Genomic DNA, 72,089 nt, shown 5'->3' on the forward strand with positions numbered 1-72,089 from the left:
GCCCTGGCATTAAGTCTGTGAAACTCTGACCTGTGGCTCAAAGTGGCAGAACTCTAGGCTTGAGCTAAACATCTTAGGATAGTACCCCCAATCTTTGAGTGCAATCCACGTGGATGACTCCCTCCAAAAAAACCACCCCTCTAAATCATTACATGTGAACTTCTTGAGGTTTGTTATGTGTTTCTCAAAGAATGGTGATACTGATGAAAGCACCCTAATTCTAATGACAGCATTTGGGATACAGCTATGTGATGAGTTCTTCATGAGTTGTTATGTGCCTAGTCCTAAACGGGGTTCATTCTTTCATCTGGTCCTTGTAAGAGCTTCACAAGTAAGATGATTGTGTAGATGGGAAAGTTGAGGCTCAGATATGCCCCATGTCAGGGCCAAAATGATGTATGTACTGAAATCTAGTGAGTTGTCTCCTGCAGACAATTATTTTGGTTTAGTTTTTCCCATCATGTACCTTGAACTCAGAGCTTAGGCGCTGACTTTCATTTTGGGCTCATGGCTAGCACTCTACCACGTGGATCCAACGACCCCTTGCAGTAAAGTGTCAGAGCTTAGGTGTCCTTAGCTGAGGTCTGTCATCCAGCCTACTCAGGAAGCTGAAATCTGATGATCTGGGTTCCAAACTATCCCATGAGGCTATTATGTCCTATTCACCATTTAGAAACTTGAAGTGGAAGCCGGGTACCGGTTACTCACGCCTGTCATCCTAGATACTCAGGAGGCTGAGAGCTGAGGATCACAGTCCAAAGACAGCCTAAGCGGGAAATTCCTTGAGATGGTTATCTCCAATAAACCACCAGAAATCTGAAGGGGCTCTTTAGCACAAGTGGTAGAGCTCTAGATTGAGCTGAAGAGCTCAGAGACAGCACCCAGGCCCAGACTTCAACTCCTCCAACTTATAAGAAAAAAGAAACCTGAAGTGGAGTGCTGGGAATATATCTTAGGGGTAGAGGGCTTGAATCCTCAGTCCCACATCACTAGAAAAAAAGGTAAAGTGCTCTGTGGCTCAAGTGGTAGAGTGCTGTCCTTGTACAGGAGAAACTCAGGTACAGTGGTCAGGTCCTGAATCGTTCAGGACTGGTGTATGCACACACACACACACACACACACACACACACACACACACACACACACACACACACAGACCAGCAGTGAAGCTGTGACACCAAATGGGAAAACACTGAGCTTCTGCTCTGAACTCATGGTCAGCACCTTCGCCCTGTGTTCAACCCCAAAACCTAGCCACCGAGGGGCCAACTATGAGAGGTCACAGGTTTCAAATCCTGATGAGCTTCCACCAGCCCTAGATGACAGGAAGCATTGTGATTTTGGACAAGTGCTTAGATTTAGCAAGCTTCTGGAAACCTAGGGAGGCAACACTGCCAATAATGAATCATTTCATTAGATTCAGGGCCCTCGTTGTCTGCCAGAAGGACGCTTAAATTAATTGTAGCAGTTTGTCTCAACACTGTAATATAGTGCAACAAAGACAGGATGAGTGCAGGGAACTTGGCCTGCCACAGGAATTGGCACAAATGAAGACTTCCTGTCAAAACAGAACACTGGAGAGGGAGATAGCTTGGGGTAAAAAGAGGCCTTTTTCTCCTGGCCTTTAGATCCCACCCACACTAATCCTCACTAATTGCCCCGGATGAAATGTTTGTTACACAGCTGTACAGGAGTAAGGCTTTTTGTTTGCCTGTTCCAACAATGAAGCAGACTTCCTCCAGTAGCCTGGGGTATGGAAAAACTCTCAGGTTACACTGGGAACAGTGAGGGGAGCTCTGGAACATGCACTGTCTTGAAAGCTGTGCTATGAAATCATGCTTTTCAAAGCAAATTTCTTAGCTGGGTTCCTTTCTTCATAGTGACTCTGGATGTTCACTGATAGAAATACTTGCATATGTACACAGATACGTGGAGTTACTGGCTCTTTTTTTTTTTGCGGCAGTTCCTGAGTCTTGACATTGTCCCTGAGATCCTTTTGCTCAAGGAAGCATTTTATTGTGCCTTAAAACATGATACATCATTAAATGGAGGCATAATTCAATACCTATTAATTATAAGTAATATATTACATATAATTTAGTAATATATTACTAATATATGTAATATGTTACATGCAATATATTACATGTAATATGTAGACATCTCGCATTCTATAAATATTTTTATATATTTAAATATACAATCGAATAAGCCTATAAATCTCTCTCTCTCCCACAGCCCTCTCTCTCTCTCTCTCTCTCTCTAATGTATAACTCCATATTAGCAGCAATTTACACACCTATCTAATTATATATTGGCGACTCCTTGGGCTAGAAGTCAGGTCCTGGGATCTGCCTGGCAGTAAATTTTTTTGAGGCTGCTGTGCTTACTGACCACTTGATGAATTGGGCATTCCTGGCCCTGAGTTCAAATCTCAGCAGTGCCAAAGTCAATAGGTGGAGTAAGAAGCGAATGTTGAACTGTTCTCCTTTCTGTGAAAATCTTGTGTCCTAGGTACAATATGTAATATCTATGCAAATACATACATATATATGATATATATTATAAATGTATATAAATATTATTGCCAGTCCTGTGCCTGGAATTCATGCCTTGGGAAATGTTCCTGAATTTATTTCTTCAAGGCAGGTGAGCTCCTATGTCACCCAGAACACAATAGAGTTACCCAGCCTCTGAGTTCAAATCCAAGGTATGGCAGATAAAATGGCCCAAATTCCAAGTCAAGGTCTTAACATTTGGGGGGGGGCAGGCATGGGTCTTTTTTTGGGGGGTGGGTCCGGTTGTGGGGCCTGAACTCTGGGCCTGGGCGCTGTCCCACAGCTCTTCAGCTCAAGGCTAGCACTCTACCACTTGAGCCACAGTGCCACTTCGGGCTTTTTTCATTTTGCTTATGTGGTGCTAAGAATCGAACCCAGGGCCTCAGGCATGCAAGGCAAGCTCTCTACCACTGAGCCATCTTCCCAGCCCAGGCATGGGTCTTGAAATTAGGTTGTCCTAACTCTGCCTCAGCCTTGATTACCCTAAGCTGAGGTGCAGCTTTTACACCGACAGATGACCCAGGGATCCTAGGACCTGAGTTAAACCCTCATCACTGGCAAAAAAAAAAACATCAAACCAACAAAAATGGAGGATGAATAAACCAGGAAGTTTTACACAAGAGTATTACCTTTGTTTCCTTTTCACTGTAACCATCCTGGGTGACAGTGACTAGGCTTGAAAATTTTACGTGACCTTGCATAGCCAAAGGCTGGGGGACTGTCGAAGCCTGAGCCCAATCCAGGCACAGAGGCCCTTAGTTCAATCCTGGGACTGCCACCTACACATGGCTGAAGATCCTAGGAAACTCGTTCCTATCTATAGGAACATTAATAGAATGTTGAGATGTACTAATTGAATCACTAATTAGCTAGTCATTCTAGTATGAGTGTACACAATAAATATAGATCATTGATTAATTTAATTAATACTTTATTAAGTCTTCTACCATGATTAATTAATGGAGGCATAATTTTATACCAAATAATTGGTAGCAATAGAATATATGTATCTATATAAATATAATATAGACATCACACTTTGTATGGAGTTATACACTAGAATCTACATAAATGTCTTTGTATACATTTATTGATAGATGCATATACATATGTAAATACACACACACACACTTCAGTCTACACATATATCTGTTTATATATTGGCTACTCCTAGGATGTGAACTTGAGTCCTCAAATTTGCCCGACAACTTCACTTGCATCAGACTGGTGTGGTAACATTGACCCATTCATGAAGTGAGCCTTCTAGGCCCTGAGTTCAAATCACAGAATTGCCAAAAACTTAATCCTGGTGGAAGAAGCCATTTGTCCCACATGTTTTCCTTACCGATGAAAGTCCTGGGCCTCAAGTATGATGTACAATATATATGCAAATCTATGTCCTATGTGATAGGATGTAAAAAATACTATATGTCTAATCATACTCACTAAAATACATAACAAATAATTAAAAACAAAATAAAATGATTAACTACACTAACTGCAATATGCAGTAAACATTTGTTTTTGGGTCTGGTCATGGGGCCTGAACTCTGGGCCTGGGCGCTGTCCCTCAGCTCTTCAACTCAAGGCTAGCACTCTACCACTTGAGCCACAGGGCCACTTCTGGCTTTTTTCTTTTTGCTTATGGGGTGCTGAGGAATCGAACCCAGCGCCTCAGGCATTCAAGGCAAGCGCTCTACCACTGAGCCACCTTCCCAGCCCCTGCAGTGAACAATTGTAAGTAAATATAAGTCATGTATTTAAAATGTATATGGATATTATTTTTTTGTGTGCTAGGGTTGAATTCAGGCCCTGGGAACAGGCCTGACTTTCTTGTCTTCCAACACAGTGAGCTTGCCCTTCCCACATAGTGCTGTAGATTTACCCAGATCCGGAGTTCAAATCCCAAGCCTGCCAGAAAAAATGGCGTGTAGTCCAAGCCAAGGAGCCTCATAAATTTTTAAATATTTGTAGTGTACATATATATGTATGTATGTATGTGTGTATCTATGTATGTATGTATATATGTATTTTTATTTTGCCAAAGGGCTTGAACCCAGGTCGTGGTAACTCTGCCTCAGCTTCGATCACTCTAGCCTGGGGTGCAGCCACTGGATCCACAGCCAAACCTGGGCCCCAAAGGCTGACAGGAAAAAAGTAAATAAATCAATACAGAATAAAACCGTTCAACTTGCAGATGGCTGACGATTTTACATTTGCTTTCTTTGCAAGGTGACCATCCTGGATCTGAATGACTCAGATGAACAATGTTCTTAACGTGGCTTGCTGAAAGCTGGCGGGCTACCAGGGAAGCCATAGGCCAATATGGCAACATAGGCCCTGAGTTCGAAGCCCAGTTCTGACCCCTAACAATGGCAGGATATTCTAAGAGTCTCGTTCATATTCATAGGAATACCAATGGAAGGTTTTGAATGTCAAGGTTGAATTGGTTCTTCCTGAATGATACTACTATAAGATTAGAGTGATTTTAGGAGGCCGATGGATTTTAATTAATATTTTTGACACATTAAAAGAATACAATTAATTACATGGACACAATAATTTCAGGACGTGGTTGATTTAATTAATAATTTATTAAGGATGAAAACAATAATATTAATTACATGGAGTCATAATGAATACCCATGAATTGGTAGGAATGTAACATATATAACTGAATAATGTATAAACATCTCTGGCACTATAAGTATCTATATTTATTTTACTACCACCTACATGTCAATTGGTTCTTATTTTGTTAACCCCTGGGGCTCGATCTCAGGTGCTGGGATCTGCTTGTCAGCTCCATATGCCCCAGGCTGACATGCTTACACTCACCCACTTATGAGTTGCACCTTGTAGGCTGTAAGTTCAGATGCCAGCGTTCACAAAAATTGAATCGTGGATTAAGAAGCCCATAGTGACACGTTTTCCTTTTCGGGGAAAGGCCTGGGTGTCAGGTGTGAAGTTTCATACACAGGCAACTCTATGCCCTATGTAATAAATGTAATAAATATTCCATGTGTAATAACAATCAATAAAATAAATGGTAGATAAATGAATAATACAAAAAGTAAAATGAATACACTAAACGCGATATGGAGTCAACATATGGGCCTTGATCTCAGGGCCTGGGAACTGCCTGGCAGATGAATTGGCTAAAGGCTGCTGTGCTGACAGTCACCCATTCATGAATTGAACCTTGTAGGCCCTGAGTTTAGATCCCAGCACTGCCAAAAACGTAATCGTGGAGTGAGAAGCTGAGCATGACACATGTTTTCTTTTTCTTTGAAAGTGCTCGGTGTCAGGTAGGGTGTATAATTTGTATGCAAATCTATATGCTATGTAAGAGGATATCATAAATATAATAAATGTCATAGGTGGAAAAGTTATCACTACAATAAATGATAAACAAATTGAATTAGTAATGAATCATTCTAAGATAAAATTAGATATAATAACTATAGGACTGCATTAAGGTTAATATTTTATTAAGCAGTAACAGAATAAAAATTGCATGAAGACATAATTAAATACATAATAATTGGTAGTAACATATGATGCATACATAATTTAATTATATATAGACATCTGTCTCATTCTATAAAATATGTAATTATATGTATGGATGTATATACATATTTGATAAATAATAACAAGGTATTGAATAATTATTAATTAATGCTTTATTAATGGTTCAATTGGGACACATCATTAAATGGAGACATAATTTAATACCTAGTGATTGGTAGTAATATTATCTATAATTTAATAATGTACAGACATCTCTCTTTTTGTGTATATAATATTTATATACAGCAATCTCTATCTATTTATATCTTGTTCACTCCTGGGGCTCAGTGGTTGAGTTCTCGCCTAGTAAGCACGAAGCCCTGGTTTTGATTCCTCAGTGCCACATAAACAGAAAACCTGGAAGTTCTGCTGTCTTCCAATCAATTGAGCGCCAGCCTTGAGCACAAATGCTTAGGGACAGTGTCAAAGCCCTTACTCAAGCCCCAGGACTGCTGCTAAAAATGTCAGAATGTCCTACCTGCAACTGTAGAAGGACAGGACTTCAAATACCTCATCACAAAGCAAGCTAGGAGTCTGATGCTGACAGCTGCCACCTAACCTGACTTAGCCAGATGTAAACCCCTGCAACCCAGCTGCAAGGAACCAGACGCTGTTTGCTTACCCCTATCATCCTGGCTGCTTGGGGGCTTTAAAATCCAGTCCTAGCAGGAAGTCTGAGAGACACTTTAAAATGTGGCTTGAAGTGGTACAGCTTTAGTCTTGAGCAAATGTTATTAGAACAGTATCCCCATGCTTTGAGTTCAAGCACCCTGGGTAATGCCCCCCCCAAAAAAATCCCATTAAACCATTAGATGTGAACTTGTTTAGTTTGTGAAATATTCCTCAAAGAATGGTGATACTGATGAAAGCACCCTAATCCTAATGACAGCTTATGGAATAGAGCTATGTGCTGAGTCCTTCATAGGGTGCTATCATCTGAGACCTGCAAAGAGTGACATGTGGTGTGTCCTTCATAGGGTGCATTCTTTCACCTGGTACTCAAAGACCTCCACAACTCAGATGATTATGCAGACAAGAATATTGAGGCTCAGATATGTCCCCATGGCAGAGACAAAATTATGTATTACTGAAGACTAGTGAGTTGTCTCCTGTGGACAAGTGTTGTGTTTTGATTTTTATCAGTCATAAACCTTGAACTCGGGGCCTAGGCGCTGACACTTACTTCTTGGGCTCATGGCTAACACTCCACCACGTGGAGCCACTAACCCCCTTGCAGCAGAGTGCCACGGCCTAGCAGTTGATAGCTGAAGTCTGTCACCTTGGCTTATAAGAAGCTTAGATCTCTGGATCTGGGTTCCCATCTATCCCAGACACAAAAGGTCCCATGAGACTATTATCTCCATTTCACCACTAAGACACCTGAAGTGGAAGCTGGGTGCTTGTGACTCATGCCTGTCATCCTAGCTACTCAGGAGGATGAGATCTGAGGATCATGGTTCAAAGCTAACCTGGGCAGGAAAGACCTTGAGACACATAGCTCCAATGAACCACCAGAAAACCTGAAGTAGCTCTGTGGCTCAAGTGGTAGAGCATAAAACTTGAACTGAAGAGCTCAGAGACAGCACCTACAATAAAACAACAACAATAAAAAAACAGAAACAAACAAAGAAACCTGAATTAGTGGGCTGGGAAGGTAGCTTAGAGGTAGAGTACTTTGCATATATGAAACCCTGGGCTTGATTTCTAAGGACCACTTCACTAGAAAAAAACTGAAGTGGCTCTGTGGTTCAAGTGGGAGAGGGCTATCCTTGTATAAGAGAAACTAGGTACAGTGCTCAGGTCCTGAGTTCATGCTCCAGGACTGATATATGCACATATGTGCATGTGCATGCGTGTGCGCGCGCACATACACACACACACACACACACATACACAGACCAGAAGTGAATCTGTACGTGCATGTGTGTGTGCTAGAGGAAAACAGAAACATGAAGATGCTTCTAGTGTGTTCTAGATACTTAAGGTTGGAGACACAAAGCACTCATAATTATTAGGTCATTTTATAGACCAAAGGAGCAATGCAGAGAGTATGAGGATCGCCCCAGCTTGCGGTCCTCTCATCCTGACACAGTAAATTCACTACAGCTCAATGCAGTGACAAATCTGGCATGTCCTGTGGACATTTGCTCCCAAATCCTGTGGCACTCATTTCTCACTTTTGGCTTCAAACCTGTGACTAGAGGAGAAGATGAGGAGAGAAAATCCTCAGAGAAAGCAGCTGTAAAGAACATTGGGGTAGTTTACTTATAAATTCAAACCACTGGAATGACACTGTTAAGAAGTCATATTGTCCCGATTAAAAAATGAAGAAGAAGAGAAAGGCAGGTGCCAGTGGTTGCTGACTGTAATCCCAGCTCATGAGGAGGCTGAGATGTAGATAATCTTAGTTTAAATCCAGCCAGCATAGGAAAGTCCCTGACATTGTTATTTCTGAGAGATCACAGAAAAACCCAGAATTAAGGCTGGAACTCAAGGTTAATGCAATACCCTTGAGTAAAAGGAGCTCAGGGAGTATGCCTAGGCTCACAGTTCAATCCCAGGACCTGCAGCAATGATGGACCTATGATGCCTCTCCCAGGATTCTAGAAGCTTGGGAAATCCAAGCATATGTCTGGTATCACAATGCTTCCTGTCATATGAGTCTGGTGAAGCTCATCAGGTTTTGAAATGTTTCACTTCTCTTAGTTGGGCCCTGGGTGGCTAGGTTTTGGGGTTGAATGCAGGGCCTAGGTGCTGACCATGAGCTCAGAGCAGAAGCGTGCGTGCACAAACACACACACACACACACACACACACACACACACACACACACATACACACAGATCAGAAATGAAGCTGTGGCACAAAATGGTAAAGCTCTGGGCTTCTGCTCTGAGCTCTTGGTCTCAAGATATAGACTAAGGATTTGTGTGGAGCACCTCCTTGGCGAATCCTTCAGGAAAGCCACTTGAAGCCTCCTCAGGAGATTGCTGTTCAAAGCCAGCCCAAGCAGGAAAGTCTTTGAGACTCTTATCTCCAAAAACCAACAGAAAACCAGAAGTGGAGCACTGGCCCAGAGGGTTACTCCAGCTTTGAGAGAGAAAGCCCAGCAGGAAAAATAGGCTAGACCAGACAAGAAAGTTTGGAAGGTGCTTATGTCCAATTAATGACCAGATGGCTTGAACTGGAGCTGTGGGGGTGGTAGAGCCTCACTCTTGAGCAAAACAGCTGAGGAACGCATCGGGCTTTGAGTCTAAGCACTGAGATGGCCACAAAATAAATTAAAAAAGAGAATACCAAGTTATGTATCAGTGCCCTACCTACTTATGTGTGTATATTACCACCCTGAGTGCAAACAGACCATATTCAATGCTTTTGTGTTATTTACTGATTTATTTTTAGATATACTCGTTGCACATACTGCATCATTCTCTTCATTTCAAGCACATGGCTTTTCTCTTCCAGGGTTCCAGACCTGTGTCTTTATATGATGCACACTTAAGCTCTCAGCAGCCTTTATTTACATTTTATTATGAGGCCAAGACAGGGACAGGCACAAATAATGCAGGGGAAGAAAAGGCTAGGGTTCATAGAAATAACCAATATTCAGAAAATTTAACTTGGGGACATAAAATTGGAGCATATTTATGTAAAAACTACCAGGAAGAAAAAGATGAGGGGGCTAGGAATGTGGATTAGTGAGAGAGTGCTTGCTTAGCATGCAAGAAGCCCTTGGTTCGATTCCTCAGTAGCACACAGAAAATAAGCCAGAATTGGTGCTTTGTCTCAAGTAGCAGAGAGCTAGAGACAGTGCCCAGGCCTTGAATTCATCCCAAGAACTAGTAAGAGATCACTAGGTACTTAGGTAGGTAGGAAGGTAGGTAGGTAGTTAGGTGGATAGATAGATCTTGGACGTCAGGAGGAAAGAAGGGAATACTTCCCAGTGTGAGGCCTTCTGCAGGGTGCCAGGCCACCACATTGTCTTCACACAACCACAGAGCAGGAAGACTGTCTCTGTCCCACTTCTCAGGCAGACAAAGTTCCCAGAGCCAAGAGGGCAGAGCCAGGTTCTAACTCAGGTGCTTGGAGACAGAAGAGAAAGGGCCCTGCTTCTCCTTGGACTGGGAATTTGCATTAATGATGTGCAGAATGAAGGAAGGAGAATGGACTGGCAGAGGTAGAAGAACGGTCTTTCAAATCTGACAGATGGAGAGTCAAAACCCCACTCCTTAAGACAGAGAGCAGGGTTTTTCTTCTCTGTTCATCCACTCTCCCCCACTAAACTGGCTCTCTATTGTTAACCTAAAGATAGCCTGAGGCTCCCTTCACTTGAGGGAGAAGGTTAATCAGTCATTGTTTGAAGAGACTGAGAACAGCCTGACCCTGATGTAACTCTAACAAATGTTTCAAGGATCCCCCCATTGCTAGCTGTGCCTGGAATGCATGCAGTGCTTTTGCAGCTGACTTCCCTGTTGATTATGTACATTCTGCCTCCTAATCCTGCAGGCCTAGGTCTCTTCACCTAGCATGTCTTTTGAAACTGTTTACTGTCTTTCAAATACAGTGTTACACTGGAGTTCTTCCTGCTAACACGGCTAGGGCTTGGATCCTGAAAACTTCATTTGAACCCAGGATGGGTCAAAAATGTTTCTTTTCTGCTTCTATAGCTCAAGAATTCTAAGAACATTTAGAGTGCAAGTAACTTCTCATCACCAAGAGAAACACAGGAAGCTCTTGAACATCTGACATTTCAGAATTGGAAGTCAGAATGTCCTAGACTTTCCTGCTCTGGCTGGCTTCACCCTGTGATCCTCAGATCTCAGCCTCCTGAGCTAGGTGACGGGTGTGAGACACTGCTGTTCTGCTGAGTTCAGAAGTGTAATGACATCGACAATACAAGTCAACTGCTCATCACAAAGTGCTTGGGGAGCATATTAAGTCTTTCAACATTGGACCTTTCAGAACCCCGTAGGACACAGGTTATAATGCTAGAGTCTGAGAGGCTGGGCATATGGATCTGCTACACTTGAACCTTGAGCTCTGCCTTGAATTCTGGTCTACATCAGCGTTCTACATCAATGTTCTCCTAATTAGCAAATAGGAAAATTACTTTGATTAACCCTTACTTTTTTCCAGTTGTGTGAATTGAATCATGTCTAGACACTTTTCCTGAGCAAGGCAAACACTGCACCACTTGATCCACAGCGCCACGTGGGCTTTTGTTGGTTCATTGGAGATAACAGTCTAACAGGCTGACTTTGAACAGTGGTCTTCAGATCTCAGCCTCCAGAGGAGCTAGGGTTCCAAGTGTGAGCCACTGGCATCTGGTCTATTGTTTTTGACAGTCTTGGGGCTTTTTTTTCTCAAGGCTAGCGCTCTACCACTTGAGCCACTCCACATCTTCTGGCTTTCTGAGTATGTGGCACTGAGGATTCAAACCCTGGCATTCATGCAAGCTGAGTGAGCTCTTTACCACTAAGCCACATTTCTTGCCCCACCATTACAATTTTATCCCTCAACTTGCCTATCCTCAAGAAAATATTTCTGACTATAAATCATCTAAAGAGATCACTATAGTAAGGTGTCCAAAGGTAAAACACAGCTCACACTTGAGTGAGACTCTAAACGTGAAGACTGTGACAAATGTCTGCATTTAATTATGTATCATGTTTCAACACTTAATATAATATTAATGAAAAATGAGTTATAATGTCCTAAATTATTGTGTATAATTTTATAATGTATGTTCAAAATGCAATAACTATTATGTGTATAATAAAACAATAAATTAATGACTCAAATAAAAATAAAATACAAAATCAATAGTAATCATAATATGTAGTAAACATACATATGTAAGTATATATCATATATTACACATGTATAGAAATAGTTTTTCCATTGCAGGGCCTTCATTCGGGCCCTGGGAACTCTAGCCTGAATTTCTTTTCCTCAAGGACAGTGAGATTCGCCTTCACCCATGGTGCAAAAGAGTTATCTGGACAGTGAGATCAAATCCCACCAATGGCAGAAATACTGGCCCCAGTTCCAAGACTGAGACTTAATTTTTTTTAATGGAAGCAGGTATGTTTATTCAGTTTCATACTGAACATTAAACAAAAATACAGTGGAGAATTTTGTACAGCTATTCAGATATCCTTCCTTTACCCCTAAAGTGCTTCTCTGAGAACTACATTGTTTCTTTTTTTGTACATTTTTATTGTAAATATGTTGTACAGAGGGGTAACAGTTACATGAGCAAGGTAATGAGTACATTTCCTATTGAGCACTGTTGCCTCCTCCTCTGTATTCTTCCTACCATACCTTCTCTCCCATCTCCACAACTACTCCCCCTGCCCTGGTCAGTGACTTATTTTTTTTTTTTATTTTTGGCTTGGCACAGGGTTTGAATTTAAGTAGTGACAATGCTGCACCTTCCCACACATTGCTACAGATTTACCAAGACCCTGAGTTCAAATCCCAGGTTAGGAAAGAAAACTGGCAGAAATTCCAAAAAAGAGAGCTTTATTTTTTAATTTAATTAATTAATTTTTGTTTTTTTTTTTGGCCAACCATGGGGCTTGAACTCATGTCGTGGCAACTCTGCCTTAGCTTCGATCACCCTAGGCTGGGGTGTAGCATCTGGACACATATTAGATCAGGGGATCCTAGGACCAGAGGGCTTGCAAGAAGAAAAAAAAAGTTGGAAAGCACAAAAAGTGGTGAGCCGCAGAGGGCTGGAGGGTTTTGTGATTTTTTCTTTGCAAGGTGACTATCCTGGGTCTTAATTGCCTGGTTGCAAACTGGAGCTGACCTGCCATTGCTGAAAGCTGGCGGGCTATCAGGGAAACCAAGGTCCAACCTGTTAACATAGGTTTCTGGTTCAAACCCGTCCTGACACCTACCAATGGCAGGAGATCGCAAGGGACTTGTTCCTATGCATACGAATAACAATTGAAAGAGTAGTTCATGCAACAGTTGAGTCTAAAATTGGATGCTGCCCACCCATGTATGGAAATATAGATCCTTGGTTTAATTATGAATTTATGACTATATTGTCCCCCACCAGGGCTTGATCTCAGGTCCAGGGAATGGCCTAGCTCTTAGTGGCTATAGGCTGGTGTGCTCACCATGACCCTTTCACCAATTGGGTCTGCTAGGCCTTGAGTTCAAATCTTTGCACAGCCAAAAGGTCATTCTGATGTGAGAATCCAATCGATCTACCTGTTTTCATCTCCTGTGAAAGTCCTGGGTCTCAGAGAGGATGGAGAATGCTATATAGGCAACTCTACAGCCATAAGAACAGGTTGTTATCCATGTCATCACAGTTATACCTATCACCATACTCAGTAAAATACACAATACGAAGTACACCGAATGCAAGATGCTGTCCAAACATATATGTTAATATAGATCCTATGTTTAAATAATTAATTTATGGCTGTCGTGGGGCACCCGGATGATCAATGTCAGATCCTGGGAATGGCCTAGCCCCTTAGTTGCTCACAGGCTGGTTTGTTCACCTTGACCTATTCACCAATTGGTCCTGCTAGGCCCTGAGACAGATCCCAGCACTACCAATAAGTGGATCATGAAGTAAGAAACTGAGTGTGAAAATTATTTTCCTTTTCTCTCAGAGTCCTGGGTGTTAGGCATGATGGAGAACATGTCTACAAATCAAGATGCTATGTGATAATATATCATCAATGTAATAAATGGAGTGGGTGTCATCGTAGTAAATAAAATCAATGGTAAATAAATGAATAAAAAAATACAAGGAACAACCACACCAAACATGTATGGGCTGAACATCTATAGGTAAGTATACATCCTATCATTACAATGTATATAGATAGTATGCTTTCCAGAGCTGGGGCTTGAATTCGGGCCTAATGAACAGACCTGACTTTCTTATCTTCAAGTATGGTAAGATTCCCCTTCATCCACAGTGCTGCAGATGTACCCAGACTCTGAGTTCAAACCCAAAACCGGGCAGAATAAACAGCGCGAATTGCAAGCCAGGGAGCTCATTTATTTTTTATTTTATTTTATTTTATGCTCAGCACGGCACTTGAACTCATGTCGTGGCAACTCTTCCTCAGCTTTGATCACTCAAGGCTGGGATGGAGCCACTGGACCCACAACTGCTCCTGGGATCCTAAACCCCCAGGCCTTGCAGGGAAAAAATGCACAGAAAAATGTTGTGAGATAGCTTTTTATGTTTTCTTCCTTTGCACGGTGACCCTCCTGGGTCTGAATGACACTGTTGCAAAGGGTACTTCACCTTGCATTGCTGAAGGCTGGCAGAATACCGGGGAAGCCATAAGCCCACGTGGCAAGGTAGGCCCTGATTTCGAATCCCTGTCCTGACACAACCAATGCCAGGAGATACTAAGAGACTTGTTCCCATCCATAGAAATAACAATGGAATGTTATCAATGTCACGGTTGAATAAGTTGATTGTAAATGATGCTTCTATAAAATTAGCATAATTTTAGGAGGCTGATTGATTTTATTTAATATTATGAAGCATTAGAAGAATACTATCACTTACAGGAACACAATAATTTCAAGACACTGATTGATTTCATTAATAGTTTAAGGATGAAAACAATGACAATAATTACATGGAAGCATAATGAATACCCAAGAATTGGTACAAATGTAGTCTATATAAGTGAATAATGGACAGACATCTCTGGCATGCTATAAAGATATATATTTATTAGTATACTTCCATCTGTGTGACAATCTGTTCTTATTTTGTCAACCCCTGGGGCTTGATCTCAGGTCCTAGGAACTGCCTGTCAGCTCAATTTGCCCCAGGATGGCGTGTTGACACTCACCCATTCATGAATTTGGCCTTGTAGGCCATGAGTTCAGATGCCAGCACTTCCAAACAATGAATCGTGGAGTAAGAAACTGATGTTGACACATGTTTTCCTTTACTGTGAATCTTCTGGGTGTCAGGTATGAAGTGGAATACATATGCAGACCTATATACTATATATTCAATGTAATCAATGTTCTATGTGTCATAATAGTCAATAAAATAAACGGTCAATACATGATTAAAACAAAAAATAAAATGAAAAACTCCACTGAATGCAATATGGAGTCAACATATGTATATAAATATAAATCATATATGTAAATTGTAGGATGTTTTCTGGTGGTGGGGATCAATTTCAGGCCTAAGGAACAGACTTGAATTTCTTGTCTTCAAGGAGGAAATCTTCCCCTTCCCACACAGTGCAACAGAGCTACCCAGACCATGAGTTCCAATCCCAGTCTTGGCAGAAAAAATGGCACCTTTATAGTATATGAGGTCCAATTCTTCAGTATTTCATTATGCCTCCATTTTATGAATTTGATTGTTTAAATGCTTAATAAAGTATTAATTAAAATCGGTCAGTGTCCTATAATATAATTGTGCATAGAATAACTCATCAACTGCTCATTAATTCATGACATTAATCACATTCCATTGGTAATCATATGGATAGGAATGGATTTCTTAGGATCTCCTGCCATTTGGAGGTGGCAGGACCAGGATTCGAACTGTGGGCTCCAGCTCCCACCACTTAAACCCGAGGATAGGGAAATCATAAGGCTGTCCAAGAACATCAGCAAGACCAATGATGAAGCAGGCAGCAGTGGCTCTCAGCAATCCTCCTTGTTACTTACAAGGCTGTGATGGGAGGATCAAATTCATCCTAAGTAGGAAAGTCCTTGAGACCCCTGTCCAACTTCAGTGCCAACAAAACCAGAAGTAGAGCCGTGTAGCTCTTGTGGTAGAGGTCTAGCCTTGAGCAAAAGCAGCTCATGGGCTGTGCCCAGATCCTGAGTTCAAGGTTTGGGACTGACAACAAACAGACATACACAAGAATCTGTGCAGCTATCTGACTAAAGCAGGTCACGCTCTTGTGCCCAACTGAATTGGACATAGTTCCCAGAAAATGTGGCTGGGGGAGTTGCTGTCATCTTGACTCTGCACATGCTGCCTGCATCACAGGATTCTGGCCACAACCCCATTCTTTCATGTTTCTTTCTGACCAATGGAATACAAGAATTGTGGCCATGCCCACATTCCATGCTGCCCTGTATCATCGGGATTCCCTCAGTTGGTTGTCACCACTACCAGCAGTTGAAGAAGTTAGAGGTGGCTGAGTAGTGAGCAAGAGACTTGAAGCTACTTTGGAGTAGGAAATTGATGTGCCCTCCTGCTTCCCAGCCCCCTCCTCTGCTTCCTCCAAGGCACCACATTTCAAACCTCAGGTGTTGGCAAGCTTCTGGTAAGCTTGCAACCCTGACCTGGTCCCGGCCCCTGGTCCTCTGCTCTGGACCTGAGTGTCTGCAATGCCCCCTCCATTGCTGCTCACTCCATCATGAGCATCAGCCAACAACTTTTCCCAGCAGCACAGGTGAGTGGCCACCCAGTGGGCCTGCACCGTGCGACACTCGTACCTGGAGACCCCCCCGCAGGTCCCAGACTTGCACCTCCCTCATACCCAACAGTCCAGCCAGGGCTCTGCCACTAATGCGCCAAAAGGGTAGGGGGTGGGTGTCAACCCGGGGATCCCACCCCCATCCCTAGCGGCCAATGTCCCAGGAAAAGGGCAGATGCAATGATGGGTGAAGAGGGGGCGTCACATCGTGTGCAGAGGGGGCGCCACATCGTCCCTGGCCTGGAGCAGTGGGAGACACAGAGCCATGCATCTGCACCCTTTTTCTCCCTAGTGGGAACTTGGTGGCTTTAGTCAAAGGTGGGGAGCAGCACCTCCACACCTGCCTTCTCTGGTCTTTTCTTTTTTTCTTTGCATGAGGGTTGTTGGATGCATAAGATAGACACCCCCCTTGTTGTTTGAGCCCTTGCCTTCTGTGCTTGGTCATCCTTTCACCTGAAGAGGGTCCCAGAAAAGCCCAGGAAGGAGGTGAAGGGCGCTGGGGGTCAAAGCAGAAGGTGAATATCTGGGAGGAATACCCCAACCCCCCTCACACATACACCTGGCCTGTTCGCTTACCCCTCAGCTGTAAACAGTTCTCACAGGATCATCACCAGCTCTGCCAGCATGTGCTGGTGCTCTTGTTCCATTTGATCTCCTCGTCCTCCCCAAGAATCCACCAATTAGACCAGGAGCGTGTAGGTTAGAAGTAAGGAGTATGTCGATGTATGTATCCTTAGGACTCCATCCATTTCCCCCCCTCCCCCCGGTCAGACACCCCTCTGAGGTCACCATGACCCTCTGCTAGTTTCCTTTTCCAGGCTCTGAGGAGACACATGTCTCAGGACTCCTTCACCCAGCATCCTGGCCTAGGGTTTTGGTGAATGTGGAGTCAAGGCTGGTTGTTCCCAAGGGGGAGGATCTGGCCCTGGAGAAAGGGAGAGGCGGGGTGGTGCTGTTTCATTTGAGTGGTACTCCCCTTGGGTGCGAGCCCCTGGTTCTCTCAAGGGAACCTCCATGCTCCAGCTTGTACATTGTGCCAGATGAGGAACGAACAAAGGCACTTCTGAGTCGTGTGTGTGTGTGTGTGTGTGTGTGTGTGTGTGTGTGTGTGCATTAGAGAGAGAGAGAGAGGGAAAGAAAGAGAGATCATCTTTCTACTTGTACATCCTGACAGTGCTCAGGTGAGTGATCAATTGGCAAATTTCAGGTGCTGCATGGATGAGTCTTCTGTCACCACTCTGGATTTGTGTGTGTGTAGAAGTGGGTTGCAACAAAGATAGTCGGACCCTTTTCCTGCTATCTTTGAGGGCTTCACAGCTGAGGTCTAGGGGCCTGGAAGGGTAAGGTGCTTGAAGGGGACTCATCATCATTAAATTACAAGACCAAGGGATTTGTATGCCCTGGAGCTGTCTACTCCCTTGGGTCTGGTTGGTGGCAGTGGGAGCTTGAGAGGACCTGGGAGTGTGTCCCACAGGGGGTGGTTTCCCAGGGGGAGAGATTGTGTGGCCAGAACTTAGTAAGGATCTGCACCCTGCGAGTATGGAGTGCACCAGCATAGGTCAGAATCCGGGTCTTCTCACCATGATGTCTGATGGGTGACGCCAACCCTATTTTAAATCTTGACCTGTGATATTCAGATCTCAGACTTCTGAGTAGCTAGGATTATAGGCATGAGCATCTGGCACCGGGCCTCGGATTCTTTTTGGTATATTAGGGTTTGAACTCAAGGCCTTATGCTTGCCAGTCAGGTCTTCCACCATGTGAGTCAAGCCTTTCTGTCTTGGGCATTTCCAAGATAGAGAGTAATATATGGTCAGGCTGGGCTGGATCATGGTCCTCCTATCTGTGACAGGCATGCTCCACCAGGCCTGGTCCTCTGTAGTTGGGATAGTAGACATGTAGCACCATGTTCAGGCATCGCTTTAGATGGATTATCTCAAACTCTTAGTGCACGGCAGCCAATTCTTGACCACAGGCCAAGCCTGGGTTAGACCTCAACCATTGGACCTCAGTCTCCTCTTGGGACAATTGTGAGGAAACAAGGGATTTATACAGAGAGATCTCTGGCATAGGGCACAGAGGGAGCGGCCATCAGATACCATTCTTGGCAATTCTGTGAGCAAATGAAAGGAAGATACCTGGAAAAGGCTCAGGTGGAGCCTGTTATTAATCATGGAACAGTTGAGGGATTGTGAAACAAAACATAGCTCTCTTTCATCCTTACCTTATCCCCATAAGGAAGGGGATCCTTCACTGTGTTCAGTTTTGCAGCTGGGGATACAGAGGCAAGGAGAAGCCAGGTGACATACTCATGACCTCCAGTTCACAGGAATCCTGGCCTGACTTCTCTGCCATGCTCCCAGGGACAATGAGTGCTATTATTGTCAAGAAGTCCAATTCTTGTCAGTCTGGGTCTTGAACTCTGGTCCTGGGCGCTGTCCCCAAGCTCCTCAGATCAAGGCTCGCACACTACTACTTAAGCCACGGTGCCGCTTCCAGTTTTTTGGTGCTTCTTTGGAGATAAGAGTCTCACAGACGTTCCTGCCTGGGCTGGCTGTGAACCATGATCCTCATATCTCAGCCTCCTATGTAGTTAGGATTAGAGGTCTGAGCCATGGGCACCCGGCTTAAGTGTAATTCTGACTTTCTCTCTCTCTCTCTCTCTCTCTCTCTCACAGGAAATGGTTTAATGCGTGCTGGAGGAAGTGGCCCAGCATCCCCATGTGGCTAGAACCCAAGGTGGCCCTCTCATTCTGGAGGTAGGCTGTGGGTTAGGAGCTGTCTTGCTCAGCCTGTTTAACCAGGTCCGTGAGGTAAGCCCCTCTGTGCCCTGGCTAGACCATGACGGTTATTCACTGTCCATCCAGCCTTACTGGACTTAGTATTGTTTTGTGTGTCATTTTCTACCACCTGGCCAAAATAGTTATGGAATGAAAATGTAATGCCATCTTAAGAAAGTCATTTAGGGCTCTGGGAATGTGACTTCATGGTGTGGTGATTGCCTAGCATGCATGAACCCCTGGGTTCAATTCATCACAGAAAAACACTGAAAGTGGTGCTGTGCCCCAAGTGGTAGAGTGGTGGCTTTGAGCAAAAAAAAAAAAAAAAAAAAAAAAAAAAGCTCAGGAATAATTCCCTAGCCCTGAATTTAAGCTCCCTGGACTGTCAGAAACAAAACAAAACAAAACAGTTAGTAAATGCAAAATAAAGAACACATACTTGGAATATATAATTGCTCCTTCCATATTGATACCTGACAACAGTCCCTAATTCATGCATTTTGCCTATATTAGGATACTGTGTTGAAAAAAAAATGTTTTGTTCATTAGATCACTGCAGTTAATGCCAGGAATGTACTTAGATGTCAAGGGAAGGTGAATTCTGGAAATTCAAAGATTCCAGGCTTTTGAGAGGTCACTGCTAATCACAGAGAAGGCTAGTCTAAGTGAGATTTGGAAATCTTTTTGGTCAGTCATGGCACCAAAAAGGCAGAGGCTAATTAACAGTTGTGATAGAAGAGAAGGAATAACTCCAGATGGAAGGAATAAATGATAGTAACTAACGTATACCAGAAACTGTCCTAGGGAAATATTTTTGGTTATTGAAGAACTAGTTATCAACTAGGCTTATACCTCATTGCCTTTAACATTCTAAATCTCTTAGGCTAGTTCTTAATATCTGTGTGATAAATGTATCTCCTTCTATGCTGTTCTTTCATTCCTGATCTCCTTTGCTTTCTAAAAATCTCAGTCTTTCTATATTACTCTATGAATATTGTCTAATACTAAATAACACCTACACAGATGGCATAGGATGCTAATGTAAGAGTCTCATAGCTCATGAGTCATTAATATAACAACATGGAAAAATGAGGACATATTTATTCCTACCCCAATTTTTCTGAAAAGCTGCAATGTCATCATTTGATTCAAATTTCCATTCTTTGTCTACATAGTGTCATTAAGTACACATAAATGAAAATATGAGACAGGTGCTGGTAGCTTAAGCCTGTAATCCTAGTTACTCAGAAGGATGAGTCCAGAGGATTGTGGTTCAAAGCAAGCTTTGTCAGGAAAGTCCATGAGACCCTTATCTTCAATTAATCACAGGAAACCCAGAAGTGGTGCTGTAGCTAAAGTGATAGGGTGCTCAAATTGGGATGAAGAGGTGAGGGACAGCGCCGAGGATCAGAGTGAAAGCACCATGACCAACAAAAAAAGTGCAAATATGACTTTCAGTTTCCCCAAAAGGAATGACAAGGTCAATAGTAATCTTTCCAAGCATAAAAAATAATTCCAAAATGATTCAGTACACCTACTTTTGCTGAGTTATTTAAGTTATGGCTTCTTTGCTGGGAATATTCTTTTCTTTTAAAAATTGTCATATATTAGCTTTATAATAAACTTCATCGAATATTTCTTTTTTCAAAAGAGAAGTCCATACTGTTGATCTCACTTTTCTTTCTTACTGTCTTAGTTCAAAGCCAACCCAGACAGAAAAGTCTGTGAAACTCTTATCTGTAAATAAACACTAAAAAAGCCTAAAGTGGAGTTTTGGCTCAAGCAGTAGAGTACTATTTTTGAGGATAGGTGGGCAAGAAAGACAACTGTTCAGGGACAGAGTCCAGCCTCTGGGTTCAAGCCCCAGAACCAGGGCAAACTAAACAAACAAGCAAACACAAACAACCCCCGATATTTCTTTGGGATTCTCCTTAAAGGGATACTGGTCTGAGAAGAGGCTGCTTGTGCCGATCATACTCACATGATCCTGCTTTGTTGGAATTCTTATTGCTATGGAGAACTCAGGACCAGACTAAAGGAAAGTGATAACTGACTCCTGCAAAAAGAGAATCATCTCAGGGGTGAAATATCCATCCATAAGACACTTTTAAACCTCCATGTCTTTGTTTCTTTGCAGTAGAACAATTTTAAAACAATGTTATTAGGGGATGGGAATGTGGTTCAGTGGTAGAGTACGTGCCTTGCATGCATGAGGCCCTGATTTTTCAGTACCACATAAACAGAAAAAGTCAGAAATGGCGCTGTGGTTCAAGTGGTAGAGCACTATCCTTGAGCTGAAGAGCTGAGGGAGAGCGCCCAGGTCCAGAGTTAAAGCCACACAATTGGCAAAAACAAATACAAACTAACTAAAAAAACAACAATGTAATTTCTTTTATTCTATGCTGGCCTTCACATGGCATATTATTATCTTTTGTAATACACTCAACTAGAAGTTTACAGACAAGTTTATATGAATAAAAAACACACTGGAAAAAGCAAGGGACAGAGTTTCCTTAAAGCCTTGGGATTCTTTTCTTGTAAAGTAAAAAGGAAAGCAGAAGTTAATTTGAACTCTATCATTCCTCTATGTTCAATTCCTCTCCTGGGATCAGTTTCCACAAAGTCCAGTAACAATCATTGGTGCTTCTTGAGGTCTAAGGAATGTTTTCGGGCTTCATTGAACTAACACAAGGACACTTTTGGACATGAGATAACAGGTGTTTCAGAGAAAACTTAGTAAAGAGAAAATATATTTATATTGCTTATAAATACATTATCCATGAGTACATTTAGTTCAAACTTCATAATTACTCTGCAAATTAAGCCAAATTTTAAATGGGAAGAAGGTCCTCGGATCATTCTTTTTGCGAGTGTATATGCTGTGCATTATTTCCCTAGTGCACAAGAGTTAACAGTAAGCGAAACATTTGCAATAATAGGAGAAAGAGAAGTTCTGTGTTTAAGTATAAGGGTTCAATACACTATAGAAGACTACAAATAAGACAACATCAAAACAATAAAGCCAAGTCCAGTATGTAGATTTATGGGAGTGTTCCTAAGTGGAATATGAAGTATGAGGCTTTTCCCTTTCTAAATCACGCTTGCTATTCGCACGAATTTTTAAAAGTAGAAGGGAAGAATAATTCTGGTTCCAAAGCAAGTCAGCTATAAGGGCATGGATTTAACTGGAAAAAAGTCCATCTTGAGAGAGCAGGGATTATAATAGCAATGAACTAGTGGCTAAGATCACATTTCTTTTTCTTTCCTTTACTTGCATTTTGTTGTTGTTGTTGGTCTTGGCACTTGAACTCTGAGCCTGGGCACTGTCCCTCTGCTATTCAGCTCAAGGCTACTGCTCTACCACTTGAGCCACCGTGCCACTTCCAGTTTTCTTGTAGCTAAATGGAGAAAATAGTCTCTTGGACTTTCCTACCTGGGCTGGCTTTGAACCCCAATCCTCAGATCTCTCCACCACCTGGTGTAAGATCACATTTCTAACAGTGTACACTCAGCATATGCAATGTATATGTTCATCTATCTTTCTATGAATTTTTGAGTTAAAAATCTGGACTACAGCTTAGACTTTTCACTCACAAAAATGTTTGTAGTTTAAAAGTCGATACTTCTGGAGAAATAAAACCTATGAATGTAAAGGAGTCTGGCAAGTTCAGTTTGCATGCAGCCTGGGCAGAACAGTCTTTGCTACACTACCAGCCAAAACCTGGATTGGAAGAATGTCTCAGGTGATGGAATACCAGTCATGAGCAAGATTGATGAATAAGAGCTTGAGGCTTTTGCATACATACATACAAACACACACATACACACAGAGGCACTTATATGTGCACACACAAATACAGAAATGAAACAACTCTGAGAATATTCAGAAAAGTTTTAAAAAAGCAATAGAAAATATGTCCTGAGTAAGAATTAAGAGATAAATTTTAATATTAGAAAGTCCTCAAGTGAACTTTCTTCAAAAAAGTTTGAGACTATTACATAGGTAGGGACGAGGAATAGTAAGAGAGTTAAGTAATTATTATTAAAAGGATCGAATGAATCAGAGATACCAGCAGGTGCATCTGAAAATGATCATATCCTGTGTCAAATTTAGAAGATCTTTGAAAATAGTACATAAACACTCTGAGCAGTCATTCTAGTGGATAATATCATTGGAGAAGTTCAGATTTGCTAGTCTATGTCTAGATTAAATAAACCAACAATCCATGGCAGGGCAATGTGATACAAGCTTGGAATTCTAGTACTCAGACTAAGGCAGGAGATTAGAGAGTAGAATTAAATAGTGATACTTTCCCTGGACCAGGTAGTATAATTTTGTCTAATAAAACCAACCAAACAACAAGAAAGGAATACACAGTTGGAAGTTTGGGCTAATTTTGTCATTATGTTTTGAAAAGTCAACATTCCTATTGAAATGTAACTCGTATATAATCTTCAGTTGTGTTTTAAAAGCTCTCTTCATTACAGAACATTCCCAGATTCCAAATGGCTCATGATTCCCACCCAAAATTTGAAAAAGTAAGTAAGCATCATTCTGTTGGATTCCAAAGAAATGACGAAGGATTACAAAATCTTAAGCCTAGAGAAATTGCAAAGTTCATCAAATGCAGGACTTTGTAGGTCTTGCTAAATTAGAATTTAGAGTTAAAAGAAATATTTTAGTTTTGTTTGTAATTTAATATTTTATAGGATGCTACAAAATTCTTTTTAAGTAGAGGGTTTAATTGACAAATTCACAAATGTTTCTGGCATTCTATTTGCCTAGAATATGCTTTCAAGAGAGTTATAATTAGATCTTAGTTAATAGATAATTCCAACAGTTCATGTATAAGATGATAATGTAAATAATCTAGACAGAGTTGCCAACAAATCAATATTAATTTATAAATATAGAAAAAAATTGCAATTTTTGAGGGTTTTGTATGACATTGTATGAAGAGAATAATTGTGTGACATCTTCTTTCTTCTACCTATAGGTAACACAGGAAGCAAGATCCTTAATTACCTGCTTCTGTATACAATGAGAAAAATGCTACATTTGGGATTTGTTTTTGTTTTATTGGTTTGTCCTAGGGCTTGATATCTGGGCCTGTAAACTCTCTCTGAGCCTGTTTATAATCAAGGATCGTGCGCTACCACTTCAATCTCAGTGCCACTTGTGTCTGACTTTTTCTGAGTTTATTGGAGATTTCAACCATAATCTTCTGACCTTAGCATCCTGAATATCTGTGATAGTTTAAAAAGTATAAAAATGAATAACATTTGCAAGTGTTCTGATCTCAAGAATCTCACTAGGGGAAAAATGATGCAACTCAGTTTATTGTAGTATTCTTTCCAGAACAAGGAGTGCATCACATTATCAGAGGTGTAGTATTTTTCACAATAGAGATAAGCTATTCATGATGTGAATTAAGGGAATTTTAAGGTGCACTTTACAAGTTGGAAACTATTGGACTAGGATGACTTTATAGCATAAATCTTGGGATTGATGGTCATAGAAATAATAGCTTACTCTGATAAAATTTGCTTACTCTTGAAGAATTAATTACAGATGCTTCATAATTTTTTCCTCTACGAGAATGTGGCTATTTTTCTGTTGACTTCTCAATTTGTAACACTCCATTGGAAACTGCATCTATTGCAAAATTACATAACATGCAAACAGGTACTGTTTTGAATATCTCAGTTATGGAATGTTCAGAATTTGAAAATGAGTATTTATTAGTCATAGGAATTTTGAGGAACATATATATTCTGTCCTCTTAACAACTTATTTACTTTTAAAAGTTATGGGTTTCCATAGAATTAAACTGTTTTCGGTTTTATTATGAGAAACTACTATATTTATTCTTTTTTCAAAATATTGGCAAGTTTATTGTGAAAATATTGTCTAGTTGGATAACATTCAAGTTGATGACTCTCTGATAAAAAGGAGTAATCCATTCAAATTAGATGCCAAATAGTATTGATTTTTAGAAAGTTGCTACATAAAATAAAGAATAATATTTACATTAACAATACAGTGAAATTATATTTTATGCAGCTTATTTTTTAATTTAGTTTTATTGTCAAATTGATGTACAATGGGGTTCCAGTAATTGTACGGTAGTGAATACATAACTTTTCAAACTTGTTACCCCCTCTTTCATTTTTCTCACAGTTTTCTTTCACCTCAATACTCCTCACAAGTTGTAATGTACATTTCCAACATATTGTCTTGTGAGTAATGCTATTGCATTGTCTTCCCCTTTGTCCTTTGTCTCGCCATTTTGTTGTTCCTCTTCCCTTCCCTAATTAAGGTAAATGTATACACAGGCTACCAAAATCAAATAGAGCCAAGGACAAACCATAGGGGTAAAAACCCAAAGAAAATAGAAATCACATAGTACATTAAAAACAACTGCAAAAAAATCTCTGTTTCCATATCTTGGAGTTCATTTTGCTCAGCATCAGCTTATATCTTCATATAGACACATAAAGCCACTGGAAAATAATAGGTGCCTGGACACTATATCATGTGAACAACATGTTAGAGTTTTTTATGGTAAAGGTTGAATTAGGATTGGGGAAAACGTGATTTTGATAAAGGGATTTCAAAAGAGTTAAAAAATTATGACAGGCATATTTTAATTGTTCAAACTTTTTAACAACTTAGCCTATTAAGAAAATTGCCTGGGAAAATAGGCTTTCATGCAAATAAAGCTATGGAGACTTAGTTGAGAGGGAGAAATGTGGGTAAAGATAGCTAATTTTCACAATAAACAAACAAACTTCAGAAACCTTACTGTAAATCCTGTAGGTTCCCTTGAGAATTGTCCTTACCCAGGAAATATACTCTCACTGTGTGAAATTCAAAGTTCTTAAAAAAACCTAAGACATCAAAATTTGTGAATTGAACTTTAATTACCAAAATTATTCTTTGAAAAAGATAATTTGGATCAAAATATTTAGGCAGAAAGTGCCCTCCAAAATGAAAGAAGGTATTGGGTTCACGCTTTTCTGTTTGTAACACTTTCCCCAATGTCTTTGCACGTGAAGCACTGAAACACAGAAAAATAATCTGATTGGATACTCCAATGATTACACATTTCTAAGCAGCTCACAAAAAATAATATCCTTATCAACATGAGGTAGTGAAGACTTCTCATTACATAAGCCAAAAAGTTTGGGATCAGAAAAGAATTGAGAAAATTGAAAGGGTAAGCAAACAATGTTCTTACAAGCCCTATCTAAGCATATTGACTTCAGCAGAGGAGGGGGGCCAGAAATTTTGATATAGATTTTCTTAGTATTTTTGCTACCTAAAGTGATTTTACAGAGCCTATATGGCTCACTACAATGCAGAATAGATTGAATGAAGACAGGAAAATAAATTCTATGTTCAAATGAGGCAACTTCAAAGAGTTTTAAAAGAGAAACCATGAAGATATAGAGGGGCGGGGTGAGGAGGATATCTTATAGACTTTCAGCTTCACTGGACTTGAGGCCAAGAAGCTGTGCTTAATTGGAAATCAGGCAAGAGCTAAGAGGAGGACATAGATTTAGGACTTACAAGCATTGTCTTTTGTAACAGACACTGTCACCCAAGGTATGGATGATTTAACTCTATTCTTTTCCATACATCTTGCTGAGCAAATGCAAGACCAAGAGAAAAATAATCTATTGAAATATTTTTGCAAAGTATAACTTCACTGATCCTGATATGGTATCTAAGGAGAGTCCTAAGAGAGAACATAAAAGTGGAATATACTTTGGTTTCCTCTAAGCATCTTGTTAGCAAAATATATCTTTGAGGTTAGAAGTGATTGAACCAAAAATTAGTGGAGTACTTATTTTTGTGACACTTTAGACACAAGAAGACTTTCAAGGTAAAGAAAAAAAGTATAGCTAAATATTTGTGATCACAACTTCTTGGACTGGTTTTGTGGAGACAAAGTTTTACATTAGAGTTTGTCCTCATTAACATAGATGTTGGTTTTTTGTGGCAACCAAATGCAACGGTGAAGTTTAATGGACTCTCTTAGACAAGTAAACAGCATGGTAGAAAAAATGGCAAATAATATTTAGTAAATTAGTTTGGTTAATTACTTTGCCAGAACAAAGAATGAAAGATATAATTCAAAATCACTTGACTTAAAAGTTTGACGAAAGAGTAGTGAAGAGAGATGAAAGAAAACATAGAGGACTTTTCTGTCTCCAGTGGAGTAATGGGTTCTTGATCTTGTTTCTTCCATTCTATCTTCACAAGCTAACAAGGGTGGCTGAGGACTGGATTATCCATTGCAGACAAAGAGAACTCACAGAAAAAAATATTTGCAGCAGATGTAGGTGATTCTTAACCTTAGACAATCTATTTAAATCTGTTCAAAATTCTCTGCTACCCAAAACTGCCCTCTTTGAACAGCTTTGTTTGCTTTTCCCAACACTACCCTTCATTGACTATTTAAAATTTTGAGAGGTCACATTCATCCTCTCTAGAGATTGCTGTTTGGTTGTGATTTTTGTGTGTTTTTGTATTTTGTTGTGTTTTCTAACTAAATTACAAAAGGTTTTGCAAGTGTATTACAAAAAATATGTCCATCTAATTGTCCAATGCTCCTTGATCAGAGTGACTCCTTCTATCATTCTCAACCAACCCCTTCTCCAAGATTTATTTCAGATTTACCACTTCCCTTATCACATGTGTACATTGAGTATTCTAGCTGTGCATGCCCCTTGTTCCATTTTTCATTCATTCTATGCCTTTACTATTATTCCTCTCTGGTTTCAACTTCCTGATAGTCATTCTGTTAAACTGTCTGTTAATATTTTGAAAGGTTTATATACATTCCACGGAGTTTCAATCCTGCATATACTTGAACTGATGTCATCTTATATTTCCATAATTCATTCATCTGCAATAACAATTTGCAAGACTGGAGATGTGAAGCACCTAGACATGATTTTATTCTCATCCATTTGGAAGATTAATCTTTAGTCAACAAGAAAGTTTAAATATGGCTTAGAATATATTCCTAACTACAAAATTTTATAAATGGCTTTGTAAAGAGGTTTGTGATTATTTTATTTTACATGGGATAATATTTTCTACTACCTATAAGTTTTGGAAAAAGAAGAAAACCACGATTTACTACTATAGAGGAATATGGTAGAAACAGAAGACAGATTTTATGTTTGTCACATCTCTGATGAGTACCCATATTCATGACTTTAAGTCATATTTCTTACTATGTTAGATAGATAGGGAAAACATAAAACAACATATGATAAGGCATCTATTTGTGACTTTTCAAAATGTACCTTATTAAGTGATGAAACGTACTTTATTAGCTAGTTTTTGGGTTTGTATTATGGGAGGTTGTTCTATTTGACACATTTCTGGAAGGCACCTACTGAACAACACAAATGGTGGGTGGTACTATTTCTACACTTTAATGAATGGTTGAACCTGCTTGGCATTAGTGCTGGATAAATAAATCAACTCTATTGTAATTTGGACCCTAAACTTGAAAAATTTGTAATGTCACTATCGTCTACTTGTCAAATGTTATTTTGGTGAATGTGATTTTTAAAAGATTATTTCAAAAGGAATCTGTTTTCAGGAGATTAAATGTAGGTTGTCATTTGTTTGTGAATGATAACATTTTTATACAACAGAACCAAGTTTTACTGAAGTACCAGTATTTTGAAGCATTAACGATATTCTCAATTAATGTTTTTGTGAATTATATTTGACCTGAAGTCAAGTTTTCCTAGCCTTGGTAGACTAATTATGGATCTATCGTTCTAGGAACTAATTTTTTGGCCTACTTATGCTGGACAGAAATCTTTCAGTAATCATCAGAAGAGGGGTATTAAAAATAATTTTGTGACATTTGTGATCTTGGTCACACATATGGGCTGGTCATTTGTTTGAAAGTTTGAATTACTGTACTTTCAGATTTTGTGATCTCATCTTTCATTTTAAGTTGCACTGCATTTCACAATTGCAAACTGCTAATTCCGGTGTCATAAGGAATTGAGATGGATTTTCAATTACTTTCTGTTGACATGTTTCATGAGTCTAGGTGAGAAATCTTGCCCTTGTTATCTGATGAAGCAGATAACTGGGACCTGGGATCCTAGGACCCATGGGTCCTGCAGAAGAGTAATACATTTTAGATATCATATAAAATTTGGGTATAATCAGTAGGAAGGCTTCCGAAATTGGAGAAAAATATTTTGGAATCAGTGAGTTAAAACAATAAACAGAGCAGCAGAGTAAAGTCCCTTATAGATTAGAGGAAAACAACAATTTTTTTTACAATGTGAATTCAGAAGACCAAGAACACTTAGAAGGTATCAAAAGTTTATACCAAAGACATTGCATTGATACTTTTTATATTCAAATGTACATTCTAAACCTTATTATTTATATTCCAATCTATTTATTGTAATTAATATCTATTTATTTGTCAAATTATCAATTAATTCTAGTAAGTTTCACTGTGTGAAATAAAATATTATCACGTATAAAGATAAAATATGTAACTATATATAATATAAGAAAAAGGCACATGTTTTTCAATGTATTGTTGTGGTTAGGGTATCAAAGGCAACTGTGTTTTAAAGTATTATTCCATTATTTCTACCTCAGTGTTGGTAGAGTTGGACCTAAAGCTTTACCATTTGTAGATTTACAGCCTAGACGCAAGAGGAAACAATGTGATAAACATTACCAATTTAAGGCCTAATATCAAGGAGAAACATATAGACTTCTCTTGTAACTATGAAAATATTGGGTGAAAGAAAGGCAGTAGTGTAAATTCCTGCCTGGTTGGATGGTAGACTGGCCAGGACATTAGGTAATCATGCATGTCAAAACTTTTTCACATTCTTGGCTTTAGCTACTTTTGAAATATTAGGTATAAGAAACAATTATATTTTGATAAAATACCTTCTAGTCTAAACGATTCTGTCTTAATTGTTCATCTCTCTATGATCCTTTTTAACTAAGATTAGTTTTGTTCCAGTAAGACAATCTATGCTGTCAGGGTAAGATATTCTGGTTGGTCTGTTGCTACATGGAAGAAGAGTAAAGGGTCAGGTAGACATTTGTGCCAGTCAGACCTCATTTAGGAATTTTAAGCTGCAGAAGTTTAGAAGGAGCTCTTAAGCAAGGCTTGCTTTGAATCCATTAGCTCCACAAAGCTAACTCAGTTGATAAATAAGTACTTGAAAAGCTATCACCTTTGGACCTAGCTATAAAGGCTTCAAAGTATGATCAAATTTAAAATGAAAAAGACTTAAAATAGTCATTGACGAAAAAATTGCAAATGTGAGCAATCGACCAAACAATATGTTTTTTCCAATATACACAGAATTTTAGAGAAGTAAGATCAATAGCATTTTTAGGAACAATAAGGTTTCCTGGTTACAAAAAGTCAACTAAGGATATATGCCTTTATAAAGATTGCATCATTAACTACTTAACTTTACAGGATACTACATGCTTCAGCAGCACATTTACCCAAATTACAACAATATAGAGATTATCATGGCACTTGCACAAGGATGATATGAAAATTTGTGAAGTATTCCATATTTTTCATTCTTCAGATGTAAGAAATGAAAAACAGTTATTAAAAAATTGATTACAAAAATACAAGTCATTATGTCAAAAATGAACTTTACAACTTTGGTGCGGGGAGGGAGCTAGTGAGGAGGATTGAGTGGGGGGGGCAGAGGGAGGATGGGAAGGGATGGGAAGGGGAAACAAAGGAGGAGGCTACAATGCTTGATAAGAAATTTACTCATTATCTTGCCCATGTAATTGTAACCCCTCCGTACAGTATTTTCACAATAAAAAACTAAAAAAATACAAATGTAAGAACACATATAATTCATTGAACTTAAAGTTAGTTAGACATCAGTGTATTAAATCCTCACCTTAGAAAGGCCTTTATATAGCATAATCTTTACAAAACTTTTGAAAGTAGATAACATTGTCATTTTATCCCAAAGAAGTAAAATACTATAAGGACTTAGGTAAAAAAGGAATCTTAAACTTTTTCTATATGGAATGCTATCTGAAATAACACATTTATTAATGAACCTATATATTATAAAACAATGTAGAATTCAAAGTATTATATCTAGGAGAGAATGAAATAGATTATGGACATTATACAAACAAAATACAGATTATTTTAAAATATACTTTTTTCAGACAAGTATCAGAAATATTTTCAGTTTCTGTACTACTCATTTCAACAGATAAGTTAAAATGATTTCTGATTTAAAAAATCACAAACTCTGCAGAAATCATTATAGATGTATACAAACAACTCTTGAATACAATTAGACATCAAAGTCAGGCAATTCACTTGAAGAATACCATTGAATCCATGAATTTTTAAAGTAAGATATTGCCGTTGCTCTGTATTGTGAAAATATTTTGTACAGACACAAAGATGGATTGGCATTTTTGAAAATTAAGAAACTTAACCAAACCATTATGACTTAGGAGAACAATTTTTACAGCCTTCCATAACTTCAACGAGGTAGTGATACGTATTTATTCTTTTGGCAATATTAAATGCAGTTTCTTTCAAGTTGTGCTTCAGACTTTGTTTGATATAATGCTTCAATAGAAGGAGATGGAGCACATCTTTGCTATTTCTATTCCAAGCAGCAAGATGCAAGGGGGTTAAGAGAACTTTAGTTTGGGCATTGGTATCTACATAGTGATGAACTAAGAAAGAATCCACTCTTGTATTATTCAACATATAAGCACTGAGCAGGGGTGTCCAGCCATTCACAGTAATTGCATGAATATCTGCCTTGAGCCACCAACTCATGTAAGATTCCTGATGAAGAGAGGTATACTCATCATCATCCCTAGTATTCACATGAGTGGCCTTTTTGGAAAGTAGTCTCTGCACTGTAGTAAGCCGATTACTTTCAGCAGCCCACAGAAAAATTTGCTTGAATACGTCTCCACTTTTTTTTTTGCAAATAATACCATTCCTCACTTTTTTATCTTGTTCCTTGTCTTCATCAGAATTGCCTAACCAGAGACACTGAGTACCAGTGGGAATCAGGTACACATGTATTCCCCAATAGTTCACGTTGGTTGAACTGCTCAGAAAAATCCAGTGAATTTTCTACATCTGTTATTTCACCATGATTTTTTTCTCTTTTTCCATTTTTACTATTTGAAATTATTCTAACTGGAGAGTAGGGAATTGATAGAGAGCAGAGGAAATGTTTTCCTCCATATTGAAAGGTACAGACTGAAAATGAGGTGTCTTCATGTGCAGCTTATTCTAGGAATGAGAAAATATGAAATAATGCCTTCTATGTAAATGATTTGGGGAATGGCAGAGCAGAAAGTGAAATGATGCACCCAAAAATATAAAAGCAAGATAAATTAGGATAATTATGGAGCAGTCATATTATCTATGAGAACCATGAAAGGGACAGAGGAAGAGAGAGACAGATGTGCAATGACCTAGCTAGCCACAAAATCCAGGCCTCAGATCAATTTATAGAGAAAACAATTTTATTTTTTAAAAGAGATGGAAATAGAATTTATGTATTTACTTGAAATTAGTAAATACACTTTTAATAGCCTACATAAAGAGACATAGCTTTGACCAAATTACAGACAAGGATCTAAATCCCTGATAATTCTAGTAACAGATCTGACTGAAATCAGTTGAATATCACTTTTCCTGTAGAGTGAAGGAATAGGTCCAGGCTAGGAAAGCAGCTAGAGAAGGCAGACCGATTGTATCTGGGACAAAACTTTGTGGAAAATGGTATCAAGGATTAATTACTAGTGATCCACTTGCACTGAAAGTGTGAATCTGAACTATTGCTTGCTGATTATGAACTATTGCTTTAATCATTATATGTTCCAAGAAGAAAAGGTGAGATTTAATTGATAGCAAAGGATTAGTAATACACTTTGACTTCTCATTAAGGACCTTCAACCATCAAAATCACATGAAGTCAATAGACAGGCCTACTTTTTTAGATGAAAACAGGTGTCTTTAAAAATAAGGTAATTAAGTATTCCTACAAAAGACTTTTTTTTACTACTGCATTATACAGTTTTTTTCTAATGTTGAGTAACAAATAATGGATCTATTAGAAAACTCTTAAAGCTCATGTGTTCAATAGTGAGTTTTCTTATATCATGGTATTTTTGTTCATGGTTTTAAGAAGAAATTTACTAGCTTAAATTTCTGACAGGACAATATCATCACTGTACAACTTGCTTCTATACTCTAAGTTTTAAATTACTATCTAAGTATGTGTATTAGATAGCTATAGAGGAAAATCTAGAAGCCACACTGGTGGCTCATGTGTTTATCCTAGCTAATCAGAAAGATGAAATCTGAGGATTGTGGTTTGAAACCATACCAAGCAAAAAACATCCATTAGATTCTGATTTGAAAGTAACCAGCAAAAGCTAGAAATGGAGCTGTGGGACAAGCAGTAAAATTCTAGGCTTGAGAAAACTAAAACAAAAAAACAACAAATTCTGGGACAGAACCAGGTCCTGAATTCAAGGCTAGTATTAGCACAAAACAAATGAATGAATGAATGAATTAAAATAAATTAAGTGGTCACATGTGGCGAGGCAAGTAAAATGTAACACCCATGGTGACTGGATTGTGTATTATTTTGTAATAAGGCAAATTAATGTTTGTCCAAATCACTAATATTTTATTTGTACTTTTTTGTATTAAACCCTGAATTTAGCATGCATATATATGTGTGTACATGTGCACACATGTGTGTATGTGTATATGTGTGAGTGTGCTGTTGCAATGTTGCTTGCCAATGTGGACAGGGAGAGGCTGAAAAGAGCTAACTTTGTTGCAATGCTTTTATTTATCAGTGTTTTGTCATGTCATTTCTGTGGAGCCACTCTTCTGTACATTTTATTTTCAAATAATAACATCATCATAATCAAAGCATATACAACATTAAGTTAGATAAAAGAGATCAATTTCAGCTCTTATTATATGTTAGGTAAGAAGATGCAGATATAATTAGGTAGTAAGTTAGTGCTATAAGATGACTGTCAGTACAAAATATGTATTTGACCTCTTAAATTCGTTATACTTTTAAGATATACTCATGGAGTGAGTTTGACATACTTGACCAAACAGGTATTACTCTCGGGTTATTCCCATGAAACACAAGGTGGATAAACTCTTTCCAGATTTCTGTTGAAAATAACATTCTTTGTAACATCATATCTATTCTCACTAAGATAATCAACACTGTATTTATTAGGTTTGAATATCCCATCAAATTGACTGAAAATCAGTATTGTGGATATGCTTGTTAGATATACCTTTCAAAAACAGACAAACAAAAAGCCTGTGTCACCTCCAGATTGTGGATGCATTTGAAGTTGTTTTGTACATGCAATTGGATCTTCACTAATGGCTCTTTTGTGGGAGTAACTATCACAACTTTAACAAATAAGGCTTTTCGAATATCTTTTCCAATATACATAACAACCCAAAGCGAGTCTTGCAATTTCTGAAAAGCCTTTGAATATTTCAGTATTATTTCAGTTCATTGACTATAGAGCTAAAGACATTTCTGAAATAAATATTGTTAAGATCTGAAGATGTAAGTGGGTATATAGGCTTTTTTATCTATCATTTTATGAAAACCCAGTTTTTATGAAAGTAAATGAAATTGAATAAAAGTGAATTTGGTAAGCTAATTATTAGTATAATTTTGTTTTCTAGTAACAGTTTTTTGAATGTAGATGATGCAGTTAAATTATTTCCTTTGTGGCTCTGTACTTCAGTTAGTTTCATACTCTTTATAATTATAAGAGTGAATGTGTAGAAAAATAAAGGTATTTGAAAATGATTAGGATTAATCTTGTGTTTTGTGTCCTACTTTCAAGAAAATGAGTTGTTTTCAAGTGTTAATATTTTATGATTGAATCTTCAGTAACACAAGAAATTTTGAAAAACGTGCAGTAGTATTGATGTCTTTTTAAACCAATTGTATTCACAAGTTGGAGAGTATTTAATTGATGCTTAGGTCTTGGTGTCTATGATTTTTAACCTCTCGTTCCTAACATTAATGATAGTTAAGACTGCATTTTTGGGTATATGAAAGGTAAAATAATTATCTGGGGTCAAAGGTGATTTTTATATCAGTCTTGCTTTAATAGCATTTTAAAGTACTACATTTCTCTCAAAATGTTGGGTATAAAAAGTAATCAAAATACTTCTAATGGTAAACAACTTATCTGAGCTACAATGTGGAAATGATTGGTCTATAGACCTGCAGTCTGTTTCCATCAGGAATTGGGGAGGTTATTCTTTCAGTATGATTGTGTTAAACAGAGATGAGGGTCCCCAGGCAATGCAGTGTTGTCATGGGATAGAATATGATTTCTAAAATTTTGAGCTAGAAATCAAGAATGTTATAGTTTAGCAGTTCCTTTCTCCAGGGAGGTATAAATCGATTATGAACTTGGAGTTTTCATATTACAGTTACTTATTTCCTTTTTTTCTTTCTTTTTTTTTTTTTTTGGTTGGTCATGGCGCTTGAACTCTGGGCTTGGGTACTGTCCCTGTGTTCTTTCACTCAAGTTGATCACTGTACCACTTCAGCTACAGTGCCACTTCTGGTTTACTAGCTGTTTATTATAGATAAGAATCGCTCAGACTATCCTGCCTGGGCTGGCTTTGAACTGCATTCCTCAGATCTCAGCCTCATGAGTAGTTAGGGTTACAGGAGGAGCCACCGGCATCCCGCTTAGTTTCCTATTTTCTAACAAAGATAAAGGGAAATATCATTAGAATGTGGACAATAATTCTGGGAAATTTTCCTAGAATTAGTGGACTAAGTGCTGGTATTTTAGTCATAAATTAGAATGAAGTTATTTCATACGGAGGGAATGGGGCGCAGGCTACGATTTACCATTTGTGCAATTTTGTACTAGTAATTCCAACTCTGAAAACTTCAATATCATCATCTCAGAATTAGAAATGGAAGTAGTTCTACTTTATGGGATTATTGTGAGGATTAAATTAGATACCATGGGTAACGTACTTGGAAAAACAATCAGCATTTGATCCTTTCTCCCTGTTATTTTATTATGTGATGAATTCTAACATTTTTACTGTGATTTTTATATTGTGTCTCTTTAGGATACGCAATGTGATGTATTGACATTCATTTTGTTGGTCACTTTTATGTCATTTTGAGGAAAAAAACTGCAAAGAAAATTTCTGAGAAGGAAACTATTATTTTGACTCATGGTTTAAGAGAACACAGTTTAAGATTCAAATGTCTCCATTGTTTTGTTTTTTTTTTTTGGGTGGGGGGGGAGGCGGTCCTGTCGTGGGTCCAGAACGCTGGGCCTGGGAGCTGTTCCTTAGCTCTTCAGCTCAAGGCTAGCTCTCTACCACTTGAACCACAGCGCCACTTCCGGCTTTTTACATTTTGCTTATGTGGTGCTGAGGGATCGAACCCAGGGCCTTAGGCATGTAAGGCAAGCTCTCTACCACTGAGCCACCTTCCCAGCCACGATTCCATTGTTTTTAGTTATATTTTTATTAAATTGTCGTATGAAGGAATTTCCATTCAATAAATCAGTTTATAAGTACAATGGATCTTTACATAACTTTCCCACACCCTTCCAAACCTCACCCCACTTTCATTTCTTCTAGTGTCTGCATTGAATATTATACATTCCCTCTCTTCGTCCATAATTCTCTTTATTCCTTCCCTTTGACTTTCTCATATCTGCCAAATGATAGCTTCTTGGTGTTCATTTTGTTGGAATAAATGTTCAATTTTATAAGAAATTACACATTTTAAATACTCTTCTGCAATACTATTGTGTAAACTTGCATAAAGACCTATGTTCCAAATACACGACAGAACATGGGTCCTTTGTGTGTCTGGCTCTGACTTAATTTACTTAACATATTTTTAGATCTATCTATTTCTTTGCAAATTATGTAACAGTCTTCATAATGGATGGGTGCAATCCAATTGTGTATATGTGCCCCACTTTCTCCAACCATTCCTCCACCATAAGGCTTGTGGGCTGTTTTCATAACTTGGCTACAGTAAATATGCAGCAGTGAACATGGTTGTGAAAGTGATTTTACTGTATCTTTAGGAAGAATTCGTCACTATCTTTCTGGGAGCAATCCTCTAAGCAATTTTCCAGAATAAGCACATCCCTCCTTTCATCTCCATCACAACTTTTTGCAAGTCCTCAAAAACATACTACACCCTACAGGTCTCAATAAGCTAAAACCACACTGTGCAATACATTTTTTTCATGATTGTACACATAATTTAGTAAGAACCTTCTATGTACTTTTATAATTTGGGAATGAGGGACATGACAATAGAGGAAAAGTAAGATAAATTCCATTTAATTAGCTATTATCATATTTAAAAACATTTTCAGCTCTAACTCATAGCCTCACTTACTATTATTTTAATCATTTTTTGATTACTTCATCAATCCCCTAAATTATAACAGGTGCATTAAATACAAAAGCAAAAATTGTGGTTTGGTTTTGACACTCATGTGTGAGGATGCACAATATGGGCAAATAGAGAGATTGGAATTAATACCCATTACCCATTTTGTTAAATTAAGATGGTTTTCCCAAACTGATTCTCGCAATTCATATTCCATTCAACAACAAGAAACATGTGACAATTCCCTTTGTTTTCCTCATTAATAACTTTTGTTTCTATTTTATTTTACAACAAAGGTTGATTTTTCATAAATCTACTGTAGATACAAAGATACGTTAAAATACTTCTATCTTTATGCATTGATACACACACACACACATCTGTTACACAGGTTGTAATGATAATTTATAACTTCTGTAACTGTATGATTTACTAAATTATTTAAAAAATAGACAGCTTATGCCTGGAATCTTGATTACTCAGGAGGATGAGATCTGACGATCCTGATTTGAAGCCATCTTGGGCAAGTAAGTCCATGAGACTATTATCTCCAAACAACGAACCGAAAATCAGAATTGGAACTGTGGCTCAAAGTAGTAGAGTGGTAGCCTTGAGCGAAAAAGGTCAGGGACATCACACAGACTCTTAGTTCAAGAACTATAATCTAGCCAAAAAATCTAATTTACACCTGTGTAAGTAGAGTATTTCCATCACCCAAATGCACATCCATGCTCATTTGCAAGATAACTCTGTTATGTCTGGAGTACCACACAACATTATAGCTTAAGTAGAAAGGATCACAACATGTGTTCACTCTATCTCTCTCATGGGTTTTTTCTCCACTGAAATACTCAAATCTTACAATCATTCCAATTATTTAAAGTCATAGCTTTTTTCTTCAATAACCACAATATAGTTTGCATTGAGTGTCTTGTATCTCCTAAATGGGTGTTCTTACCCTTTTGTCATGCCCCCAGCCCTAAATTAGTCTGATTATTTTTCAAATAGAATCGGGCTTCCTTCTTGTGTATGATCTTGGGCTCAGTCCACTTTATGTTATTCTTCCTGGAATTTAGAATAACAGGTGCATGGCATTGTGTACAGATCTTTCTGTCCAGTCTAAGTTTTAACCACTGTCCTCACAACAGTAGACTCCCATGTAGTCAGGATTTTCAAAAGCTTATCATAGCTGATTTTTTTTTAAATCTTTGCATTTCTTGCAGGTTTTTGAGTACTGAATTAATTTGTGTTTTCTTGGGTTGTTTTTTTCATTTGAATGTATGTGTTGAGTTGTTCCAAACTTTCCTTTTGTTTCTTTCACTAACGTTCTTACCTAAGTGCTGAGAAACCAATTCTTCTTTCTCAAGATAGTCAAGGTCAACATTATTTATTCCAAAGCAATTTCAATAATATTTAAACACCTTCATACCTATGAATGTTATATGAATGCTAAGTGCTGAGAAGGGTCTTTTTATTTTCACAACAGTCTTTAGCATACACAGACAGATCATGAAATATATGAAGATAATAAAACTACAGATGCTTGCCAGGTGGAGAAAAACCTATTATGAATTGTTTGACAGAGGCTTCCCTTCTGGTGAAAGAAATACGCTGTTTGATGCAGAATTTCACAAAATCATATAGCTAGGAAGAACCTAAACAATCATGCAATACTACAGAGTTAAGGGAGATGAATTGCCCTCCTGAATACTTTACTTTTGGGTCAAATAAAAGCAGGCTTGCAAAAAGAGAATAGACTTTAGAGAAACATGATGAGTTGATGTAAATAGCTGCTTAACTGATTTTGTTAATTTGTGAACTAATACATGGCAATAGGATACAGCAAGATAAAAAACGAAGAAGGTCACATTGAAATACTCATTGGTGTGTTTGTGTGTTCACGCGCACGTGTGTATGCACACGCACATGTGCAGGTACTCATGCATGTATTCATCATTCCTGAAGCTTGATAGTGCCTGGTCACTATCCCTAAGCTTCTGTGCCCAAGGATAGTGTTTTACCACTCGAGCCATTGCTGTATTCTGATGTTTTGGAGATAATCACATGTATTTTCATGATTGGACTGGCTTTGAACAGTGGTCTTCAGATCTCAGCCTCCTGAGTAGCTAGCTAAGCTGATTCAGCCTCTGAGTAGCTAGTTAAAATTCTGACTGTCCGTTATGCTTCACTGCTTTTTTATTCTTTTCCTGAGGTAATCACAAGCCTAACTCATATATATGTCTAGTTGCTTTAAAAATATTGTTACTGTTTGGCACCAAGGGCTCCCATCTCTAATCTTAACTACTTAGGAGGCTTGAGAACAGAACCCAAACCAAAAGTTTAGTGGACTTCCTTCTCAATGTGTTGCTGGGTGACTGAATCATTTCAACCATCCTGCGCTATCTAGAGGTTAAGATTGGAAGGACTGCAGAATCCAGGCCAGCCAAGGTAGGCAGCTAGACCAATTGGTTGCAACTCTGATGCCATTGATAATGGGAAGGCTAAAAGGACAGATCGGGTGCAAGTTCTTGTGGAAAGGGAACCCCTATTCTAAAATTAACCACTGATATGATGCCAGCTTAGAAAGAACAATACTCCAAGTTGAAATCCCCACAATTACCCACAACCAAAATAGGTAAATATATTAACATCCCAAAACTTAGTACAATCTGTTCTTTGGTTTAATATCATCTTTATCTGATTATCACATATGTGACAAAATCGTTTCTTCATTATCTTAAGATAAATTTAAAAGACCTAGAAAATTCTTTCTCAATTATTAACTGCAAACGGATGGCAATTTGTCTCATTTCTCACATATTTGACTACCACTATAAATTCATCTTATGATTTTTATTAATAGTAATATATTCTGATTTATTATTTTACTTTGTAACATTTGTAAAATTTTGCTTCTTTGCTGAAGTTTAAGTATTTAAATAGTATCATCAAAGTATATTCCTTGGGTATTTAGGGCAGCTTTTTACAAAGTTTTTAAACAATGGCTTCTAAGAATTCTTTTTTTTGTTTGTTTATTTTTTGTTTTTTGTTTTTTTTTTGGTCGGTCGTGGGGCTTGAAGTCTGGGCCTGGGCGCTGTCCCTCAGCTCTTCAGCTCAAGGCGAGAGCTCTACCACTTGAGCTACAGTGCCACTTCCGGTTTTCTGGTGGTTTATTGGAGATAGGAGTCTCACGGTCTCTCCTGCCCGGGCTGGCTTTGAACCGCAATCCTCAGATCTCAGCTTCCTGAGTAGCTAGGATTACAGGCGTGAGCCACCAGCGCCCGGCTAAGAATTCTTAATTGTTATATTATTTAGTTTATTTTTAACTTTAATTTAATTTTATTGTAAAGGTAATGTACGAAGGGGTTAGAGTTACATAAGTAAGGCAATGTGTATTTTTTTTAATGGAAAGAACATTGTTATCCCCTCCATCGATTTTCTTGTACAGTAAAAGAAAGAAATACTGATGCTTTAGCTGTTGCTATTGATCAATAGGTATTTTTGCTTTCTTTGTTCATGCATTTTTTATTATTAAATTGATATACAGAGGGTTTACAGTTACTTAAGTCAACTAAAGAATGCATTTTATTTTATTTTCTAAATTTCAAATTTTGAATTTAATTATTTTCTTTTGTTTCTTTAGAGTAATTCTTTTTTCAGTCATAGGATTAATTAATTTAATTTTGCATGAGTTTTACACATGTAAATTATTTAGACACATATTTTGCTTTTAAAATATTTAACATGAATATTTAAAAATTATTTTCTTAATTTTTATATGGTTGGTGAATTTAAATAAATTTAATTTCTTGTAGTTCTAAACATATTTGTCGTTACTGTGTTTTCAAGAAGCACATACTTTATTAAGAAGGCTTCATTACCTGGTCACTTTTTGGAAATATTTGTACTTGAATTAAAAAAATGTTTGAGCAGGGCATGGTGATTTGTGCCTTCCATTTTTCTAGCTATGGTGGGAAGTATTAGTAGGGTTTGTGATTCGGGAGAGGCTTTGAAATGATGAGACCTTATTATAAAAGTATCCAGAATGAAATGATTAGAAATATAGCCATCTCTAGCGAGATATAGAGCACCTGGTTATCATATTTTAAATCTTGAGTTAAAATACCATTAAAATCAATTTTCTGCCAAAATAAAAGTATACATGTTTCAAAATGTTTATTATTTAAAACTTGTTTGCAAAGGTTCTCATGTCTTCTATTTCTTAATTTTCAATTTAGTTGATCTATAAGAATCCAAGTATATTGTGACTATTTTATTTCTACTAAACTTTTAAATAGTATGAGCAGTAATATGATTTCATATTAACATATTTTTACTATTTGTGATAATTTCCTCTGTTTAATATGTTAATATCAATATTCCAAATTGTGTGTGTGTCTGTGTTAATGTGGGTTTTTTGTGTGGGTGCTTTGTGTGTACTTTGTAATGTGTGGGCGATCACACCATTGCTTCACACGTTAGGCCAATGTTTTACCACTGAGATATACTGTCTAGTTATAATTCAAATACTGCTTTAAATTATGACTTTAAAATTTTCATTTCCTATGAATTCAAAATCATATATAATAAAGTGTGATCCATCTTCTATCTACGTTAGCAATTTTTATTGTTATTTTATTGTTATTTACAATATTTCTACTGCCTTTCCACTTCCAAACTCTTGTGTTTGTTGTTGATGAAGGTTTTACTTTGCTTCTTTTCTCTCTTCATTCTTTTTCCCTTTAGAGTTTACCTGTTCTTTCTTTTATTTATTTGGAAATTATCATCTTCCTATTACAATTTCCTTACCTTGTAACAGGTTTTTACAATGCTTTATTTTCTATTTTATTTTCTATTTTCCCATGTTCTCTGACTCTCAGTCAAAACTATTAGGTGGATTAAAACGAAACTTGATTCAGGACACCTTATATTCCACTTTCTCTTCTCTGAAGTCTTTCTGTTTTTTGAAATACAGTACCAATGACATACAGCTCCTATGTGGTCCATCATTCTATCCCCTCTCACTCTCCTCTGCTGTGCAGAGTTATCTAAATCTTAACTCCTTCCTAAATTAATTTTAGAAAACAAATATAGTCTTAGAGCAAACTAGCCTTGGAATACATTTCTTAATTGTTTTGAAATTAAAAAAGAACTGATAATCCTTTGCATTGGAAATCATTTTAAAATGTTTATCACTTAATATAATTCATATACCAAGCAAGAATAAGTTTATATAATCATTACACATATCATTTTATTACTACTGTAAATGGAATAAAAGTCCCGTCCCAATCTATTACCCAACTCTCATTATTCCTAATTCCTAATCATCACCTAAATATCTTAAACAATCTAAATAGTCATGTCTTTAACATAGAAGTAAATATTCTATACTTTTACTTAACATTTTCCAGGGACATGTATTCATGTTTCTAAGAAATAGTCACAGCAGTTAAAATTTGCTTTTGTGAAATTAATGTGATACATTTTCTTGTTGTTGTTCTTGTTTGCAAGACTTTGGCATTGTCTCTAAGGCTTTTTATGCTCAAGGCCAGCACTCCACAACTTGAAGCACAGAGCTAATTCCTGTTTTTAGTGATTAATGGAGATAAGACTCTAACAAGTACTTTTCTGTCTGGGCTAGTTTCGAACACAATTCTACGATCTCAGCCCCCAGAATAGCTCAAATTATAAGCATGAGTCACTGGCATTTGGTTTGATGTATTTTTTTAAATTTTAATTATGTTTTAAGGTGTACCTTTCACTATAATGTACATGGTTCTGCACAGAAATTTAGATATTTGTACATATTTCTGATGAAAAATAATCTCTAAAAATGTATGTCTTTCTGCACATAACGTATATATACATATATATATATATATATATGTATTTCTGAAGACAGACTCCTTCTAAAATTTTTATGCTACTATTTTGACCTTTTTCATTTCAAAGATATACAGTCTTTACCTAAAAGTTTCCAAGAATAAAATAACTAATACTTGATTTGAAAGTGGAGATTATTACTTTAAAGGAAATTTTAGATATACACATGATATTGTAGTAACATTTACAGTATATCACTTGAAAAACGTTCTGTTCAAACTCTTAAATATTTGTGTGTAGTGACGGAGAGAGAGGAAATTAATTCATACTGGTTAGGAATTTGCAATGTTTCAAAAATCTATTCCATAATTTGTTATAAGCACATAGTCAAGCTACCTGATATGGTTTAGTTTTTTTTGTTTCTTTATTTGTTCAAAATTTTAAAATGGATGTATGCACAGTTGTAACATTAAAAGTATTAATCAAAAGACAAATAATAGCAAAGTCATAGACACATATCAGAGTTTCAATAATTAGCACTTATGGTGATAATAATTTTGATGAGGATTATGGCCACAGTGTAGCCTGATTATGACTTATTTTTGTTTCTGCATGAAAAAATTTGTGATTTTAAACCAACAAACTGAATTTGACTCTTTTCTTATTTGTAAGGTAAGGTGGAAAATGTAAGGACTCTTCACTGTTCTTTTTCTTACTCTAGAAGTCAACAAATATATTCTTCAATATTTCTGGTAGATTATATCCATTTACAGATAAGAAATGTAATGCTAACAGTCAATGTAGTGAGTAAATAATGATACTAGAATTTGTTTCTGAGATCTTCACTCTGTGGGCTTACATGGAGCAGTAATTTGGTGATGGAGAGGAATAATATGAAAAGTCTATGGGGAAAAAGCATACTATGTAACCGGATGTTTTAGGACTAAGTGACCAATGATGAGAATTTGAAACAGACCAGTTTCAGGGGCATAAAAAGGAGTACATAGAAATTATATTAGTGACAGAAACTGAGAAAATCTTGATCATTCATCTTATCTAATGGACGGAAGTAGAAGGATAAGAAGAAATCTAAAGTTCTTCCACGTCTCTGACTGACAACCATGTTAGTAATATTCTTGGTAATAAGGACTACAGGTGGAAATGATGGATTTAGAGGAAAAAATTCTCTGATAGTTCTAAAATTTATGTTAAACGGATGCATAGATAAGTCTTTTTAGACATCATTAAAATATCAACGACCATTAATATGAAAAAGAATAATAATATCTGGGGCATTATTAAAGGGAAGAGGAAAAGGAAAGTTCTGACACAAATGTGAGCAATGTGAGCATCATAGTGGACAAAAATAGAAGAAAGAGATAAATAAGGAAACAAGAAAGTAATAAAAACAAATTTACAGAAGTAAAGGAGGGAAAGAATTGTCAGGAAGATATTGAAGGAAATATACTATTTAGATTTGAACACTAAAAGGACATAGACAAGTTCAAAAAGAACAGTGTTTTGGTGGAAGTCATATTAATAAAATTTTGAGATATGAATGTGAAGTCATAAAATTCTGGATCCATGAATTCAACAGATCCTGTTGATTTTAAATGCTGGGAACAAATGCTTTTATCCTGACCTTAGAAGAATTGTACAGATATAACTCATGATCTTTACTAAGAGGAATTCTGTGAATATTTTTGAAGAGTTTGTTTAGCCAGGTGATTATAGATTGAACTACAGCACAGATAAGACTAATTTGTCTACAGTTCCAATGAGTGACACATGTATCCACATCAGTTTGGGATTTTATTGAAATATCTTTAGATATGTTTGAATATTTTTTCAGCCTATTCATTATAAATCTAGGACAAGTAACACTGATGTTACTGATGTTACTGAACACTCCTCCAATTGATTCTTCTTTAGAATAGAAAATGACTGATTGACACATCATAACTGTCCTATACTCTATTAATCTAGTTCTTGTTAGGGATATCTTCATGCTGAAATAACCCTGTTAATCAGCATGCCACAAATTCTTATATGTAGGAAGTACTCTTATAAACTTTAAACCTTTATTGAATGGAAGAGTTCAGACTTTACCCTCACCACTAGGATTAAATGCCTAAAAAGATAAGACATTTTGCTTTAATGCCTTTCTTTCATTTTCTAATCCATATTTGTAAGTAGGGAAGGCTTCTGATGTAACAATAATACAATGGTGACTTGTATTAACACAACATGTAGGATCTAGTGTTAATTCGGATACTTACTAATAAGCTCCATGTTTTGTGCATATTTTTATTTCTCCTGGGTAAACTAATGAGCTCCAAGAAAATGTCCCTAAGGAGCCTTTCAATTCTAATATCACTGTTTGTCTCAAAAAGCTTTAAATTCTATGCCCTCTAATGTGGGCATAATGTGGAACTTTTCTCCTCAGAGAGTGAGTACTACCCTATTGCTTAACATGTACAAAATACCTTCATACATAGACTGGGCATGTGCAAACAAGAAGTGGTAGTTGAACAATGTTCTTAGCAGTTTTTACAGATGAAATGGAAATAGAGCAACTATGAAGTCAAAAGGAATGTGCAAAAAAGTCAAAGGCACAAAGTAGAATGTGCTAAGGAAATGCTGAAGTATAATTTCAAATAATCTGCTCAAGTGTGAGGGTGTGTTCAAAGCACAACTTCAGAAAATGTAGTTGGATATCTTGAGAGAAAAACTGCTTTAAACTATTCTGGGATAATTGTACAAGTAGAAGCTCCTTAGTCTACCTCTAGTCAGCCACAACATCATCAACTTAGCTACTATTTTCGAAGTGCAAAGTGAGAAAAAGAGGGCTCATCACAGTTAGTGTTCAAGTTGAAATAATGGCAATCACATAACTTTTCTATGTCTTCATTTATTTTAGAGCATTAAAGTAGGAAAAAGCCAAGTAAATATTTTGCATGTACCTAAATTAAGTGAGACATATTATATTGGTCTCTTTTTAACTTGAAAGTTATTGATTATGTTTTATACTCTGATTTGGGACAATTATCTGATGTCAGTTATTTTCTTCTCTTCCTCTTCTTTTGCCCTTCGACTTACATAATTATTATTTAAAGAGACATACCTGAGCTTGCATTTCTAAATTCTTCAAAATTATCTCAACTACTTCATACTTCAGGCAACCTCCTATATATTTCTCAAGGGAATATTTTGTCACTAGCATTTTTATCCTATATAATATTGGATATCTTCCTGCCTAATTCAGTGCAAGATATACATAGACTCATCCAGATATCTCAACACTTGTGCAACCATAAAATCCTGCCTTACTTAGAAATCATGCCTTTAGAATGTCTGGGGAAGTGGCATCTGTCATTTTTTAATGACCCTAAGTGATACCTACTTGCAATCATGTCTTAAACCAATATGCCACTCAGTTGATGGACGAATTGACAAAATGTTACACACACACACACACACACACACACACACACACACACACACACACACACACACACACTCGGTGGAATTCTATGCTTCTAATTCATAAGGAAATGGAAAGACTTGGAAATATCCTACTAAGTAAAATAAGCAAGACACAAAGAGATTCCATGGTTTCCCTCATTTGTAATAAGTAGGAAATGTCTAGGATAGTCCTACCAGATGAGCCGAATGTCTCAATAGTTATGTTTATATGACCATATAAGATAATGCTGAGCAAAATAAAGTCCTAGAAATGGAAACAGAGGTTTTTCTTTGTGGTTGTTGTTTTTGATGTACAATGTGATTTCTTTTTTCTTTTGTGTTTTCCCCTATGGTTTATCCTCTGCTGTATTTGATTTCGGGATCCTGTGTATTGTATATACACATATCTTAATTTGGCAAGGAAAGAGGAACAAAAAAATGGAAAGACAAAGGGCAAAAGAAAAACCAGTGCAATAGCAATACTCACAAGACTTGTTGGAAATTTACATTACAATTTTTAAGGGGTATTGGGGTTTAGGAAAATTATGAGAAAAATGAGGGAGGAGGTAAAAAGTTCAACATGCTATGTATTTACTACCTTACAATTACTGCGACCCCTTCTATATATCACCTTGACAATAAAATCAAATTAAAAAATAAGCTACTTAAAATATAATTTCACTATGTTGGTATAGTAAATATTATTCTATGTGTATTACTTTTTTTAAAAAATGAACCCTATTTGTCTTCTAATTTGTATTAATTATCCCTTTATCAGAGGGTCATCAACTTGCCATTATTTTGGAAAAAAACATTATTTTAGTATTGTCATACTAAAACAGAAAACAGTTAAATTCTATGGAAACTCCTAACTTTGAAAACTGAATAATTGTTAAGAGGAGAGAATATATGTGTTCTTCAACATTCCTATGACTACTAACTACTCATTTTCAAATTCTCAACACGCTATTCCAGAGACATTCAAAACAGTACCTGTTTGCATTTTATTCTGCAATAAATGCAGTTTCCAGTGGGGGGGGGAGTACATATTTAAAAGTCAACAGAAAAAATAGCCACATTCTGGTAGAAGATAAAACTGTGAAGTATCTATAATAAATTCCTCAAATGTAAACATATGTTCATCAGAGTAAACTATTATTTCTATGACCATCAATCCTAAGTTTTTATGCTGTAAAATCATCCTAGCCCAACAGTTTCCAACTAGTAAGGTGGACCTTAAAATTCCCTAAATTCCCATCAGGACTAGTTTGTCATTATTGTGAAAAAATACTACTTTTCTGCTAATGTGATGCCCTTCTTATTGGGGAAAGAATGCTACACTAAACTTTGCTGCATCATTTTCCCTCCAGTGGTATTCTTGAGATCAAAACACACACATGCAAATATTATTTATAGCTATATTTTTATCTATCACAGATATTCAGGAGATCTGAATATGAATATGTGAAGCTTATGGTTCAAAGCCCACCCAGGCAGGAAGGTTACTTAGATTCTTATCTCCAATAAGCTGCTCATGAAAAGCCAGACACAAGTAGCACTGTTGTTCAAGTGGAAGAACAGTAGCCTTGAGCACAACATTCTCAGGGACAGTCCCCCAGTCCACAATTTAAGCCCTAGGACAAAGCAAACAACAAAAACAAAATAAAAACAAACCCCAAACCTAGCATTTTTCTCATTGTATACAAAGGTATGTAATTAAGGAAATTTCTTCCTGTGTTATATATAGGTAGAAGAAAAAGGATGTCACACAATTACTCTATTCATACCATAGTGCACCAAAGTCTCAAAAAATTCTGCCTTTTCTAAATTTATAAATTAATATCATAAAATTGTTGGCAACTTTGTCTAGATTATTCACATTATCATGTTACACAGGAACTGTTGCAATTATCTATTAACTAAGTTCTAATTATACCTCACTTGAAAGAATATTTTAGGCAAATAGAATGCCAGAATCATTTGTGAATTTGTGAATTAAATCTTCTATCCTATAGAATATGAAATAGAATATGAAATTACAAAGAAAAATTACAAACAAAAGTATTTTTTTTAAATCTAAATTCTAATTTAGCCAGGTCTACAAAGTCTTAAATTAGATGAAAGCCTTAAGCTTTTGTAATCCATCATTTCTTTGGTATCCAACAGAATGATGCTTACTTTTTCAAATTTTTGGTTGGGAATCATGAGCTATTTTGCATCTAGGAATCTTCTGTAATGATGACAGCATTTAAAACACAACTGAGGATTATATATGAGTTGTATTTTAATAGGAAAATTGACTTCTTAAAACATAATGACAAAATTAGCCCAAACTTGCAACTGTATATTCCTTTCTTGTTTTTTATTCCTTTCTTGTTTTGTTTTATTGAGACAAAATTATATTTCCTAGTCCAGGGAAGGTATCACTATATAATTCCACTCTCTAATCTTCTGTCTTAATCTGATGCTAAAATTCCAGGCTTGTATCTCCTTGTCCTACCATACTTTGCTAGTTTATTTAATCTTGATACAGACTAGCATTTCTGAACTTCTCCGATAATATTTTTCAAAAGACTGTTGGCTCAAAATATTTATGAAATATTTTCGAAGATCTTCCAACATTTGACGCAGGATACGAACATTTTCAGACACACCTGCAGGAGTCTCTGATTCATTCCTCCATGGATCCAACCCCTTCAATAACGATTACTTGACTTTCTTACTATCTCTGGTCCTTAACTATGTAATATTCTCAAGCGTTTTGGAGGAAATTTCACTTGAGGACTTTCTAATATTAAAAAATTATCACTTGATTCTAGCCTTAGGACATATTTTTTTTTATTTTCTAACATTTCTACACATTCTGGGAGTTGTTTCATATGTGTGTTTGCACATATAAGTGTCTCTGTGTGTATGTGCATGTTTGTATATATATGTAAAAACCTCAAGCTCTATTCAGCAATCTTGCTCATAACTAGTATTCCATCACATGAACCATTCTTCCAATGCAGCTTTTGGCTGGTAATTATAAATAGTGTCTCAAAGACTGTTCTCCCAGCCTGGATGCAAATTGAACTTCCCAGACTCCTTTACATTCTTAGGTTCTATTTTTCCAGGAGTATCAACTTTTAAACTAGAAACATTTTTTGTGAGCGCAAAAGCTGTAGCCCAGATTTTTAACTCGAGTTCATATAAAGATAGAGGAACATACACATTACATATACTGAATGTACACTGTTAGAAATGTGATGTTAAGTGGGATGCTGGTGTCTCACGCCTATAATGCTAGCTACTCACGAGGCTGAGATCTGAGAATTGCAGTTCAAATCCAGCATGAGTAGGAAAGTTTCTGAGGCACTTATCTCCAATTAACCACCAGAAAACTGGTAGTAGCACTGTGGCTCAAGAGGTAGAGCGCTAGCTTTGAGCTAAAGAGTGGAGGCCCAGACTTCAAGCCCCACAACCATCCAAACAAATGAAAGAAAGAAAGAAAAAGAAAAAGAAAGAAAAAAAGAAATATGATCTTAACCACCAGTTCATTGCCAGTATAATTAATTCCTGCTTTCTCAACATGGACTTTTTTGTCCCAATTAAGTCCATACTCTTATAGCTGACTTGCTTGGAACCAGAATTATTCTTCCATTCTACTTTTTACAAATGTGCATGATTAGCTACCATGATTTAGAGTTAGTAGGTGAAAGAGAGTGGCCTTATCCTTCATGTTTCATTAGTAGTAATGCTTTCTCTATATCACTCCCATAGATCTACATACTGGCCTTGGCTTCATTGTTTCAAAGTTGTCTTATTTGCAGAGTCTTCTATAGTGTATTGGACCATTATACTTAAACACAGAACTTCTCTTTCTCCTATTATTCTTATTGTATCTCCTACTGTTACCTATGTACACTTGGGAAATAATGAACAACACACACACTCACAAAAAAAGGTTTCTGAGAATCTTCTTCCCACTTAAAATCGGTCTTAATTTACAGAGCATAGGAAATTTCAACTTAATGTACTCCAGGATAATTTTTTCCATGTTTTTTATTTTGAAAATGATGTACAGAGGGGTTAGTTACATAAGTAAGTTAATAAGTACATTATCTAATGAACATTGTTACCTCCTCTTTGTTTTTCCCCTGCCATCTTTTTTCTCCCCACCATCCAAACTTCCCCCTCTCATCCCCAAGTTTTAAAGTTCGTTTTCAACATAGTGTCTTGTTCATCTCGTTGTTACAATGGGTCATACTGTATCTTTGTTTCAGCGTTTTATTTCCCTTCCCATCCCCACATTAGAAAAAATGTACATGCAAGGTGCAGGTCAAAAACATCAAATACAGTGAAAACAGGGGTTATACCATGGAGGAAGAAAATAGAAGAGAAACAAAAAAATCACGTAGTACATTTAGTACATTAAAACAATAACAAGAAAGAAAAAACAAGTTGTGTCTCTATCTTGGGGTTCATTTTATTAACATCATCTTATATGGCCATATGTACATGGATAATGTTTTATAAACCATGACAATTCCATATTTTCTCATTAGTAAGTTGTCTCTGAAACACGTGTTACCTCATGTCCAAAGAGGTACTTGTGCTAGTTCAATGAAGCCAGAAAATATTCATTTTACCGGGAGTAGCACCATAGATTGTTCCTGGAAGTAAGTGGAAGAAACTGTTATGGGAAGTGGATATTGATTCCAAGAGAGGAATTGAATATAGGGAAATGACCAAGTTCAAGTTAATTTGTGCTGTCCTTTTTACTATACAAGAAAATAATCCAAGGCTTGAAGGAAACTCTGTCTCTGACTTGTTCCAGTGTGTTCTTTACTCACATAAAACTTTTCTGTAAACTTCTAATTGAGAGTATTACAAAAGGAAACAATTTGCCATTTGAAGGCCAGCATAGAAAAATAAAGAAAATAACTTTATTTTAAAGTATTCTACTTCAAAGAAACAAAGACATGAGGTTTTAAAGTGTCTTATGCATGGATATTTAACTCCTGAGATGATTCTCTTGTTGCAAAAGTCAGTTATCCATTCCTTTAATCTGGTCCTGAGTTTGCCATAGCAATGAGGATTCCAAAAAGCAGGATTCAGTGAGTAAAAGGAGCCTCTTCTCAAACCAGTGCTGTAAGGATGGTCTCGAAGAAATATGTGGGGTTTTTTGTTTGCTTCTTCATTTGTATAGATTTTTCTGGATCTGGGGATTGAACTCAGTGGCTGGACCCTCTCCCTGAACAGTTGTCTTTCTTGTCTACCTGCCCTCAAATCTAGTACACTACTGCTTGAGCTAAAACCCCAAGTCTGGCTTTTTTGGTGTTTAATTAGAGATAAGAATGTGACAGACTCTCCTGCCTGGGTTGGCTTTGAACTGAGAAAACCAGGTGACATCAACTGTATGGACTTCTCTTTTGAAACAAGAAATATTAGAAGAAGTTTATTATAAAGCTAATATTTGATAATTTTTAAAATAATAGAATATATCCATCAAAAAGCCATAACTTAAATAACTCAGCTAAAGTAGGTGCACTGAATCATTTCAGAATTATTTTTTATGCTTAGGAAGATTACTATTAACTTCATAGTTCCTTTTGGGGAAACTGAAAGTCAAATTTGCACTTTTTTTGTTTGTCGTGGGGCTTGAACTCTCATCTTGGGCACTGTCCCTCAGCTCTTCAGCTCAAGTTGAGCGCTCTACCACCTTAGCTACAGAACCACTTCCGGGTTTCTGGTGGTTAATTGAAGAAAAAAGTCTCATGGACTCTCCTGACCAGTCTTGCTTTGAACCACAATCCTCTGGTCTCAACCTCCGGAGTAGCTAGGATTACTGCACCTGGCTAGCACCTGGCTCATATTTGAATTTAGTGAACTTAATGACACTATGTAGACAAAGAATGGAAATTTGAATCAAATGATGACATTGCAGCTTTTCAGAAAAATTGAGGTAGGAATAAATATGTCCTCATTTTTCCATGTTGTTATATTAATGACTTATGAACTATGGGACACTTACATTAGCATCCTCTGCCATCTGTGTAGGTGTTATTTAGTATTAGGAATTGTTCATAGAGAAATAGAGAAGGACTGAGATTTTTAGAAAGCAAAGGATATCAGGTATGAAAGAACAACATAGAAGGAGATAAAACTTATCACACAGAGATTAAGAACTAGCCTAAGTGATTCAGAATGCTAAAGGCAATGAGGAATGAGCCTAGTTGATAACTAGTTCTTCAATAATCCAAAATGGTTCCCTAGAACAGTTTCTGGTATAATTTAGTTATTATTATCATTTATTTCTTTGAGCTGGAGTTATTCCTTCAATTCTGTTAAAACTATTAATTAGCCTCTGCCTTTTTGGTGCCATAACTGACCAAAAAAGATTTCCAAATCTCACTTAGATATCCTTCTCATTGTGATTAGAAGTGACCACTCAAAAGCATGGAATCTTTGAATTTCCAGGATTAATCTTCACCTGATATCTAATCACATTCCTGACACTAATTGCCGTGACCTGTTAAAAAAAGGTTTTTGCTTTTTTTTTTTTTATATAAAAAAAAACACAGTATCCTAATATAGGTAAAAAAATGAATTAAGGACTACTGTTAGGTAATAGTTGGAAGGAGCAATTATACATTCCAAGTATGGATCATCAATTCGGCATTTACTAGCTAAGTGACATTTTTGCCAGTCCTGGGGCTTGAACTCAGGGCCAAGGAAATGTTCCTGACGTTTTGCTTTTTTTTTGCTCAAGGCTAGCACTCTACCACTTGAGGCACAGCACCACTTCCAGTGTTTCTTTTTCTGTTTATGTGGTATAGAGGAATTGAGCATAGGCTTTCATGCATGCTAAGCAATCACTGTACCATGAAGCCAAATTCCCAGAACCCTAAATGACTTTCTTAAGATGACATTACTTTTTCTTTCCATTACTTTGTATTATAATTTGGGCCAGGTCGTAGAAAAGGAAGTGGAAAACAATACTAAGTCCAGTAAGGTTGACATTCCTATCATATCACTAAGGAAGTACAGTGTTTACCTGCAGGACACATAGGGCTGTTGCATGTGACATTATTATTGAAAACACTATTAACAGCTCAGACATCCAAAACATTATGCTTCCACTGTCAAGGTCAAGAGCCCAATATCTACGCCTTTTTGTTGATTGGGTGTGTTTCCTAGGAAGGAAGAAGGAGGAAGTGGAATATGATGGTTGAAAAATATGTATATTTCCTCCCTGTCCACATTTTTTGCAATTTTAAAAAAAGTGCTACTGATGAACTCCCACCTACATCTAATTGACTATGCTGTCTGCACAAGATGTAGAAAAATGACATTTATCCTGGTGGATATTCACATATATTAACAAAATCCAGTTCTGGGGAAAAAAAGATACTAGGTAAGAAAGTATAAAGCATTGTCTATTAAATGGTTTCTTTTCCTAGCAGAACAAAATGTAATATTGAAATGATTACTCCAGCTTTCTTTGAGATTTTATGCTGTTTTAGTATCAAAATGTTCTCTAATTCCTGTAACATCCAAAAATAAAAGACATGATTTGAAGATCTCAGTAGTTTTAGAAACAAAGCTACTTAATACCTTCCTTCCTGCAGAGACATGTGATGGCAAGTATGATTGATTCTATTATAGTTCTCTTCATTTTCTTCTTTATCTCAAGGATCACATAACTTGGCATATTACTCTATGTCTTGCATCAGCTTCTGTAGGTGACATTTACCTCTACTGTGCAAAGTCAAGTTGGGTCATGTGACTTACTTCAGCTTACAATAATGAACCAGAAGTGGTCAAAGACTATTTCTAGAGGAATATTTCTATCTCCTTGTCTGGGTCTATTAGCGGGCTTCTTTTCCCTTAGCAATAAAAATAGCATATTTCCAGAGGGAGTCTTCTTTCAACTTATATACTGTAAGAATATAGAATGTGAAATTGAGGCAAAACTCAAATACAACAACATATGTATAATACAGCAAGAATTAAGCTAATATTAGAATAAAATATTAAGATGTTAGTTTCTTACCATTCTTGTATACCTTTTTGATAGTTGACTATAGCACACCAGAATTTAACAATTACTAAACAAGAACTAATCAAAAAGATAACACTTCCTGTTTGATGCTATTACATTTTTATTTTATAAATAATCATTCTCCATGTGATCACTTGTGGGGTTATCTTTTTCTATAAATGTGTTTAATCACTCTAGACCACTGTATCTAATATCCACAATCATTATCCAGAGCTTGTGATTGAGATGAGGAAGAACAAAATGTGTAGATTTCTCCTTCTCTTTTCCTCTTCTCCTTTTTCTAGCGTGAATTCTCATCCTTTCTACAAATTCTTCTATTAATAAAGGTAGGGTGACATTGTGGATATCAAGCAAAAGGCTTCAAAGCCAGAATTTCATTCATTTAGAAATAGATGTAGTAAATCAGAGTGGCTCAAGGAAGAGTAAAAGCAATATTTCCCCTTTCTTGTTTCCACAATAGAGACTGAATATGAGTCTAAATATCTAAGAAACAATTTACCTTGGGTAATTTTTTTAAATATATTTTAAAATAAATAATAAATTTAAAAATTAAAAACATTTTTAAAATAAGTAGTAAATTGTTGTTTGCTTTTGGAAGGCATGAAATAAGACTGCATTAACATTGTGTGAGTTGAGAGGCTAAATTTTATCAGAATTTAAACATAATGAAAAATTGCTGATTTTAAGATAAAAAGCTTAAAGGTACAATTTTAAAGTGACATGCACACAGACTCAACAATGACTCAACTACAATAAGAAGTTCATCTAATTCAAATAAAGATGTTTCAGAAATAGATTAGACACAAAAAGTTAGAAAAAGAGAACCAGAATTGGGTGGTGCATTATTTAAAAATAGAAGTCAAATAAATATTAACCATAATTCCAAAATAATAGCAATCATGAAAAGAGAAGATTTTAAGAAGAATGTATAAGAAGTGATAGTGCCAGAAATGCCTTTGGAGCTGCTCTCTGAGATTTAGGGTTTCTAGTACATGACAATTCGTATGACTGGTTTGGTGGAGAAATATTGTTTGTTTTTCTTTGCTATGGAAGGTTTTTTTTGACCTTTGGTTATGAAAGAGTGTTTAGCTGGGAACAGTGTTCATGGTTGATAATTATTTGTCTTTAGGGCATGGCATACATCATTCCAGGCACTTGCTTTAATTGTCTCTGCTGAGAAATCTGAGGTGATTCAAACTAGTTTCCCTTTATAAGTGATTGATCTTTTCTCCTTGACAGCTTTAAGCTTCTTTTCCTTGGTCTGAATTGATACTGTGCAGATTATAATGTGACAGTGGGATGTCCTGTTCTGGTCTGGTCTGTTTGGGGTGGTAAAATCTCCTTGTATCTGAATAGGCCTATCTTTTTGCATGTTTACGAAGTTCTCTGCTAGGATCCTGAAACAAATTTCTTAGACCATTAATGTCTATTTCTAGGTGCTGCTCTACACACATTTTCCTCACATTAGGACTTCTGATGGTGTCTTCCAAATATTGAATAGATATATCATATTTCTTGAGTTTGTCTTAGGTAATTGTTCTTTCTCTATAACACCTAGGCTGTCTTCAATACCCGAGATTCCATCTATTGCATGGTCTAACCTACTGTCAAGACTTTCTTCTTTGTGTTTTATTTCTTTTCCTTCTAATTGATCGGCTTTGATGGCTTCAAATTTTTTGTTGGAGCTTTGTTTTAGGTCTTGGATTAACTTCTTTACTTCCTTAATTTGGTGTTCTGTGCTTATTCTCAAATCACTTAGTCGATTGGTGATGGTTTCCTTAGACTCCTATTCCTTCTGGTGGTCTCCATTCATCATTCCTTTTGTGGTCTCCTAGAATTCTTTCAGCTGTCTGTTTATGGATTCCATGAATGCCTGTATTGATCTTTGTCTATTCTCATCCCACTCTCGCAATTCCTGTATTACTCTTTGATTAGCTTCCTCATGTTCATGCAATTCCTGTAGTTCTCTTTGACTGTTCTCAGCCTGCTCACACAATTCCTGTGTATCTCTTTGTCTATTCTCAGGCTGCTCATGTAATTCTTTTCTTTCTCTTTGACTGTTCTCAGCCTGCACACACAATTTCTGTATTTCTCTTTGACTGTCCTCAACCTGCTCATGCAATTCCTGTATCAATCTCTGAGTAGCTTCTTCATGCTCACCAGATTCCAGTATGAATACTTGGTTTGCCTGTCTCTATGTATCACACTCACACTCGTCCTTTGCAGGTTTTCAATCTTTACATTCACCGTGTTTACCAATAGTGTTTGTAGAGATTTTTGGGAACTCTCCTCTGGATTATTTATTAACTATTCTGTCAACTGATTATCATGATTGGGAGTTCAGGTATCTGGACTTACCATTTCTCTTGTGTTTTTCCGGCTTGTTCTGCTCATTTGGTATGAAAATAACACCAATTTTGTGCTAGAACACCATTTAAAGGCAAGCATCAACCAAAGTCCTGTAGTAGCACAGTCAAAAGACTGCAAATACAATCTAGTTCATCAGATAAAATTTATTCAATATCAAACAACTATGGATTAATGGGCTAAGAACAACAAAGCAGAATTTGGCAAACCAGAAATTATTAGTTTTAAGGAGAAATGTGGGGAAAAATAGGAATAGAGGGATGTGGACAGATAAAAGGAGAGTTAATTTAGCCAAGTCCTAATCTCATAGAGGAAAATGGATTGAACAGAATGATAGGACAGAGATTAAGAAAAAAAAATAAACAAGAAAAAATGAAAAAAAAATTTAAATTAAAAAATTGAAACACTTAACAAGTATGTATGTTTAAATATGATATTGAGAGAAGAAAAGGATAGGATGTGAGGAAGGCAAGGATAGAAAGGAGACATGAAAAACTAAAAAGAAAAATTTTCAAAATTAGTTACCTTAAAATTATATAGGTATAAATTGGTAATACTGATATTAAAGAATTTAAGACAAAGAGGGTGTTAATTAAATAATAAATTTCTGGATTAAGTGTGTACACAATGGCAGATAAAGTCTAATTATCAAAGATGGGTAAATATCTGGGGATTATCAGAACAGTAATTAAGTCTTACAAAAAAGAAAGGAATAAAAAAGGACCAAAAAGTCAGGAGTAATAACAAAAAGAGCACACCCATATACAGACCTAAAATTAAAATTATGAGAGGGAAAAGATTAGTAGAAAACAATTTATAAAAAATTAAAAATAAAAATGTTAAAAAATATTCTTTAATTTTTTTCGGGGTGTGTAGAATGGGAAGACCCTGTTTCTCCCCTGTGTCTGTAACCAGTCTCTTGGAGTCTCTGGCTGGCTTGTGGTGTTTGGTTTTCCTGTGGCTTGATTGGTTTTTTAAGTCAGTTTGTTTGACCAGGCAGAAAAATTCTCTGCATTACCCAGGATTTGGTGAACCACCTCCTAGGCTAGTTCAGTGAGAGGGAAATCTGCTTTGAGTGTCACAAAAGAGGGAGATGGCTGTTTCCTCTAGTTTGGAGATGCTGTGATGAGGCTAGGTTGAGGCCTTTCAGCAAACAGTAGCTTTTGACTGAGGGGCTAGCTCCTGAGATACTCACAGAACCCAGCCTGGAGCCATTCTCAAGGTTTATGTTTACTGAATTTCAATTGATTGTCTAGGCTGCCTTAGGGATGGGAGGAACCTGACTCTGTTTACCTAGTGAAGAAAGTCACTCCTCCAAGGGCAGGGCTTCCTTGCCTAGGCTGGTTGACTTTCCCTTGGTTGGAGGTGAGCCTGACAGGTCAGGTCAAACTCCTGTGACCTCCTAAATGATTCTTGTTTTCTTCCAATGCCTGAGTTGGAGATAGCTGTTCAAATAAGTCTTTGTCAGTATCAATGATATCTCTGATGTTGGTGGCAGGGAGGGGATGCCTTCCCTCTTCTACTTCCTGGGAAGGAGTGAGGATGTCAGGGTTCTACTACCACCAGAGTCTTGGTTCCTGGACCGTCTCTGGTCTGTGATCTGCAGGATGAAGTTATCTGCTCCTTGTCATTTCTTATTGTTGAGTAGAATCTGCTCACCCTCTGTGTCTGGCTCCTTTGACCCATGAATCTGTGTTGTATGTATGGTGGCTATAACCACTGGCTCTGTTGCCACAGCCGCCACAGCCATGGCTACCAGCACGTGCTTAAATCTGTCTCCTTGCCTGGATTTTCCCTCTCTGGCGAAACTCTCTGTACTATGATGGCACACTTGGTGTGTTTCTGTAGTCTAGGACTGTTTACTTGAACACTAAACTTGCTTTCTATGACAGAGCTTGTTTAGCCTCCAGATTCTCCTCTGCCATCTTCCTCTGAACACATTTTTGCCTCTTATTGAAGTATATCTGATATTTTAAAGTAGATTTGTCCAAATATAAAATAATTTAATCAATCATTTCATTAGGACAATGTTGATCAGATTTATTTCCAGTAAATCTTATCCCTTATAATAAATGAGAGCATGCAGTGTCAGTCTCCTATTAATATGACAAAATACTTTATCAAATTAACTTAAAAGGAGGAAAGATTAATCTTGGCTTCTGATTTTATACATTTCAATTTACATTTCTTATCCTCATTGTTTTGGGTTGGTGGTGGTACAATACCTGATATCTGGAACATGTGATGGAGTATGTGTATTCATGGAAGCCATGAAGTAAAGAAGAGGAGGAATAGGATTGAGAAAGGGAGAAAGAGGAGGAGGGGAAGAGGGAGATGGAGAAGGAAAACTAGGAGGAGACAGAGAAGTAAAAAAGGAAGAGGAAGAAATGACTTTGATCTTAACATCCTCTTTGATCACAAGTTCTTAGTGACCAAATCTCTACGACAATGCCCACTTGAAAGGGTTTATCTCTGTATGGCAACATAGTGAAATCTAATTATTAATCCCAATCCTTTATAATTTCAGATTTAATTTCTAGAGTGGGGTGGTAGATCTTTCTATACAATTGCAATAACTTCTGTTCCTAAATATTAGAGATGGTATTTGGCACAGAGGTGGTTTGGTTATACCATTGTTGGAGAAATGAATAAAACATTTTGAGTGCAAATACATTTTATTTAACAGATAATGAAGCTTCAAGAGGTTTCATTTTGTGACCTTCCAAAATGACTATTCCATATAACTCATAATGACTTGAATTTTTCATAATTTTATGGCATTTCCATTCAAGTACTTGTCATCTATAGTGAGGTTCTTTCTTTCAAGTTGAGGGAAAAATAAATACTCTCATGATCTTTTAATTATTATATAGAGAGTAGGTATAATATGTATTTCCTACCATTCAAAAATAAGCTATCTTTAAGTCTAAAGGAATAATTGGATAAGTGATGGAATATCTTGCTTCAGTTATCTTATACTGAGATTGATTCTAAAAATCACTGTTGACATAAATACATGAAATTCAATGTTACTCTGAAATGACTTGGTGATCAAACCTCAGAAATACATGACCAGTAACTAAGATTTTTATATACTCAAAAAATGTATGGGGTTGGGAAGGTGGCTCAGTGGTAGAGCACTTGCCTTGCGTGCATAAGGCCCTGGGTTCGATTCCTCAGCACCACATAAGCAAAAATAAAAAAGCTGGAAGTGGCACTGTGGCTCAAGTGGTAGAGTGCTAGCCTTGAGCTGAAGAGCTGAGGAACAGCGCCCAGACCCAGCGTTCTGGCCAAATGACAGGACCCCTTCCCAAATGTATGAATCTACATTTTTATGTCAAAAAAGTTTAGGTTTAAAAGAAGAGAAAATCATGTGACCACAGTAGATAATATTTACTTTAATGAAAAATTGCCTGACAGAGCATTCAACCTGACAGAGCCTATTGCTTTTAGCTTACATGAGAAATTTGATTAACAATCTCTTTTTTGCTTTTAATTAATAGATTATTTCAATTTGTCCAAAGATTCTGTCATTTAAACCTTTGAGTGTATATTTTTTCATAAAAATGAAAACTATTTTTCACATTGCAGGTTCAAGTTTAATAACTAAATAAATATCTAAGTGTTAATTTGTTAAATTGAGCCTCTAGAACTCAAATAATATGAAATTCATTTTATTCTTGGATACATTAATCCTGTGGTAAATATGAGTGTCTCAGGCTTGTAATCCTCACTACTCAGTAAGCAGGGGTGCAAAGCCAGCCTTGGCACGATAGCTTGTGAGACACATCTCAATTAAACACACACAAACCACAAGACACACACACACACACCACACACAAGCCAGAAGTGGAATTGTGGCTCAAACGATAGAGCAACATACTTGAGGGAAAAAAACAAACAAACAAAAACTAAAGGATAGATCTTGAATTAAAATCACAAGAACAACATACACACACACACACATACAATATTAAGTCTAAATGCTTATTTTGATTTGAAGAAATAAACAATGTTATGAAAAGTAATATTTGTTACATATCTTGCAATGTTTGTGAAGTTTTTAGTACAATTTGTCTTAAGATACAACATAGGTTATTAAAATTAATATTAATTTAGTTAATATTTATAACTACTCATAACACCTTGGAGTACAACAGTTGGTATTTTTTCCATAGCCATAAGAGATATTCTGAGTAAAACAAAGAGAGGAAGATTGGAAGAAAAAAGAAAGAAAGAAAGAAAGGAGAAAAAGAGAGAGAGAGGAAGAGATGGAGGGAAGGAAGGACGAAGGAAAGAAGATAGGAAGGAAGGAACGAAGGAAGGAAGGAAGGAAGGAAGGAAGTATGGAAGTATGGAAGGAAGGAGGGGAGCGAAAAAGGAAGGGACAAAACCATTTAATTTATAGAATATATTTAGCCCAACAAAAACTTTATATAATGAATCCTTTAGTAAATTCAAGTTTGCAATTTTCACTTCTTTGAATGTTCTGGATGGATGAATGTAAGCAACAAATGAAGGATCATAAATAAACTCATGAATCTGTTTGCATCTGTAGTAATATGTATGCAAATCTTTTTCGCATTTTCTATGCATCACCAAATAAATATTTGCCAACAATTTACACTTAGGTATAAATATTCGAAAAATTGATTAAACCAAAGGATGTCAATATATTATATAATGTGAATACAAGGATTTGTAGTGCTATTAATATTACAGTCTTAATGTTATATTAATTATAAAAATTTTATTATGTATTTTATCAGAGAAATTAGCATGCTCTGATTTTGGTGTCTGAGTCCTAATAGCAGAAAGTAATTAAAATCAAACAGATCTGTATTTATTGGCTCAAATGAATATTTCTGAAAGCAATTAACTCATCGGAGATTGTTCATATACATCAGAAGGTCCTTAAAAAGACTGTGCCACATTTACATGATGATCTATGATGTGATTCAAGAGCCACTAAACAATCATATTTCACTTTGCTATCACTATAATTATTCCCATTGTAAAAAGAATTATTCACATACATCACATGATATAAGTTTGTCCTTAAGTTATTATCTTCTATGAAATAATATCCAAATGATACTCTACACTGAGTTAAAGCAAAAATTGCAAAGTGTATTGGACTATGTAACTCCTTCCAGATACACATGTTGAAATTCAATTCCCCCTTCTGGTGATATTAAAATCAACCTTTCAGAGATGACACTACAATAATGATCCTGATGAAAGAAGCCCAATATAATTATTCTGCCATGTGAACGTCCAGCAAGTAGATTATAATGCCCCCATAAGATAAGGAATTGTTTGAACAACCATTTTTATAATTAATATTCGAGCTTCTAGCATATGGGTAATATACTCCTGTTGTTTTTAAGCCACTTACTTTGAAGTATTCTCTTATAAAAGCCCAATGGCTGACAAAGGCAAAGTAATATTTAGTTAATATCACAAATTCTGACAAAAATATTCATAAAATTTGATTATTTGAATTTTATTCTCCAAGTCTACAGGTTAAAAATATTTTAAAATGGGAATTGAATTGAGGTTCAACTCTATTCATCTATCCTAATTAAATTTTAATATTTTTATTATCTTTAAGTAGTTGTACATTCACTGAGTTTATGGATACAGTGTATCTTGATCACTGTCACCTCTTTCAACATTCTCATCCACCCCTCCCAAACAACCCCAATCATACGTATCTCAATATTATGTTATGGAATCACTTGCCATTTAACAAAGCAGTTTATGTGTACAATGCACCTGGAATTGTGTTATCACTTCAACATCTTCACTCCCATTTCACACTACCCTTTCCTTTGTATATTTCAATTCTTGGAAGTATACAATGGATTCTTGCCTGTATACTATCCTTTTCACCTTCAATTTCCTACCCCTCACATATTGCCCCCCACTGTCCTTTCTTGCAGTACATATTTATTGGTAATTATTTTGTTGTGCTGTGACTTAATCTTTTAAGAGAATTATGGAATTTTCACTCTCCATGGACTCTGACATTTCAGATAGTTCATTTGTTCCTCCTTGCATACCATCCAGTGTGTTTACTTTTATATTTATAGGCACCTTCTATCTACCATAAATGAGGAAAATCATGTAAGCTAAGTTTCTCTGAGTGGGCTTTATTTCACTTAATATTATTTATAATTGTTTCATTTCCCTTAAGGATGGTGCAATATTATTCTTTCTGATGGATGAACAGAATTCCATAATGTATGCATATATATGTATATATGTACATATATACACACATATATAATTGTAAATTGGGATCAATAACATTAGGTATATATATAATATATATATATATATAATTTATATATACATATGTTATTCTTTATCTCTTTTTACAATGAGAGGCATCTGGGCGGCTCCCTTATGTTGGCTAGAGAAAATAATGCAATAATGACCACGATTTTGCTGGTAGCTTCAGTTTGGCCTTGTTTCTGCTCCATTGTATAAATGCCCGTAAGTGGAATGCTGGATCATAGGTAGCTCTCTATTCAGTTCCCTAAGCATTTTCCATGGTGTTTTCCAAAGGGATTGAAAAAGATTACGTTCCCAACAACAAGGTAATAGAGTTTCCTTTGGGTCACATTTATCAATAACTGTGATTGTTCATTTTTTCATAATGACATTGTAACAGGGGTGAGATGAATCTCAGTGTTATTTGGATTTGCATTTCTTTTATGGAGAGAGATGTGTCTATTTGTCATTCTTACTTCTTCTTCTAAGAAGTATTATCCCATATATTAATTGGGTTCTTGTTTATTTGAGGGTTTATTTTTGTTGGGTTTAACTTTTTGATCTCTAAATATGGGTTAATTATGAAACCAATTGTCTGATGCTTAGCTAGTAAAAATCTTCTTCCATTCTGTTCTCTTTCTATATATCCTGCTAACTTTTTCCTTTCGCATGAAGAAAATCTTCAGTATGATGCAATTCTATTTACCCAGAAAATTCTATTACACCATTCATAAGGAAATGGAAAGACTTGGACCAAACGTATATTAAGTGAAGGAAGACAGACTCAAAGAAATATAAGTTGCCTGATTTCTCTCATTTGTTGTATTAGAATGTGCCTCTAATTCTAAAAGTAAAAACACTTGGATGGTAAAAGAGAAAACATTACACTTGCACATGATAAATTATAAGGGATTCTAAACATTTATACAGTGAGGTCAAAGGAGGCTGCCTTTTTGAGAAGATCACCAAGGGTAAATAGCTATAAGAATATCATCATATAAAATAATGTTCATTAAAATAATCTCCAAGAAATGACAATGAGAGTTTTTTTTTTATTTTGCTTTTTCCTTCTGTGTTCTGATGCTGTATTTTTTATATTTCTGCACCTTTTGTCTCATATGTAAGTTTGGAAAGCGCAATGGGGAACACAGAGGTGGTGAGACACAGGGTTAACAAATACAGCAGTGCTACTCAATAGACACTGCATTGTAAATGAACTATACAACTTATGGGGGAGGGAGGTTGAAAGGGAAAAACTGGGAGGATATGAGGGTAGACGTGACACTGTTCAAAAAGAAATGTGCTCATTATTTGACTTATGTAATGATAACCCTTCTGTACATGATCTTTACAAATTAAAAATGGACCTCATAAACAGGTCAGAGTAGCTATACTAATATTAGATAAAATATGCTTTAAATTAAAAGTAGTATGAAAGTAAAAAGAGACAAAGAACGATATTACATATTCATAAAGAAAACTCTCCATCAGAGGGATATAACAATTTTAATTATCAATGCCTTGTATCCTAGAGCTCCCAAATTCATCAGACAAATACTACATACCCTAAAAACATGCATACATCCAAATAAATTGTTGGTTGCTTGAACACATCATTTTTACCTCTGGACAGGCCACCCAGGTAAAAACTTACCGAAAAACTTCAGAGCTAAATAACTGCATTGACAAGCTATACCTAACAGATATCTACAGACTATTTCACCTAACAGCTTCACAATACATATTCCTCTCAGAAGCCCATGGAACATTCTCCAAAATAGATCATATCTTAGATCACAAGGAAAGTCTATGAAAATTCAAAAACAAAAATGAAATTACTCTTTACATCTTGTCAGACCACGATGGGACCAAATCAGATCTTGACATCAAAAGTCATCACAGAAAATTCTGAAACTCACAGACTGAATAACACATTGATAAATCATGAGCGAGTCACTGAAGAGATATGAAGAGAAGTTGCAACGTTTATGGAATTCAGTAGAAGCAAACATACAAAATACTACCACCTCTGGGACACAAAAACACCGGCAGTACTCAGAGGAAAATTTATGTCTTTGAGTATGCATATCAACAAATTAGAACCATCTTGAATCAGCACTAATGATGTGGAACTAGGTCTTTGAAAAACAGGAACAAGCCAAGCCAAAAACTGGTAAACAGAAATAATACAAAGTAGATTAAAGAAATAAATGAATTAGAGTCTTAAAAATGTACAATCATAATTGACATTTATCTACTAGAAGCTCACATATTTGCCCGATGAATGTCAACCTAGCTATTTTCAGAGATAGTCTCAACCAGCTAAAACCAGTGAACAAAACAAACTTCTAGGATTCTAAGAAACAACATTTTTTTTGCCTTTTTAAAATAAATTTACTCTGCTGTTCTTATTAAGGTGATTTATAGATGGATTACAATTACATGAGTCAGGTAAAGAGTACATTTCCTTTTGTGAAATGTCTTCAGTTCCCTCACTTGTTTCCAGTCCCACCCTCCTGTCCCCACCCATGTGTTAAATAGTTCACTTTCATCAATGTGCAATTTTTCGCTCTTTTCCCTAAAGCTCTGTGCCCACCCCTCACCTTCCTGAAGATGTACAATAAAAACACCAGGCATAAGGTAAAGAAGAGAGAATTATCACAAAGTATAAACAATAAACAAAAAACAAAAAGTTTTCTGTTTCCATATCTCATAGTTTTTTTGCATATGTATATCTTGTTATATAAATATAATTGTTTTTTATCATAAAGTTAATTCAGGGATTAAGGTGTGATAGCATAATTTTGCTTTCTATTTAATAATGCTTTTTATTTTAATATGAAAATTGTAAGTAACACAATTCAAGTCCTACTGAAATTTATAGGCTTAGATTTAAAGTTAAATTTTCAAAATGCCTAATATTTCCATTTTGGCAACCAAAATGAAAAACAGGCATGTTTTATCCTCAAGAATGTCATTATTTCATATGTAAAAAAGTAAACTACATGTAATATTAATTCAGTGGAAATGAGCAATCAAAAAATTATGCAATGCATCAATTCCATAGATTATGAAATTTATTGATAAAATTAATAAAACTTGTTTTAAGTAGATTACTTAAGACATGAAACAATGATAATTTTCTTTTCTAGGTGAAGTTGATATAGAAATTAGAGTTCTGTGTTCTTGATACGTGTCGATTTACACACATGATTGGCTCATCTCTGTTATTTGAAGATAACTGAGAACAGGACTAGAATTTAAAAAAATCACGCAAATGCTTAGCTGTATTTTGTGACTAAATATCACTTTATTTTATTTGAAAAATCTGGTAAATTTACTTAAATCACATCTACAATAATGAGAAATAAACAGCCCCTAGCTCCTTAAAAGACAATAAGAAAAAAGGAAACAGAAAAAAATTGAACTTCATTTTGCACGTGGTCTTTGTATATTTTGGTTCTTTGTAATTGTGGATTATGTGACTATCCCATGAATTTGGGCTCAAATCTGAATGGCTATTGGAAGAAAATTTCAAAATGTAGAGCAGCTAACACAGCTGTGCAGTTGTTTGTAGGTTTCAATACATTCGCAGCTGGACATCAACTGTACAAAGGAAATAATTCTACTGTTTTGCAGGCAAGAATGTGATGAAAAGCATAGTTTTAGCTTCTTAGATGAAATAAGAAGACCACACTTTAAAAGGATCAGCCTTTTGAATAACAGTGCCATTTTTAGGGGGGGTCCGGTCGTGGGGCCCGAACTCTGAGCCTGGGCGCTGTCCCTCAGCTCTTCAGCTCAAGGCTAGTGCTCTACCACTTGAGCCACAGTGCCACTTCTGGCTTTTTTTCTTTTTGCTTATGTGGTGCTGAGGAATCAAACCCAGGGCCTCATGCATGCAAGGCAAGCACTCTACAATTGAGACACCTTCCCAGCCCCAACAGTGCCATTTTTAAGGCACTCTAGATAATTCAATTCCTGCATCCCTCCACAAACATTAATGCCATTCACAAATCATTGCTGAAGGGAATTTCCAGTTTTATTTGATATTTCAAATTGCTTAGGAGTAACAGAAAAAATAATTCAAGTTGTTGAGAAAATTTACTTTAGAATAAGCAAACAAATCAGATTCAATTCCATAGCATAACCTTTACGAAAAATGAATTAAGGAATATGGCATGTCCTTTGTAATTTAATATGAGTAATTAGGGCAAAATGCCAAAATCAGACTCTAAAAAGAAGTCTTTGTTAAGATATATTAACGATTACCTACAGACAGGTAATTTTACCTACATTTTCTATTATATGATAACATATTTTTGGCTGCTAATCAGAGAGACTCAAAATTATTTTTAATTATGATATGAAAAATGCATCATCATGAATAAATGAAATCAGGGAGTAGATGGCTCGAGAGCTGGTTGGTTCTGTTAAATATTCTCATTATTCTGAATTTCTGGTGTTTTTGTATGTGTGGTATTATGAATGTATTTTATGTCTGGGCAGGAAGATTGATTATTAGATCATTGTCTGATACCCAATGTCAGGAACCTAACCTGAGTGAAAGTGGTAAATGTGTGTGTGTGTGTGTGTGTGTGTGTGTGTGTGTGTGTGTGTGTGTGTGTGCCTGGCAGTCTGTATTTAGAAGGAAGTGTCTTATTTCTCTCAGGGTATATACTTAATTCTATTAGTTTTATTACATTAACGACAGCAGATAAACATAATTAACATTTTGAAACATATGTTTATATTCTTTTGATTGCATGAACAAACTAAAAATTTATATTTGGGGTATGAGTTTTGTGGAAGGTCAGCTGAAAGTTTATACATTTGGAATCTTGAGAAAGTTATCAATTATGAGAATTTCAGTATAGAACAATTTTAGACAACACTTGCAAGGACATGTAATCCTATATGAAAATGAAACATTTATTGATTTTTCCATAGCTACAGTATTCTATAAATTTGTAGGAAAACAAGTTAAATTATGGAAACATAAAAGTAATGTGACTATTTATTGCGTGCAGTTTTACATTTTAGTTTTGTCAAGTCAAAATATCATTTAGTTTTACTGTATAGGAAGGAAAACCCTAAATATTATAGTTTGTGTCATATTTCATATTAGGAAGCTTTCTTTGTATCAATAAGTTTATTTCTTTTGTTTCTGCTTTCCTATTCATAATTCTGTTTCTCATAGTAGTTTTCTGAGGACTTTTTCTTTCTCCCAATTTGGGGCTTGAAAATAACTCATGCTCAGTTTGCTAACAGTAGTCAGTCTACCATTTGAACCATGTCCCAGCCCAGAAATTTTTGTAGTTAATTGGAGGTAGAACCTCATGAACTTTCCTACCAGACAGAAAACCATTATCCCCCAAGTCTCATCTTTCTTAATCACTAGCATTATAGAGATGAGTCATGGACCCCGAGAGTCAATGACTTTTCATGTCTAATAGAATACACGTTTGCTAGTAATTGTAATAATAAACGACCACAGCTTGAGTGCATTAACACTGTAAATACATGTCCTCTGAGTTGGTGAAACTAAAACTCCAAGATCAGAGTTTGCTTCTTCTGAGTCCTCTTTCCTTGGCCTAATCAAGACCTTCTGCTTCTCTTGGAGGAGACTTCAACTTCAATGCTACCATTGAGATTCTTTTTCCACATGCAGTCACTTTCTAAGACAATAGGTTTTTGATCTTTAGTATGATTTCAGTGGGACAATATCCAACACATAACATATTACTTAATGGATGAAAGAAAATCTCTAATAGGAAATCATTTGTTTGTGGCACGGAAGTTATGGCTATACTTTTTAAAAATAACAAAAAAAGTAAAGGCTTTATTAGAGCTTGTTAAATGAGTGTGAAATCTTGACCTTAGACATGCCAAATTCTTACCCTGGCACACACTTAAATTTCTAGGGGAACTGGAGGATTGAACCCAAAACCCTATACTTGTGAAACAGCATCTCTACTACTACCATATCTGCAGATTATAATTGGATTGCTTATTTTGAGGCAGTATCACTATGCCTGGGTATTCTTGTACTGTGGTCCTCCTAACACAAACATAAAACATTGGACCCAGCAAATGGTTAGAGTATCTGAAACTTCATTTTGTGTTTGGGCTTGCTTGGAGCTGGAATTCTCTAATCTCTGTTTTCCAAGTAGATAATATAGGTTTGAGCAACTTTATCCAGTAAAAGTATGCAATTTCAAAATATCTTGATATTGCCTATATTTGTGCTTAACATATATAACTAACCATAATTTTCTCCCTCTTTTTTTTAGTACTCTGAGTTGAAAACATTGACTTTCTTGATATACATGGCTTTGTTTTAGATGAAATCCCATCACAATAAAAAAAAAATCCCCTAAAAGTTTATGTCAAAAATCATGGAAAAGAAGGCTTCAGTTTGGAAAAAAAAACACTGTTCCTTAAGTTATAAATGCAGTGTATTTATAGTGTTCATCAATGCTTTCTTAAGTATGAGGAGGAAGGCAGAAATGTGAAAGATGTCAGGTCTCTGTAGGAATTCTGTAGTTGTCTCTTCATGTTATCTTCCTTCATTAAAGCTTGCTTTATTAAAACGCTCTGGGTGTATATTGGTTGGACTGATTGGTAATTTTTCCAGGATATGAAGCTGATTTTAGAAGGCTGATGGTGTGGTAAATAAAGGCATGATTAGAATGAACACAAATATTGCCACAGAATGAGCTGACCAGGTTTAACTGCTGTACAGCAAAACAAAGCAAAGTTTCAATTCTGACGATCCACATTGGAACATATATAGATAGATACTTATACATATACATATAAATATACATATACATACATACATGAACAATTAAATCTCCAGTAGATTATAGAGAAAGTTGGTGTGACAAGTATTAAACTACATCAAACTGGTTGCAGGTAATGTCCATTAAAATATATATAGTTTAGCATAGATTTTGTAAACAATGAAAATTCTTCATTATATACTTTACAAATATCCTTAGTATGTTTTAAGTTTTTTTATTGTAAAAATACTACAGAGAGGTTACAATTACATGGGCAAGAAAATGAGTACATTTCTTTTTTTTGGGGGGGTGGCAGGGGTTCAAGTCGTGGGGCCTGAACTCTGGGCCTGGGTGTTGTCCCTCAGCTATTCAGCTCAAAGCTAGCGCTCTACCACTTGAGCCACAGCTACATTTTTGGCTATTTTTGCTTATGTGGTGCTGAGGAATCGAACCCAGTGCCTCATGCACGCAAGACAAGTGCTTTACCTCTGAGCCACCTTCCCAGCCCCATAATGAGTACATTTCTTATCAAGCATTTTTACCTCCTCCTTTGTTTCCCCTTACCATCCCTGTCCATCTTCCCCTCCCGAACTTCCCCCAAACCCAAGCCAAAATTGTTAATTTCGTTTTTCTACATAACATCTTGTACATCTCATTGATGCAGTAGGTCCACTTATATCCCTATTTAAACAATTTGGTTTTTCCCTTCCCCTCCACAAATTATACCAACATCAAATACAGTGAAAACAGGGGTAATTTTTTTTTTGCAGTAGGAGCATCTATATGATGCTGAAAATTGGAATTGCACAAAATATGCAACATGGCTAGGCACTGGTGGTTCAAGGGTGTAATCTGAGCTAGTTAAGAGGCTGAGATCTGAAGATCACAGTTCAAAGCCAATCTGAGTAAAAGTTCATTAGATTCTAATCTCCAATTAACCACCAGGGCAAATGGAATTCCAGTTCAGATTGTATGTCGAGCACTGGCCTAGAACACGAAAACACCATCCGGTCCCTGAGTTTAAGCCCTGGGATCAACAGAAACTAGAACATAAAATAAAACACGAAGTTAGATATTTTATAATGAAGCACAAGTTAATATATTCTACATTGTTAGAAAGACTAGATTTGTGTTAGCTTTATAACCTACCATAATAAGTGATATTGTCCATTTATTAAACAGAAAGTCTTACTCAGATTTACAAGTTTGAAGTTTTCAGTGTATGTTTAGTTGGTTTTATTGCTTTGGGGCATGTGACAAGACTATATCAATGTGGGGAGTATATCAAAGGGAAAAGGTTTTGCCCTAGAATGATTAAAAGATGAAAGAAGAAAGTAGACGAGAGTCTATGTTCTCATAGATTTCACATTGAAGAACTTAATCTCCAGAAGAACTATTCAGGTATTCTCCAGAGTCTGGTAAGAAATAGAAAGTCATTTTTCTTTAACACATAGGTCTTTCTGGAGCAT

The 72,089-nt window shown here is 36.4% G+C and overlaps 1 pseudogene; it reads left to right on the top strand.

Annotated features, from left to right (window-relative positions):
• Positions 1 to 30,868: 30,868 nt before the first annotated feature.
• Positions 30,869 to 30,968, top strand: LOC122100197 (annotated as a pseudogene).
• Positions 30,969 to 72,089: the final 41,121 nt, after the last annotated feature.

The sequence above is a fragment of the Dipodomys spectabilis genome, unplaced genomic scaffold (assembly GCF_019054845.1).
Source record: "Dipodomys spectabilis isolate Male_0828 unplaced genomic scaffold, ASM1905484v1 ptg000569l, whole genome shotgun sequence".
Taxonomy (NCBI): domain Eukaryota; kingdom Metazoa; phylum Chordata; class Mammalia; order Rodentia; family Heteromyidae; genus Dipodomys; species Dipodomys spectabilis.